General features: G+C 38.4%; 1 long non-coding RNA gene across 3 annotated transcripts; it reads left to right on the forward strand.

Moving 5' to 3' along the window:
* Positions 1-26720: 26720 nt before the first annotated feature.
* On the forward strand, positions 26721-48371 carry LOC122453758. 3 transcript variants are annotated; one of them, XR_006273162.1, is made up of 4 exons: positions 26721-26864; positions 37449-37551; positions 41254-41371; positions 48174-48371. It is a non-coding gene; the product is annotated as an uncharacterized LOC122453758 (long non-coding RNA). The 3 variants fall into 3 exon arrangements; XR_006273163.1 differs by lacking the exon at positions 48174-48371 and adding an exon at positions 45075-45324; XR_006273160.1 differs by lacking the exon at positions 41254-41371.
* Positions 48372-72089: the final 23718 nt, after the last annotated feature.

Here is a 72089-nt window from a genome sequence, read left to right on the forward strand (position 1 = left end):
ATGATGTAGCGATTGAGCCCATACAACTTCCTAAACAAACAAGACTCTGATGTCTATATTGCATTCCACTGATCTTTTTGTTCCCATGCCAAAACCATACTATTTTGTTTTATTTTATTGCAATGGCATTATGAAATGTCTTCATACATCCTTGGGTGAGTTTCCTTCTTCGCTCCTCTTATTCATAATCTTTATTGTTTATGGACTCTTTTTCATCCATATGATTTCTTAACCAGTTTGTTCTACTCTTCAAAAAGTTCTTCCAAAATATTTCCAAGAAATACACTGAATTTATAACCTGGTTTGAAAAGAATGGTATTTTTACCATGTTAAATTATGCACATCACAAACAGTGTTCATACCTATATTTTGGACTTTTTGTCTTTTGATAGAATTTTTAACATAGATTTACTTACTTATTTGCTTATTATATGTAGTAACATACAACTGAGACATGTGCACATCTTGTGTGAATAGCTCATTAAATTATTATGACGAGATCATATCCATGTAATCACCATCTGAATAAAAAATAGGAATACTATCAGAACCCCAGAGACTTCCCTCATTCCCCATCCCCAAGAAAACTTCCTTCTCCCCAAAGTTGATGCCAATTTGATTTCTAAGATTTTACCTTAACTTTGCTGACTTTTAGATCTTATGACAATGGAATTGTATAAAACATGGTTTTTTGTGTGTTTTATCACTCACCATTTATGTTGATGAGATGCTTTCATACTGTTTTATGTAACAGTAATTAACTGCTTCATGGTATAACAGTTTGGGTGTGTGTGTTTAGTCACTCAGTTGTGTCCAACTCTGTGAGCCCATGGACTGTAGCCCACCAGGCTCCTCTGTCCACAGGATTCTTCAGACAAGAATACTGGAGTGAGTTACCATTCCCTTCTCCAGAGGATCATTCCAGCCCAGATTGAACCCTGGTCTCCTGTAATGCAAGCATATTCTTTACCAAATTAGCTGCAAGGAAGTTAAAGCCTGTGTGCTTAGTCGCTCAGTCATGTCCAACTCTTCCCAAGCCCATGGACTGTAGCCCACCAGGCTCCTCATGGTATAACATAGTATAAATGCTTCATGGTAGGTGAAATGCATGAGACAAGTGCTCGGGCCTGGTGCACTGGGACAACCCAGAGGAATTGGGTGGAGAGGGAGGTGGGAGGGGGGATCGGGATGGGGAATACATGTAACTCCATGGCTGATTCATGTCAATGTATGACAAAACCCACTACAATATTGTAAAGTAATTAGCCTCCAACTAATAATAAAAATAAATAATAATTTATTATTTATATAATAATAATAAAATAATATAATAATAATAAATGAAACAATATATTATTTCATCATATTAATAAATTTATTATATTTATATAAATATATAAATATAAATATATAATAAATTTATTATTGTTTATAAATAATAATAAAAACAAATAAAAAATTTAAAAAATGCTTCATGGTATAACAGTTTAATGTTGTTTAAACATTAGGTGTATTTATCCACTTGTTTATTTGGATTATTTCCAGTTTGGAGCTATTATTAAGATATCTACTATGTACCTATCTTTTGGCAGATATTTACTGAGAAGTGAAACTGCTAGGGTATCAGTATTCCCACGTTCAACTTTGAGAGCACCTTGCAATTTTCCAAAACAGTCATTGTAACCATGTACTTTCATACCAACAGCAAAGAATTCCACCTGCTTCACATCCTCACCATCTCATGGTATGACCAGTTCTTCTTTTTACTATGTCCTCCTTTTTGCCTCGCAACAAAAGGAGCATTGTGTTGTTTTGCCCTTTAGTTGGACATGTTAACTTTGGTGACTGATGAGTGCAGTATCTGCCATGATCCCTCACTTTAAATTCTGTAGTTTCCCTTTATAACTAACAAGTAATTTGAGGAGAAAAGTCAAGACTGTAAATATCCTGTTTCTTACCCACCTTTTCTGAGTATCTGATGATGATTGTATAGTTACATTTTTATATATATTAATAATAATTATATAGATAGATAGATAGAGAGAGAGGCAGTGTAGAGAAGGCATCTGTCCATTTAGAATACACCCCTAGGAGTTCAGATATTTGAAATGTGCTGCAACTTGTTTCATGACTCAGCCTATGCTGTATCTTGATGAATACTCATGTGATTTTGAAATTGATACAATGAATATTTGGGCTTCCCAGGTGGCAAGAACCCACCTGCCAATTCAGGAGACATAAGAGACACAGGTTCAATCCCTGGGTCAGGAAGATCCTCTGGAGGAGGGCACAGCAACTCATTCCAGTATTCTTGTCTGGAGAATTCCGATAACAGAGGAACTTGGTGGGCTAGAGTTCACAGGGGTGCAAAGAGTTGGATACGAATGAAGTTACTTAGCAGGCACACTCAAGAATATTTACATTTCAACAGTGTATTTATCATAAAGATTTCATTTATAATGTCTAAATTGGAATAAAAGTAGGTCTACCTTCAAATTTGAAATGTATTTTAGGCTCCTTGAGGGATATAGTTATCAGAAAGGCACTCCATTCTTTTCAATAAATTTAAAATAAAATACTCATGAAGACCTAAATGGGTAAAATATTTTTATTTCACTTTCTGCTGCATTCAAAGTTTCTACTAATGATAAAATCATGACACAGGAGCTGCAGGACCCATTTTGTGATCCAGAAACCTCTACCATCTCAGGGCAGGACACAAAGGCCTGTCCACATTTCTGGGCTTTCTCATTGCTTGTCCCCCTACCTTTTACCTGAGGGTGGTAGTCCTTCTTTTCTTTATGAGATTCCCACAGTGTGTTTGTTAAAATTATGTATTGTTTGTACCTGTTTTCATATATTCAGATTCTTTGGATTTTGGATAGAGTCCAGGAATTAGCTTTAAAAGCAAACAAAAACCAAGAAAAAAGTCTAATGTAGATGGTTGGGGGACCACATTTGAGAAACATAAGTCCTCACTCACCCTGATTTTTACACTGATACTGCTGTGTTTATCCTTCTTGGACTCTGGGTCTGTTTGCACCAAAGGGTTAAGAAATGGGCTGGTGGACTAGAACTGCACTGATGGGAGCATTAACAACTTGACTGGACCCCAACCCTTAAAGCTTGAATATAAATTCACACGGGCATTTTCCTTGACTTGGGCTTAATAATGCTAAATGGTGGGACTTCCCTGGTGGTCCAGGGTTAAAGAGTCCACCTTCCAGTGCAGGGTATGCAAGTTTAATCCCTGGTCAGGGAACTAAGATCCCACATGCTTCAGAGCAACTAAGCCATTCACCGCAACTACTGAGCCCTTGCTCCACAACTAGAGAGACGACCACATGTCTCAACGAACAATTCACGCACCACAAGGAAAGATCCCGCGTGCAGCAGCTAAGCCCTGATGCAGCCAAAAATAAATAAATAAATAAACTTTTTAAAACTGCAAAGTGTTAAAAGAAATGCCAAATGGTTAGCTTCTCTAACAATCAGAAATTCCAAAACATTTTGTTCACAAGGCAATACATTATTTAATTGAAAGGAACATCTATCAGATCATAAAATAAAGAATATTCTAAATCTAGACGCCCTATGACATGGCCAGCTGTGTGTATGTGGTTTAATAACCAAGAACCCAGGGTGAACTCAGGCCACTCTGTGCTGAGCCGTGTTCCCTGCGGTGGAAAGTTGCCGGGGCCGGTGTGAAGGCATCTGCTCCCCTCTGCCAGGGATGTTAATATTCTCCCGCAGGCCAACTAAAAAGAGCTGAAGTGTCTGTTTTCTAGTTCTTCATAAAACTTCTAATTTCTCACCCCACTCTTCCGTGGCTGTGAAAATTTGTTTCTGTGATAAACGGCATAGGCTTCTGAAGCACAGGCTTTTCCTTTCCAGACCAGCAGAGTATTAATAGCTCTTTTTTAATTGGATAGAACTTTCATTTTCATTTTTTCTTTTGAGAAAACCAATCTGTGCTGGTTGTGGAAACAATTATTCAACATGCAGCTTAAAAAATCTATTAGAGCAATCTCTTGGGAAAGTCAAAAGCCAGGCAGGATTAGTTTCCAAGAGGGGGGACAGTTGTTTACACTCAAGGTTGTGCAATCCAGCAAAGCTGTGAGGTTTATTTTTAGCATAAACTCAGCTATTTCATTTTCCCCTGCAACTGAGCGAGAACATTAAAATGATTAAAGTGGCCCTAAATCACTGTGCAACCTCATGTTAGCGAGACAGGAATTAGACTATGTACATAACGGAAGAGAGAAAGGCTGTGAAATTCTAATTTTCACCTCATTTTTCTTAGAGTACTTTTCCAAACACTCTTTTCCTCTAATACTTGATGTGATCCAATAGTGAAAAGCAGAGCCGACAGTCTCAGAGGCGATTAAAATCAATGCTGCCTTTGGCAAAATCAATCTGCAGGCCTTATGGTCTCTTTAAATTCTTTATTATAAAATAAAATTATGTACTCCCTCCTCTCCATTTTTGGTAACTGTAAGTTTGTTCTCTAAATCTGTGGGTCTATTTCCGTTTTGTAAATAAGTTCATTTGTAACATTTCTTTAGATTTCACATACAAGTGATATCATATGATACTTGTCTTTCTCTGTCTGACTTACTTCACTTAGTATGATAGCCCCTAGGTCCATTCATGTTGCTGAAAAAGGCATTATTTTTTTTCATGGCTGAATAATATACTATACTCAATATTTTATAATCACCTGTAAGGGAAAAGAATCTGAAAAAGAATAGAAATAACTGAATCACTGTACTGTACGCCTGAATCTAATACAACATTGTACATCAACTGCACTTCAATTAAAAAATAAAATTTTAAAAATAAGATTAAATTACAAATGAAAATAATAATTTTAGTAATGAACACCTGCTTAAGTTCCAAGATCATTGAAACACAAAGGACAAGGTAATGCAAGAGACTATTCCCTGGTGGCTCAGACGGTAAAGAATTTGCCTGCAATGCTGGTGACCGGAGTTCAGTCCCTGGGCCCAGAAGGTCCCCTGGAGAAGGAAATGGCAACCCACTCCGGTATTCTTGCCTAGAGAATTTCATGGACAGAGGAGCCTGGTGGACTACAGTTCATGGGGTCACAAAGAGTCGGATACAACTGAGCGACTAACATTTGAAAAATATTCTGAATATTTCTCCATAGATAACTGAGCTGTAGAAGACCAATTAACCCCTGGGGATACAGTATCCTTTACTGCAAAGGTGATTAAATTTAATGTTATAAATGTATTCATTGATAAAAAATAAGCAGATGTAATATCCAAACATATTCTTTAAATAAGAAAACACAATCTATTAGAGTAAGGAAATGGTTGTTGTGTTAATAACATGATTCCTAGGCTTTAAACCTGAATAGGACACTTAACCTGGGTAGGAAGCTCCAATTGTGTTCAGGACACAGGCTTAAGTAACTAGAACTCTAAAGAAGTCAGTGAGCTTCTATGAGCTTCAGTTTCTTTGTCATAGACAGCTAGTTGGAAGCTGCTGCATAGCACGGGAAGCTCAGTTTGAAGCTCTGTGATGATCTAGAAGGGTGGGAGTGAGGCTCAAGAGAGAGGGGGTATATGTATATATACATCTGATTCACACTGTTGCGCAGCAGAAACTAACACAGCATTATAAAGCAATTATACTCCAATTTTTTAATTTAAAAAAATTTAAATGAAGACTTGGACTAAAGCAAATGTTCTTTACCTTTGATCTGTGACCTCAGAGGACACAAGAGCTGCTGATACAGAATGAAGAATTCTGGAGGCATGTGCTGGGAAGAGGGTCCATGTGTTCCTTTTCGAATCCTCAAAGGGGCCTAAGCCTGGGAGCATGCCAGACGCTCCCAAAGTCCCAGTAGCTCTGCAAGCCTACAGGCTGCATGACTTCCAGCTCCACTTGAGAGTTTCAGTGAAGGAAGAAACTCCCTTTTTTGTTGAACTTACAGTCCCAGTGATTATATATCAAAAAATCAAAACTGTCTATTGTCTATCAGAAATATTTCCTTAAAAACAAATAAACTTATTATTCTTTTATAACAAGGATATTCCACAAATCAATTGTCACGAAGTTCTTGAAACTTCTTTTTTTGTGTGTCTAAAATGATGACCCAATTGGATTACAAATTCCATTTGCACAGAAACATAGTGTCCATAAAAAGAAAAAAAAAAAAAACTTGTTTTTACATGCAACAGGGTTTGTCTCAAAGAACAGATGGACAGTAACCCGAAGCAGGTGGGTTGTGTATGCATGTGCTATGTAAGAAGAGGCAAAAACTTGGGCTTAATGAGAAAGGCATCTTCGGTCAAGGGCGTGGGAGGATATTTTCCATTGAAATGAAGGCTTAATGATGAAATACTAAAGCTGTCAAAATAAAAGTTGCTTTAGTAACTATGTTGAGTTTTGTCTCAGTGTCTGAAGAAGGGAAGAGTGGGGAGATGGAGCAGATACAAACTAAGGGGACCCGGAGCTGGGGACTGAGAGATGGGATAATGTGATGACATCTGAGGGAAGTCTGCTGGCTTCATCAATTTTATTTTTTAAAATTTCTCTTCTCCTTGTGAAATGTCTCATGTGACAAGATGCAGACCTTAGGTGTATCATAAATTCAATCACTGATGTGTAATTCCCAGAGTATAAAGAGTTTCATTGAGACATCCTGCGGCTAATCTTTTGTGAGTTTCTTAGGAAATCACTCCAGTTCTTTAGACTCCTGAAGAAAAACATTACTTCTATGGAATTTTTCCTTAGCCTTTCAGTGTTTTTGACCTTGGAACAGTGTGCATGGTAAAGGTGAGGTGGTGTAGGAGAAAAAGAAGGAAGGGGAGACCATTTCTTCTGGCTGGATCCAGATGAATTATAATGAAGTAGAGGTGTGTTGGTTTAAGTGGATCACATCAAACCAGAAAAAGAGAGAGTCTATTGGCTATTGATATGTGTTCTTATAGCTTGACAAAATGCAAGTGCTTTCCAGAAAAGGAGGCTGAATGACCCCAGAGTAAGGTTGGGAAAAGATGCTGAGGCAGGAAGGGGCAGATGCTGATGAACAAGCAACTTAGAGGTTTGAGAAGTACATTCTTTCACTTGCTCCCCGGGCTGCAAGTTGGAACTCATAGATGATAAAGCAAAATCACTGCCAAGCAGGTTTGCAGTGCAGAAAAGAAGGAAGAAGAGTGGAAATATAACATAAGACAGAAGATATTCAGGATGGAAGGATTGAGTTAGAAATATTTTACAAACCGGACTGATTAGAATCTCATTCTTAAAGCAGAGAGAAGACTAACAACACAGTTGCCAATGCCACACTCTAGGGAGTTCTATCCTCCATCACTATTTAGGTGACCATGGAGAGAAGCTTCACTTTGACCTCAAGGTTTCAAGCCCCTTGGGTTTCAAGCCCCTCTGAGAGAAATTAGTTCTTCCGGGGACTTAAAGGGACCAAAGAAGAAAATTGAGTCTCATGTTACAAGGTGAAAGGACAGATTAACTAGCAAGAAAATAAAGTCAAGGAACCAACCATGGAGGAGGAAGAAAAGTAAGCCTAGAAAAGATTCTTTGATGCATGTAAACCCTCTAAGCTGAGTGGGTGACCACAGGCTGTGTGCTAGCATTCATGTTTCAGGAAAATTGTGTCCCGAGACCCTTCAGTCTGAGGTAAAAATCGTCCTGCATGTGAGGAATGACACCATCAGAGAAGGAAAGAGACCACCAACATCTGGGCCACAACACCTCGAGGGATAGGTATAAACTTGACATTTTAGCCTCAATAAATGTCACAGTGGTGGAATAAGGGAAGATAGACAGATGTCTGACTTTCCAAAGGAAAAATATTAAAAAGCTACATCGGGGGCTTCCCTAATGGTCCAGTGGTTAAGACTCCAAGCTCCCAATGCAGGGGAAGCAGGTTTGATCCCTGGTTGAAGAACTAAGGTCCCACATGGTGCATAGTGAGACCTAAAAGAAAAAAGAAAGAAAAAAAAAAAAAGCTGTGTTACAAGAACTCAGCTAGGAAATTTCTTGAGAAATATTTTTGGGGACAGGGATCAGAGACAATTGAGGCTCAAAGTGATTTGGCTCCAATCTGCAGGAAATAGAAACATTAAAGTGTAACTGAAAAAAAAATGAGTGTAATTGGTTTTCTACACGAGAGAGCAGGTGTTGAGGATGTCACAAATCACCTTTAGAAAGATTTAAGGCTTTTTGTTCCTCATTTCTCCCTTCAGTGCTTCTTGGGAGCCTCTTTCCTTTCAGAGGTAGCAAGCTTGTTTATTCCTGAATTCTCAGGAGAAAATTAACAGCATCAGCAGATGATGAGAAGGGAGACATGGCCCCCTGATTGCCAAACCATGACACTGTGATCTTGATGTAATTGCTTTTCTTGCTTATCTAGGCTGATCCCTTACCTCTCGGTTCCATGTCTTCATCCCCTTATGATCTTATCCTCGTTATAAATTTATCCTGTTCATACTTAACCACATAGCCAGATGGTCAGCATGTGACAGGAATTTATACTATGTGATCTAAGATGCAGAATTAGAATCATTCTGTAGAGGTTTCCAGGAAACAGTTAGAGACAAACATAAGGACGAAGTCTCTAGGATGTCTTAGAGTTTCACGAAGCTATGGTTTGGCTGGTGAAACAGAGATTTTCAGGTTCCCAGAGTTATGCTCAGAGGAGCTGGATGGCCCTGTAGCAGGAAATGACAGAGACATTTCTTGTGTTGGGTAAGAAAGCTGCTGATGACACCTAAGGCTTTGACTCTTCCTGCTTCCTAGCTGAGGGGCTAGATGCCAGGGCCAGAGTAAGATGAAGGGAAGATGCAGGACTCGATGCCGTGGTACAGCCCGATTGCTCACACCAGCTAAGTAAACAAACCCACACAGTGTTTATAACCAAGGAAGTTCAGAATTCAAGAAAACTGTCCAAATTCTATGAACCAGACACTAGCTAAGGAGCTCAATGCACGAAGCCAAGAAACATTTTAAAAATCAGGGCAAGTCCAAATACAGGAAGAAAACTAGCTAGGTTGTCATTTTCAGAATTCTGTGGAAGAAGAGGCCTCAAGAGCTCCAAAAAGTGTTAAAGCAGCTATCTGGCTTACTTCTGATTTATGTGAGAAAGGAAGACCAGCGATGAGGGGCAGGAACCCACGGTGGGTAGAGAAGGCGAGAGTTGGGGTCTGGATGTTGAGAAGAGGCAACCATGCAGAAATCCAAAAATCAAGTATTTCCAAAAGACACATGAACCTAGAATCCTAAAATTGAGAACAAGCTTAGTCTGTTCCGTAGCAGAAGAGGTCAGAGTGGCTGGAAGATAGTGAATAAGGGGAAGGATGGAGGGAGACGGGTTGAAGAGAAGGAGAGACCCTCACATAGGGTTTGTAGAGTTTACTAGGAAATTTGGGTTTTATTTTGTTTCTAAAGGAAGCTGCAGACTTTTTGGCCTAAGCAACTAGCAGTGAGGAGAAGACAGTGCAGATGGTGTAAGACACATACTTCTCTCCTCAAATCATCATGAAACAGAGAAAGAGACGTGGAAAGTTGAAAAAAGAGCTTCAGTCATATTTCTAGGAATAAATGCCATTAAGGTTTTGCATTAATGATCAGCATTCATCTTGGTGTGGGAACAGGGCTCTGGGCTTCATGAGGCCTAGGAACACAGCAGGGCCGTGAACTTTTATTCACAGAGAAGTCAAAGAACTTCAGATCCAGAGGTGTGCGTGGGAAGTTGTAAGATTTTAGGAACTAAAATAAACTAAATAAACATGTAATCCGATGAGGAACTAAAATAATGTGTAATCCCATGAACAAGTCAACATTTGGGAGCAAAGAAAAAACCATAAATGCAGACAATATGATCATTGGTGGTTAACTCTGAAATCCAGGATCCTGGGTCAGATTGACTCTGAAAGACAAAAGGTAAAGAGAGGAAGGTTAAACTAACCAATGGAATTTTGAAGCAGTTTCTGCATACAGCTCTTACAGTTTCTGATGCTGACCATTCTTATGTAGCTGGGGCTGAATGGAGGCCACCAAGTAGGGAAGTTTTTGAGGCTTGGGGACGTGTAATCAGACTGAAAAAGAGCAGACCAAAAAGCTACACTGTAAAGTACTTTTTAAAGGAAATGAAATGGACTCAACTACCATATTTGTAAATTGTATGACCAAATGAATATTTCTTCAAAAGAATTATCTTAGGAGCCAGACACTAATTCCAGAAATGCTTTCATTTTTCGTGGCAACTTCAGAACTCTTTTAGAAGACACACGCATGCACATACCTACATGAGCTGACCTGTCTGATTTCCTGGGTAAGAAACATTTCTGTCTTTGATAATGACTGAAGGCTAGTTCTCCAGCCAAGCCTACTCAAAAGAATAAATATTTTGATACCACTTATGATTTTTTCAAAGAATTTTCTTTTTCTTCCTCCTTGCAATTGGAAGATTTTATCTTTTTCCAGGTTTTTAAAATTAATTTTTAATTTATTGAAGTATAATGAATTTACAGTGTTGTATTAGTCTTTGCAGTAAAGTGAATCAGTTATATATCTACCCTAGATATATATCTTTTCTAGATTCTACTGCCATATAGATCATTCAGTATAGAGTATTGAATAGAGTTCCCCATATCATACAATAGGTTCTTATTAGTTATCAGTTTTACATATAATACTGTGTATGTGTCAATCCTAATCTCCCAACTTATCCTTCACTCTCCTTTCCCCCCTGTTAACCATGTTTGCTTTTTATATCTGTGACTCCATTTCTGTTTTGTAAATAGGTTCATTTATGCCATTTTTTTAGATTCCACATATCATATAATATTTGTTTATCTGCTTTACTTCATTCAGTATGAAAATTTCTAGGTCTATTCATGTTGCTTCAAATGTAATTATTTTATTCTTTTTCTGGCTGAGTGATATTTCATTGTATATATGTACCACATCGTCTTTATCCATTCATCTTTCAGTGGGCATTTAGGTTGCTTCCATGTCCTGGCTATTGCAAATAGTGCTGCAATGAACATTGGAAGTATTTGTATCTTTTCAAATTATGATTTTTCTCTGGATATATGCCCAAGAGTAGAACTACTGTGTCCTATGGTAGCTCTATTTTTAGTGTTTTAAGGAGCCTCCATACCAATCTCATAGTGGCTGCACCAATTTACTTCCGCATCAACAGTGTAGAAGAGTTCCCTTTTCTTTACACCCTCTCCAGCATTTATTCCTTGCAGATTTTTTGATGTTGGCCATGCTGACCAGTATAAGGTGATACTTCATTGTAGTTTAGATTTGCATTTCTCTAACAATTAGTGATGCTGAGCATCTTTTCATGTACCTCATGGCCATCTGTATATCTTCTTTGGAGAAATGTCTATTTAGATCTTCTGTCCATTTTTCTTGAAATAGGAAAATGAAGCTGGGGGGAATCAGGCTCCCTGACTTCAGACTATACTAAAAGCTATGGTCATCAAAACAGTATGTTACTGAAACAAAAACAGAAATATACATCAATGAAAGAGGATAGAAAGTTCAAAGATTAGCCCATATGTCTATGGTTACCTAATCTATGACAAAGGAAACAAGAATACACAAGGGAGGAAAGATGATCTCTTCAAGAAGTGGTGCTGGGAAAACTAGACAGATACCTGTAAAAGGATGAAATTTGAACATTCTCTAACACCATACACAAAAATAAACTCAAAATGGATTAAAGACCCAAACTTATAAAGACCTAAACTATAACACTCTTAGAGGAAAACATAGGCAGAACACTCTCTGATATAAGATCTTTTTCAATCCACTTCCTAGAATAATGATAAAAAACAAAAATAAACAAATGGAACCTAATTAAACTTAAAAGCTTTTGCACAACAAAGGAAACCATAAATACGTTGAAAAGACAGCCCTCAGAATGGGAGAAAATATTTGCAAACGAAGCAACTGACAAGGGGTTAGTGTCCAAAATATTCAAACAGTCCATGCAGCTCAATATCAAAAAAGCAAACAACCCAATCAAGAAATGGCCAGGCGATCTCAATAGACAGTTCTCCATAGAAGACACACGGGTGGCCAACAAACACATGAAAAATGCTCAGTGCTCAACATCATTAACACTAGAGAAATGCAAATCAAAACTATAATGAAGTATCACCTCACACCACTCAGAATGGCCATCATCAAAAAATATACAAATAATAAAGGCTGTAGAGTGTGTGGGGAAAGGGGAAACTGTCTACACTGTTGGTGGGAAAGTAAATTTGTGCAGCCACTATGGAGAAGAGTATGGAGGTTCCTTAAAAAAAACTAAAAACAGAGACTTCCCAGGTGGCACTAGTGGTAAAGAACCCTCCTGCCAATGAAGGAGATGCAAAAGAAAAAACTAAAAATAGAGCTACCATATGATCCTATAATTCCACTCCTGGGCATATATCCTGAGAAAACCATAATCTGAAAAGATACATGCACCCCATGTTCATTGCAGCTCTATGTGCAATAGCCAGGACATGGAAACAACCTAAATGTCCACTGGAAGATTAACAGATAAAGATGTGGGACATATATTCAATGGAATATTACTCAGCCACAAAAAAAGAATGAAATAATGCCACTTGCAGCAACAGGATGAGCCTAGATAGTGATTGTCATACTGAGTGATGTCAGACAGAAAAAGACAAATATGTCACTTTTATATGGAATCTATAAAAAAAAAATAGGTGTATAAATGAACTTATCCAGAAAACAGAAGTCATGTTACAGACTTCTATAGAAAATAAACTTATGGTTACCAAGGATAAGGTGGTCAAGGAGAGAGATAAATTGGAAGATTTAGATTAACATTTACACACTACTATATATAAAATAGATAACTAAAACAGGGAACTCTACTCAATACTCTGCAATGGCCTATATGGGAAAAGAATCTAAAAAAGAATGAATATATGTGTGTGTGTGTAACTGATTCACTTTGCCGTACACCTGAAACTAACAAGACATTGTAAATCAACTATCCTCCAATATTTTGTAAAAGAGAGCATATCTCATGTTATTTATTCTTAATCTAATCAAAAATTTCAAAATGCATACTTTAATATTTGAATTTAGAACTTAGATTAATTTCCAATCATTGTTTTATTTCCAAAGAACCAATTACCTATAGATATGAGGACTTACTATGCTCTGAAGGTACCTTCAGAAGTCATGCTTTCAATAGTCTTTTTCTAAATAGGCAGCCATAGTAACAATATGATAACAGAAAACATCAAGCAAGAGAGATATTAAGGCAATCATAAAAGAATAAAATGATCTTGTTTTTAAAGCTAACAAAAACTCAACAAACAAAATACACACTTATCTGAAAGTTTAGGTACACTTTCTAAACATGAAAAATGCTTTTGCTAAGAACTATACAAACAATAACCTTGTAAAGGAATTTTTATCGAAAACTTCAGCTGTCTGAAACCTGGCTCTAGATTTCTACTCCTTAGTTTTCCTTGTAGTTCAGGTTTTCAGGCTCCTTATACCTAATGAATCTAGCTTAAGTTGTGTTTTGAGTTGAGTATTGAATTGTGTTTTCAGTGGACTTTTAATGCCAACATGAACTGAAAATGTTGAAGTATAATATCTGGCAAGTAAATGCAATTAGTGAAACTCACATAGGAAAATCATCCAATCAAAATTATTTGCATAAAATGCAACAATAATGCATGTTAAGGTGTCATTAGAAAAGAACTTGTATGCTTACTGTCTCAAGAATTTTGCTCTAATCACACAAAAGTCACTGAAATAGAGCAAAAATAAAATTATAACCACAAATTACACCTATCTGCAATAAATTGCATTTCTAATAATCAAAAATCATGATGAAATAAAATAGAAGAGAAATATGATTTGAATGATCACCTAAATAATATTCTCTCTAAATTTTTTAACTGTGTTCTTGGGCAAGTTCTTGAACTTTTTTGTTTCCTCATCCATAAAGTGGGAAAATATGATCCTAACTGATGGGACCATCAAAAGGACTAAGTTAAGCCACTAAAAGAACCCAAAGCAAGAAACAACTCATGGTAAGTGCTTAATGAATGTTAGCTATTATTATTTTTATTTAAAACAGCTGGTGCTTTTCATAAATGTGATCATACTGAATTTATATATAACGTATATTTTAATCTTATTTTTCAAAGCACTTTTGCTGACTCTATGCAAAAACTGCCTCACAGCAATTCTTTATTCAACTACCTCTTGCTAAAAGTAGATTTCTCATAAAAATTCTTCATGACCCAGATAAGCACAATGGTGTGATCACTCACCTAGAGCCAGACATCCTAGAATGGGAAATCAAGTGGGCCTTAGGAAGCATCACTATGAACAAAGTTAGTGGAGTTATGAAATTCCAGTTGAGCTATTTCAAATCCTAAAAGATGATGCCATGAAAGTGCTGCCCTCAATATGCCAGAAAATTTGGAAAACTCAGCAGTGGCCACAGGACTGGAAAAAGGTCAGTTTTCATTCCAATCCCAAAGAAAGAAAGAAAGTGAAGTCGCTCAGTAATGTTCAACTCTTTGCGATCCCATGTGTTGTAGCCTACCGGGCTTCCCCATTCATGGGATTTTCCAGGCAAGAGTACTGGAGTGGGTTGCCATTTCCTTCTCCAGGGAATCTTCCCGACCCAGAGATAGAACCCAGGTCCCCCGCATTGTAGGTAGACACTTTTACCGTCTGAATCCCAAAGAAAGGCAATGCCAAAGAAGGTTCAAATTACCTCACAATTGTTCTTATCTCACATGCTAGCAAAGTAATGCTCAAAATCCTCCAAGCCAGGTTTCAACAGTACATCAACTGTGAACTTCCAGATGTTCAAGCTGGATTTAGAAAAGGCAGAGGAACCAGAGATCAAATTGCCAACGTCCGCTGGATCATCGAAAAAGCAAGAAAGTTCCAGAAAAACATCTATTTCTGCTTTATTGACTGCACCAAAGCATTTGACTGTGTGGATCACAACTATGGAAAATTCTGAAAGAGATGGGAATACCAGACCACCTTACCTGCCTCCTGAAAAATGTGTGTGCAGTTCAAGAAGCAACAGTTAGAACTGGACACAGAACAACAGACTGGTTCCAAATAGGAAAAGGAGTATGTCAAGGTTGTATATTGTCACCCTGCTTATTTAACTTATATGCAGAGTACATCATGTGAAATGCCAGACTGGATGAAGCACAAACTGGAATCAAGATTGCCAGGAGAAACTTCACTAACCTCAGATATGCAGATGACATCACCCTTATGGCAGAAAGCAAAGAAGAGCTAAAGAGCCTCTTGATGACAGTGAAAGAGGAGAGTGAAAAAGTTGACTTAAAACTCAACATTCAGAAAACTAAGATCATGGCATCCAGTCCCACCACTTCGTGGCAAATAGATAGGGAAACAATGGAAACAGTGGCAGACTTTATTTTGGGGGGCTTCAAAATCACTGCAGATGGTGACTGCAGCCATGAAATTAAAAGACATTTGCTCCTTGGAAGAAAAGCTATGACCAACCTAGACAGCATATTAAAAAGCAGAGACATTACTTTGCCAACAAAGGTCCATCTAGTCAAAGCTATGGTTTTTCCAGTAGTCACGTGTGGCTGTGAGAGTTGAACTATAAAGAAAGCTGAGCACCGAAGAATTTGAACTGTGGTGGTGGAGAGGACTCTTGAGAGTCCCTTGGATGTGAGGAGATCAAACCAGTCAATCCTAAAGGAAATCAGTCCTGAATATTCATTGGAAGGACTGATGGTGAAGCTGAAGCTCCAATACTTTGGCCACCTGATGCAAAGAACTGACTCATTGGAAAAGACCCTGATTCTGGAAAAGACTGAAGGCAGGAGGTGAAGGGGACAACAGAGGATGAGATGGTTGGATGGCATCACCGACTTGATGGACATGAGTTTGAGTAAGCTCCAGGAATTGGAGATGGACAGGGAAGCCTGGCATGCTGCAGTCCATGGGGTCACAAAGAGTCGGACATGACTGAGTGACTGAACTGAACTGAACCTCTTGCTAAAAATAGATTTCTCATAAGAATCCAGCTTTCTTAATGACAACCATCCTTAATATACAAATAAGACCTTTCTGCACTAGGTCATTTTCAACAGGTGTGTGTGTGTGTGTGTGTGAATGGTGGGCCACACTGCACAAGAGTTCTGGTGAGGAAATAGCTGAAACAGAATAAAACAAAAGATGCTGATGGGAATCCTCTGCACTGCAAGTTTTGTTCAGAGAGAGTGTGGAGTAAAAACCTAGGTTAAATGAGAAAAACACACAAATTATTTCTTTATTCTATTAGCCTTTTCTGTGGTATTTTATCGCTCTATTTATTATGTGTGTTATGCTAATACATAGATTTCATCTGCTATGCTGAAGTCAAAGTTCTTTGTTTTTTATTAATACAGCAAATATTAAATACTTAATAAGAGCATAATCTATAGACTCAGACAGACTAAATTCAAATCTTTCTTTATCACCTACTAGCTGTTTAACTCTGGATAAAATATTTAGATTTTGGGGTTTGTTTCCTCTTCTGTAAAATAATTTTATCTATACCCCAAAATTGTAGTGAGAATTAAGTGAGTTAATATATGTTAAACACAGAATAGCACTCAGACCTGGAATGTTCAATAAATGTCATTCATTACTGCTGTCTGTGCCATAGCTTTGTCTGCTTAACAAAATCTATATAAAATAGCACTCTAATTTTGGAGGGTTTTACTTCTATTTCAAACCAAAACATTGTTGCTATTGTTTTCAGAGCACTTAAATCCAGTCTTTACAAAAGCAACCAGAAACTCAGAAATTTCTTGACAGTAAAGAAGCTACTGTTCGATTATAGAATGTTATAAATCTGCCCCTGCCAGCCTGAGGGGAGATGAAAAGACCTGACCTCCCTCCCCGAGCTCCCTTTCCATTCAGGATCCAGAATAAAAGATAGAATGCAGAAGACAGGCTCTAATGGTAGGCTGTACTAGACAGGAAGCAATTGCACTCGATTTTGATTCTAATTTTATCCCCACAGATAAGTCCTGTTCAGTGTATCTGTTGAATTGTGATCATTATCTTCCCAGAGGCAGCAGGCAAGTTCCTTCTATGAGGGCTGCCAGGACCCTTACTCTGAGTTTCACATTTGCGCATTTAATTCTCAATCGGTCATCTATAAGTGTCCAACAAGCAGTTCACATTCAATGTGTCCCTTTGACTCATCATCTTCTCTCTGAAAAGATCTCATCTCTGAGAGAACAAGATGGCAGAGGAGTAGGTGGACGTGGAGTACATTTCTCTCCACAGATACATCAGGAATACACCTTCAGACACAGAAGTGCATGCAGAACACCAGCTGAGAGGGGACAGGAGTATCTGACCAGTGGAAAATAATATATAGAACCACACAAAACTTGGTAGGATGAAGGAACTAGGGGGGAAAACGGAGTGTTAGTAGGACCAGACCTGCCTTTAGCGGGTGAACTGAAGCAGGGGTTGAAACCCACAGCAGGGCAATTGTCTGAGTCAGAGAAGAAACATTTAAGGCTGAGAGTGAAACAGCTGATCTGTGGCAGCCTAAATGGAATGAGAGTCAGACAGTCCTTGACACAATCATACATGCCCTGGACAGAAACGCTGGTCTCCTGGAAGGGGCAGCAGCTGGGAACTGGAGTTTAGGGATTGTGGCGCAATCACAGGGCAAGGGCTGCTGTTAACTGCAGAGAGATTGATCGAGGGGATGTGAGGGAGGAGATTGTAGTGGGAAATGCTAGTGGAGGAAAGCCAGGCAGCCATGGAAGCAAGGCGATACTGCTGAGTCACACATAGGGGGTGGAGCCATCACCATAGCCTCTCTCCCCAGATGCCAGCAAGGCAGCTGAACAATAGAGAGGCCGGCCCATCAAATGCCTGATGCACTGAACTACAGAGTGGGACCCCAGCCAGGGGGGACCCCTCTATGTGCCTGACATGTGGAACAACAAAGAAGGACCCCAGGCAAGGGAGCCCTGCAAGTACCTGAACAGGATGAGCTACAGAGAAAGACTGGCCAAAGAGGCCTTCTGATCACCAGCTACAAGAGGCTGGAAAAAAGACTCTGATAGGGCCATAACTCCTACAGTGGAGGCAGTCCGTGTCCCTGCACACTTGGCGCCACCAAGGTACCTACAAGCCAAGCAGCTGCATCACTTTAGTGCTCAACTCTCCCTGGGGCAGAACTTCAACAGGCAAAAAAAGTCTTGCGTCTATATGCACAGGGTCACTTGGGTCATTTCCGACTCTTTGCATCCCTGTAGACTGTGGCTTACCAGCCTTCTCTGTCAGAGAGGGGGTTCCCCAGGCAAGAATACTGGCGCATATTGGTCAATAGTGGTTGCCATACCCTTCTAGAACACTATATTTTCTGCTGCCCTGGCCGCCAAGCCCGCTGAGTAGCTGGTGCTGCCAGAACCCCTGCAACCCAAGGAATTGTACCCCCTCCACACCTGGCCCTCTCAGGGTCAAACCCAAGCCCTCCAGGGCAGCTTCAGGAGCTGAACTCCAGTGGACGACCCACATGTAGAGGTGGAAATAAAACCACAGTTGAAACCCAGGGGCAATGTGGCTAAGGAAGAAGACCCAAAACCTTCTCACCAGCTGACAAGCTGCAGATTAAATCCACATGGTCAACTAGGCAGACTCTGTGTCTGTGGAATATATAAAGGGCCATTGAGAGCTCCCACAAGAGAAAAGACACTAGCTTTTATAGCTGTGGACGTTGGAGGCAAGAGCACACAGGAGTAGGACCAGATTAGAATCTGAGCTGCCCCCACAGCAGGTCCAGAGATCAGTACAGTGTTGGAGGGCATCCTAGGGAGGTGAGGTGGTCTGTGACTCCCAGAAAGGGAAAGGACTCTGACAGCAGTGACTCAAGAAAAACATTTATTATTCTTGTTTTTTGACTTATTCTGTAGATTCTTTTGAATTTTTTTCTTTTTTTTTTCTTCCCCCTTCCTCTATTGCAGTTGTTGATTTTATTGGCACTAAGAAGTCCAATTAAGTTTTTGAACTTTTTTTTTCTCAGTCACATTTTTTACTGTTGTCATAAACCTCTACCTCTATATTGGGCTTTTGCAGTTCTATGGCGTTTTCCTCTTTTGTTTCTTTTGTCTTTTTTCAATTTTAATTGTTTAAACCTATTGTTTTCTTCTACATTTATTCCTTTGTTTGCTTTTCCTACTGTTCTTTTCCCCTTGCAGTTAATCTTTAATATATGTAAATCTTCTTTATCTACCTTTATTTAACTTTGCATATCTATTCTTTCTTTCTTTTCTTTCTCCACTTTCCTCTCAACATATTTGTTAGTTTTATTTTTATTGCTTTATTCCCCAATTAACACCTTATTTTAGTTTTATTTTCCAGTTTGTGCTTTAATTAGCTTTATTATAGTAGATATAATTTTTGTTTTCCTTTGTTTACCAGGTCAATCTATTGTACTTTATTTTTGTTGGACTGTTTTGATTTTGCTTATGGATGTATATGTATAAGTGTATATTCAGTCACACTTTCTTGTTGTTACAAACCTCTGCCTCTACGTTGGGCTTTTGCAGTTCTGTGGAGTTTTCCTTTTTTTTTTCTTTCTTCTTCCATTTTTTTTCCTTTTCTCTTTTTTATAATTTTACATTTTAATTCTTTTAAGCCTATTATATTTTGTCTACACTTATTCCTTTGTTTGCCTTTCCTACTGTTCTTTCCCCCTTGCAGCTAATCTTTAATGTGTATAAATCTTCTTTATCTACTTCTATTTAACTTTGCATATCTATTCTTTCTTTCTTTTCTTTCTTTCCTTTCCTGTCAACATATTTGTTAGTTTTGTTTTCATTGCTTTATTCCCCACTTGGCACCTTGCTTTAGTTTTGTTTTCCAGTTTGTGCTTAAGTTAGTTTTGTTCTTAACTGGTAAATATAATTTTTTAGTTCCTCTCTTCACCCAGGCTATCTACTGTACTTTATTTTAGTTGGACTGTTTTCACTTGCTCATGGGTGTATATGTATAAGTGTATATTCCATTATTTTAATTATTACTTGCCTGATTTTGTAACTGCCATTTGTCTGGGGTTCATCTTTGGTTTCTCATTCTTGGATATTTGTTTTCATCTCACTTAATGCCACAACAAACCACTTGTGGACTCTTGGTTCCTGACCAGAGATCAAGTCCTGAGCCTTTGGAGTGGGAGCACTGACTCCAAGACCCTAGACTACCAGAGAACTAACCCTAGGGAGTATCAAATAGTGAGAACTCACACTAAGGAAACCACTTGAATACAAGACCAGGCATCACCCAACCACCAGTAGCACCCTGTGCAGGACACTTCATCTAAACAAAAAACAAAAATACAAACCCAATTATCAGCAGACAGTAGTACCAGCTCACTCGCCTTGCCCATCAGAGGAAAAACAAACAGAGCTCAGCACAAATCTCACCCTATACAAAGCTCACACAAACCACTGGACCAACCTTAGAAGGGCAGAAACAAAAAGCAAGAAAGAATTCAACCTTCTTCAAGGAAAGAATTCAACTTTCCTTGAAGCCTGGGAAAAGGAGACCTCAAACACAATAACTTAAAAAAAATAATGAAAAGGCAGAGAAGTATTGCACAAATAAAGGAACAAACTAGAAACACAGAAGTCCAAATAAATGAAGAGGAAATAGGCAAATCACCTAAAAAAGAATTCAGAATAAAGATAGTAAAGATGATCAAAAACCTTGAAAACAAAATGGAGAAAATGCAAGAATCAATTAACAAAGACCTAGAAGAATTAAAGAATAAACATATAAACAACACAATTACTGAAATTAAAAATACTCTAGAAGGAATCAATAGCAGAATATCTGAAGCAGAACAAATCAGTGAGCTGGAAGATAAAATGGGGGAAATAATTTCTGAAGAGCAGAATAAAGTAAAAACAATAAAAGAGCTGAGGATAGTCTGAGACCTCTGGGACCACATCAAACACACCAACATTTGAATTATAGGGGTTCCAGAAGAAGAAGAGAAAAAGAAAGGGTATGAGAAATTTTTTGAAGAGATTATAGTTGAAAATTTCCCCAGCATGAAAAGGAAATAGTCAATCAAGTCCAAGAGCCACCCAAGGAGAAACATGCCAAGACACATACTAATCAAACTAACAAAGACTAAACACAAAGAATATTAAAGGCAGCAAGGGAGAAGCAACAAGTAACAAAAAAGGGAAACCCCATACGCTTAACAGCTACCTTTCAGCAGAAAGTCTGCAGGCCAGGAGGGAAAGACAGGATATATTTAAAGTACTGAAAGGGAAAAGTCTACAACCAAGATTACTCTACCCAGCAAGGATCTCATTCAAAATTGATGGAGAAATAAAAAGCTTTTCAGACAAGCAAAAGTTAAAAGAAGTCAGTACCACCAAACCAGCTTTACAACAAATATTAAAGGGACTTACATAGTCAAGAAATACAAGAGAAGGAAAAAGATCTACAAAATCAACCCCAAACAACTAGAAAATGGCAATAAGAGCATGTATGTATCAATAATTACTTTAAAGGTAAATGGATTAAATGTTCCAACCAAAAGACACAGACTGGCTGAATGGATACAAAAACAAGACCCTTTTGTATGCTGTCTACAAGAAACCCACTTCAGACCTCAAGACACATATAGACTGAAAGTGAGAGGATGTAATAATATATTCCATGCAAATGAGAAGCAAAAGAAAGCTGGAGGAGCAATCTTCATATCAGACAAAATAGACCTTCAAATAAAGAAGATTACAAGAGATAAGGAAGGACACTACAATAATGATCAAGAGATCAATCCAAGAGGAAGCCATAACAATTGTAAATATCTATGCACCCAACATAGGGGCACCTCAATACATAAGACAAACATTAACAGACATAAAAGGAGAAATTGACAGTAGCGCCATAATAGTAGGAGACTTTAACACCCCACTCACACCAATGGACAGATCATCAAAACAGAAAATTAATAAGGAAACACAAGTCTTAAATGATACATTAGATGAGATGCGTCTCATTGCTATCTTCAGGACATTCCATCCAAATGCAGAAGAATACACCTACTTCTCAAGTGCACATGGAACATTCTCATCTTGGGTCAAAACTCGAACCTCAGTAAATTTAAGAAAATTGAAATCATATCAAGCATCTCCTCCAACCACAATGCTATGAGACTATATGTCAATTACAAGAAAAAAACTGTAAGAAATACAAACACATGGAGACTAAACAACATATTTCTAAATAACGAACAGGCTACTGAAGAAATAAAAAGGGAAATAAAAAAAAAATTTCTAGAAACAAATGACAATGAAGACATGACAACTCAAAACCTATGAGATCCAGCAAAAGCAATTGGAACAGGGAAGTTTATAGTGATACAATCCTACCTCAGGAAACAAGAAAAACATCAAATAGACAACCTAACTTTATACCTAAAACAACTGGAAAAAGAAGGGGAAAAAACTCCAAAATTAATAGAAGAAATCATAAAGATCCCAGCAGAAATGAAAAAGAAATGAAAAAAACAATAGTAAAGATTAATAAAACTAAAAGCTGGTGTTTTGAGAATATAAACAAAATTGACAAGCCTTTAGCCAGACTCATCAAGAAAAAAAGAGAGAAGAATCAAATCAACAAAATTAGAAGTGAAAAAGGGAAGGTTACAACAGACAATGCAGAAATACAAAGGATTATAAGAGACTATTATGAACAACTATATGGCAATAAAACCGATAACCTGGAAGAAATGGACAGATTCTTAGAAAAGTTCAATCTTCCAAGACTGAACCAGGAAGAAATTATGAATTATGAACAACCCAATTACAAGCACTGAAATTAAAGCTGTGATAAAATATCTCCCCAAAAACAAAAGCCCAGGACTAGTTGTCTTCACAGGAGAATTCTATCAAACCTTTAGAGAAGAGTTAATGCCTATCCTTCTAAAACTCTTTGAAAAAATTACAGAGGAAGGAACACTTCCAAATTCATTCTACGAGGCCACCATCACCCTGATACTAAAACCTGACAAAGACAACACAAAAAAAGAAAACTGCAGGCCAATATCACTGCTGAACATAGACGCAAAAATCCTCAACAAAATTTTAGCAAACAATTCAGAAACACATCAAAAAGCTCATACACCATGATCAAGTTGGGCTTATTCCAGGGATGCAAGGATTCTTCAATATATGGAAATCAATCAATGTGATACACCATATTAACAAACTGAAAGATAAAAACCATATAATAATCTCAATAGATGCAGAAAAAGCCTTTGACAAAATTCAGCACCCATTTATGATTAAAACACTTTAAAAAATGGGCATAGAAGGAAGCTACTTCAACATAGTAAAGACTATATGTGATAAGCCTACAGCAAACATTATTCTCAATGGAGAAAAACTGATAGCATTCACCCTGAGATCAGGAACAAGACAAGGGTATCCACTTTTGCCACTATTATTCAGCATAGTTTTGGAAGTCCTAGCTACAGCAATCAGAGAAGAAAAAGAAATAAAAGGAATCCAGATTGGAAAAGAAGAAGTAAAGCTCTCACTGTTTGCAGATGACATGATACTACACATAGAAAACCATAAAGATAGTATCAAAAAATTACTAGAGCTAATCAGAGAATTTAGCAAATTTGCAGGATACAAAATCAATACACAGAAATCACTTACATTTCTATATACTAACAATGAAAAATCAGAAAGAGAAATTAAGGAATCAATCCCATTCACCATTGCAACAAAAAGAATTAAATATCTAGGAATAAACCTACCTACGGAAACAAAAGAACTGTACAGAGAAAATGATAAGACATTAATGAAAGGAATCAAAGATGACAGGAACAGATGTTCCTGGGTAGGAAGAATCAATATTATAAAATGACTATACTACTAAAAGCAATCTACAGATTCAATGCAATCTCTATCAAAGTACCAATGGCCTATTTCACAGAACCAGAACAAAAATTTTCACAATTCATATGGAAACACAAAAGACCCTGAATAGCCAAAGCAGTCTTGAGAAATAAGAATGGAGCTGGAGGAATCAACCTTCTTGACTTCAGATTATACTAAAAAGCTACAGTCATAAAGATGGTATGGTACTGCCACAAAAACAGAAATATAGACCAATGGAACAATATAGAAATCCCAGAAATAAACCCATGGTACCCATGCACCTATGGGTACCTTATTTTTGAAAAAGTAGGCAAGAATATACAATGGGGCAAAGACAGCCTCCTCAATAAATGGTGCTGAGAAAACTGGACAGCGACATGTAAAAGAATGAAATTAGAACACTTCCTAACTCCATACACAAAGATAAACTCAAAATGGATTAAAGACTTAAATGTAAGACCAGAAATTATTAAACTCTTAGAGGAAAACATAGGCAGAACACTCAATGATTTAAATCAAAGCAGCATCCTCTATGACCCACCTCCTAGAGTAATGGAAATAAAATCAAAGGTAAACAAGTGGGACCTGATTAAACTTAAAAGCTTTTGCACAGCAAAGGAAACTATAAGCAAGGTGAAAAGGCAACCCCCAGAATAGGAGAATATAATACCAAATGAACAACTGACAAAGGATCTACTTCCAAAATATACAAGCAGCTCATACAACTCAACACCAGAAAAAACAACCTAATCAAAAAATGGGGAAAAGACCTAAACAGACATTTCTCCAAAGAAGATATACAGATGGCTAACAAACACATGAAAAGATTATCAGCATCGCTCATTGTTAAAGAAATGCAAATCAAAACTACAATGAGATATCACCTCACACTGGTCAGAATGGCCCTCATCAAAAAGTCTACAAACAATAAATGCTGGAGATGGTGTGGAGAAAAGGGAATGCTCTTGCACTGTTGGTGGGAGTATAATTTGATACAGCCACTATGGGAGACGATATGGAGATTTCTTTAAAAACTAAGAATAAAACCACCATATGACCCAGCAATCCCACTCCTAGGCATATACCCTCAGGAAACCAAAATTGAAAAAAACACGTGTATCCCATTGTTCACTGCAGCATTATTTACAATAGCTAGAACACGGAAGCAACCTAGATGTCCATTGACAGCTGAATGGATAAAGAAGTTGTGGTACATATACACAATGGAATATTACTCAGACATAAAAAAAGAATGCATTTCAATCAGTTCTAATAAGATGGATGAACATAGAATCTATTATACAGAGTGAAGTGAATCAGAAAGAGAAAGATAAATACCATATTCTAACATATATATACGAAATCTAGAAAAGTGGTACTGAAGAATTTATTTGCAGGGCAACAAAGGAGAAACAGACATAGAGAATAGACTTATGGACAGGGGGAGAGGGGAGAAGAGGGTGAGATGTATGGAAAGAGTTAAAAGGAAACTTACATTACCATATGTCAAATAAATAGCCAACGGGAATTTGCTGTCTGGCTTAGGAAACTCAAACAGGGGCTCTGTATCAACCTAGAGGGGTGGGATGGGGAGGGAAATGGGAGGAAGTTTCAAAAGGGAGGGGATATATGTATACCTATGGCTGATTTATGTTGAGGTTTAACAAAAAACAGCAAAATTCTGTAAAGCAATTATCCTGCAATAAAAAATAATTTTTTTTTTTAAAATCTCATCTCTGGCAACCTCACTCAACATAGAATTCTTGACAGCTGTCACATCTTCACACCGTAGATTGAACTTTGACCTTCTTCCTAGATATTCTAGGAGAGTCCGTATTTCAAATGTTCTGCCCAGTCACCATATCTGATAAGTAGTTCAAATGCTCAGCTGAGTTTGGAAACTATGAATTTGCAACAATCCATTTTGTAGAGCTGTGGAATTTAGTCTAATGTTGCTCTGCTCAGAGGACACAAATTCTGATATTTGACCATGGAGTCTATGTATTTGGGGATATAATGTGAAATCAATTGATTCATGATCAGAAAAACACAGTGTGAAACCTAAGTGCTAAAGAATCCAGCACCCAGGAACCAATGATTCATAGTTAAAATGAAATCAAATGTCAGTGACATCTAGTAAATTTTTTATTAGCTTTCTGTTCAATAAGAAAGGTCATATGAAAATGACATTTGCCGTGATACTGAGTTTATCCAGATTAAAACAGCTTCTCATAGTCTTTTGCTTTCCCTTTATTTTCTTCTTCATTCTTAATGCTGCAAAATATCAAGATGGGGGAAAATTTATATTACATTCTGTAAGTTCAATTAATGTCAAAAATTAAAAATTACCACATGAATACCAAAAAACCTGACATTTTCTAGCAATGTATGGCTATTTAGTTCAAAAAAGAGCCGTAGCAGGAAAAAAAAAAAAAAATAGTAATTCCCTGCCCCTAATTCCTATTGTAGATAAGAAATTTGAGCCAAAAAATGGTTTTTCATTGCCCAGGATCAAGACAGAACATAGCGTGATGGTTAATTTTAAGGACCACCTTGACTGGGCTGAGGGGTGCCCAGAGAGCTGGTGAAACATTGTTCCTGGGTGTGGCTATGAGGGAGTTTCCAGACAAGATTAGCGTTTCAAAAGTAGACTAAAGAGATGGCTGTTATCCTTGCATGCAAGCACTATCCAATACACTGAGGGCTTAAATAGAGGGAAGATGTGGGGGAAGGACAGATTCTCTCTCTGCTTGAGCTCAGACATCCACCTTTTCCTGCCCTTGGATGTGGATTCCCTGTTTTCATGCCTTTGCACTTGGACTGAACAGCTTTCCTGGTCCTCCAGCTTGCAGACTGCAGATCTTGGGACTTTGTTGCCTCCATAATCACGTGAGCAAATTTCTCTCTCTGTATAGCCTTTTGATTCTGCTTCTCTGGGCCTGACTAGCACACTTCATAAACCCGATTTTCTATTTTTGTTGTTTGCATGTTACCTATTTATAACTACAGACAAGCAATATTTTAGCATATTCATTTTTCATCTGTGCCATATCAAAGCCTATAAATGAACTTCATCATATATTTAACTTCAGAATGGTGATAAACCAAGAATTCCTGCTTTTTAAAGTGTTATCAGAAGGTGTGGCATGCAGCTCTGATGATCACATGTGCTCCCGGTGGACTTACCTTATCCTGAAGGATGCCAGGAAACTCAAGCCCTCCACATTCCTTCTCACATTCCATTCACAAATACCATTCCATTAATATAAATAAAAGAAAATAAATGTAATTTTTAAATGAATGTAGATGCACTTAGTGGCAAGCAGAAGTGTGTGTACATGTGTGTGTGTGCACGCGCGTGTGTGTGCGTGTGTGTGTACATGTGTGTGTGCATGTGTGTGTGTGTGTGTGTGTTGCGTGTTGTGTGTTTGCCATTCCTACCTAGTGAGAGCTGGATGGTGAAACCAGCTATCTGTGCCATTAATTTCTATTTTTTCTGAATTAATTTTATAAGATTTTTAATGTGGACCACTTTTAAAGTCTTTTTTGTTTGTTTGTTTTGGCTGTGATGTGTCTTCATCACAGCACTCAAACTTTCTCTAGTTGCCAAGAGTAGGGGCTACTCTTCATTGTCGTGTGCAGGCTTCTCATTGCGGTGCCTTCTCTTGACGCAGAGCCCAGGCTTTAGGGCACAGGGGCTTCAGTAGTTGCAGGGCATGGGCTCAGTAGTGGCTCTGAGGCATGTGGGATCTTCCTGGACCAGGATAAAATGGGTGTCCCTTGCATTGTAAGGCGGATTCTTAACCACTGCACCACCAGGCAAGTTCCACTTTTAAAGTCTTTTTTGAATTTATTACAATATTTCTCCTGTTTTATGTTTGGGTTTTTTGGCCCTGAGCCATGTAGGATCTTAGCTCCCTGACCCAAGATCTAACCCGAGATCCCTGCGTTGGAAGGAGAAGTCTGAACCACTGGACCACCAGGGAAGTCTCTATGCCATTTATTTCTGCAGACTGAAAAAAAAAAAAACTCAATTTAATATTAAAGAAAGTAGCGTTATTTTTCAGAGTGAAACAGAACTCTCAAAATCCTCAACAGCATTGTTTTCTCCATGACTCCGTGTATGAGGCAATCAAATCATCATTAAAGAAATGTCTCCGAGGAGGAAACCAGATCAAAGAGGTCAAATAATTCCCCTTGAATGACACAACTCAGAGGCAGAGCACTGGACCAAAGATCAGAAGACCCGGCATTCAGTCTTCCCACATCTTCCACCCCAGAGTTTTGTGTTTTGGAAGAAACAGTGTTTGACCTTGTGTGAATCATCATCCAAGTGCTTAAAACCTAAAAGAAGATAAGGGCTAACAAAATGTAAATAAATCATAGCACAGAAATATAGCCACAAGTTTGTCAAACCATCAAATAGTTGGCAGCTCTTTCTTTCCTTTTAGGGATTTTCTTGCTGGAGTTCACTTTCAGGTTAAGAGTAAAGCTTCCAAAGAGGTTACACTCATACAGCTTTGTTCCCACCCAGAACTACTGCCAGTAGAAACTTCCAGAAATGCCTGCGAAGTACAATTCTGGTTGGGAATAGAACAGGCACAATGTCTAAGGAATGACAACTGGCTTCCCTAAAGCAGGACTAAAGGCCTGAAGTAAACCTGAGCCCAGCTCCACCAAAAAATAACCCAGAACTAGTCATGCCCCCCACCGCCATCTTGTCCTCAAAGCCAAATGCAATTCCTGGCATGATCATGTTAAGTGGATGCTCTACTTGACTGTGCCAAGCCTGGACTGCTCTTCTCAGAAAAATTATCCCAATTTTCCAAATGACATGATCACATCAAGCCTTATGAGGAAGATGAGTCCATTTGAAGATCCTATTGTGTGTTTAGATCTAAATCCAACGAGCCTGGATGCATGTGTTATTTAATTCTGTAGTAATGGCTGTGTGACATGGGACCAGAAAGCCTCAGCAGCATGAGTTGCAACAAATATTTATTTCAGGTCATGTATATATAAGTTGCCTGGGTGCTGCTAGAGATCCCAACTCGATTCAACAAATCTTGTTCAGGTGTCCATGGTCAGCAGCAGGTTTTCACATCTCAGATGGACATTCTTTCACATACAGGCTCTGGGATATCTGACCAGTGTGCCTCCTCCAGCAGGCTCGTCTGAGGATATTTTCTTGGCAGGGATAGAGAAAAGAGAACAAGAGTGAACGAGAGAGGGGGAGACGGAGACAGAGCTTGAGGCTTAGCCTCAAAACTGGCACATGAGCATTTCTACCACATGCCCTTGGACAAAGCAAGTCATAAACTCAGGCCAGATTCAAAGAGTACAAAAATAGATCCTACTTCATGATTGAAAAAGCAGAAGAGTATAGATGTGGCAGAGAGTGGGGGTGGAGCGGGAGGAAGGATATTTTCACAGTCAGTATAGCCCACCTGGGACCTGCAGCCCAGCATGTAATGCTCGCTCCTCCTGAACGGTGAGTCACTGTGCCCAAGCTGGCTCTTGGGGCAATTCCCAGTGGACTGAGAGCTGTGATACCCTCTACTTCCTCTCCATCCTCCATAGGACCCACCACACTCTCTCATCTTTGGCCTTTTCCCTGACCTCCTTCATCCAACGATGTTTCTCACATCGTGAGAATCAGGCTCTGTCAGAACAGATGCCCAGCAGTCAAAACACACTGATGATGAACAGCCCCCCCCCGCCCCCAACGTCTGCTCATCAGCCGTCCATCTTCCCCGAGGGAAGCTTGTCCTAGACCCAGGCTCTCCAGGACTCTGAAATATTTGAGGCATCATTTCTTTCAAGTCTCTTGGCCATACTCTAAATAGTCCATTGATAATGTGAAATTCAGTACAATATCATTTACGAGCGTGTGTGTATTTTTCTGAAGAAAAGGTCTATAATTTCCACTGTATCCTTTAAAAAGGAGTCCATGGCTCAGAAAAGTTAAGAACGACTGCTTATTTGGGTGAAGCTGATAAAAAAAAAATCATCCTACTAAATACTAGTGAGCAGAGTAAACTTCACGCAGAGTAAACAGAGCCCTTGCGAGTTCTTTAACAGTTTACAGAACTGATATAGCTGAAGGGCATTTCAGGACCAAGGGGAGCAGGTGAATTTGTGGGACTGACCCTGATATTCCTGAAGCACTGTTTTTCCACTACTTTCCCTGGTGAGAGGCAGATCCATTATTAACCTAAAAAATATGCCCTGCCTTCACAATGAGTTAAATCTAATAGACATTTGGTGATATATAAATGCAAATCTCTTCCCTACACCAGTGCTTTATTATCCATTGAAAATGAATTTTCAAGTTGGTCCTGAGAGATTTGTACTGGAGCAGGGTGACCAGAGCAATGGGCACTGAAGACCATCACAGAGAAGTAAAAGGACAAAAAAGGGCCGGATTCCTCTAATAGTATAACTATTGTCATTTCTGTATCATAAAGAATCTGAACAGTAATTAAGATCATACTGATTTCAATCATGTGCAACCATCAGTCCTTCTGTGTCTTTTATTAATCATGTCTTGACAAAGAAAAACCTTGAAATTCTTTAAAGAATTTCATTCACTTCTTTTTAAAATAGTTTTATTTCTACTTTTTGTTGAATTATAGTTGATTTGCAGTATTATGCCAATCACTGCTATAGAGCAGAATGACTCAATTATATATGTGCGGTGGTTTAGTCACTAAGTTACATCCAACTCTTGCGACTCCATGGACTGTAACCTGCCAGGCTCCTCAGTCCATGGGATTTTCCATGCAAGAATACTGGAATGGGTTGCCATTTCCTTCTCAAGGCGATCTTCTCAATGCAGGAATTTTACCTGGGTCTCCTGCATTGCAGGCAGATTCTTTACCTACTGAGCCCCAGGAAAACCCCAGTTATATACATACATACATACATACTTTGTTAAATATTCTTTTCCACTATGGTTTATCTCAGGAAATTGGATATAGTTTCTTGCGCCAAACAGTAGGATTTGCTGTTTATCCATTCTCTGTACAATAGTTTGCAACTGCCAATCCCAATCTCCTAAAACAGCCCTCTCCCTCCCTCCCCTCCTCCCTTTTAGGTTGCTTCCATGTCCTGGAAGCAACCTGGAAGCATTCCTGTTTCAATGAACATGGGGGTGTATGTATCTTTTCAAATTATGGTTTTCTTGGGATTATATACCCAAGAGTGGGATTGAAGGATCACATGGTAGTTCTATTTTTAGTTTCTTAAGGAACCTCCATACTGTTCTCCATAGTGGCTGCTCCAACTTATATTCCCGCCAACAGCATAGGAGGCTTCCCTTTTTTCCACAACCTCTCCAGCAATTACTTTTTATAGACTTTTTATGTTAGTCAGTCTGACCAGTGTGAGGTGGTACCTCATTGTAGTTTTGATTTGCATTTCTCTAGTAATTAGTGATGCTGAGCATCTTTTCATGTGCTTGTTGGCTGTCTGTAGGTCTTCTTTGGAGAAATGTTTATTAAGGTCTTCTGTACATTTTTCTATGAGGTTGGTTTTTTGGTTGTTGAGTTGTATGAGCTGTTTGTACATTTTGGAGATTAACCCTTTGTTATTTGCATCATTTGCAAATATTTTCTCCCATTCTATAAGTTGTCTCTTCATTTTTATGGTTTCCTTTCCTGTACAAAAGTTTGTAAGTTTGATTAGGTCTCATTTGTTTATCTTTGTTTTTATTTCTCTTGCCTTGGGAGACTGATCTAAGAAAACATTTCTGTGATTTATGTCAGAGAATGTTTTTCCTATGCTTTCTTCTAGTTTTATGATGTCCTGTCTTATATTTAAGTCTTTAAGCCATTCTGTGTTTATTTTTATGCAGGTTGTGAGGGCATGTAAAGAACTTCCTTTACTTCTTAGTCAAGGACAGAACATTTCTTCTGGGAAACTGGACAGGGCAAGTGTGTACAGGTTGAGATCAGAGCATATACAATGCTGCCTGGTCTTGGTTTTGGAATATGGACAGAAAATATAGCAAGGGAAGAAGGAATTTTGGTGATGAAAAATATTAGAAGAGTGTTACCTTAAAAATTAGTTTTAGAACTTACAGAGTTATAATTAAGTAGCTTTTACAGAATGTCACTTGTCACCAATGTGTCTAATTTTATCTTTAATTTATATCTCAAAACTCAAAAAGAAGTGAATTTTAGCATATTTTTAAACTTTTTTGTAGATACCTCACTGGGAAGGCAAATACTGGATCTGCCTTTTCTGGACTTCAACCTAACAATAATAAAAACCCTGGTAGGCAGCTCTTCTCCCTTCCTTATTCCACTAAAAGATATCAGAAATCCATAGTCATTTCTATTTCCCAAGTAGAGTCACATCAATAAATGGTCCATATCCTCTATCATCAATGAACAGCCATTGTCCTTATTATTAACCCTATTGTTCTCCTCCTTCCAAAGAGAAGGTATTTTCCTTTTATCAAATATTCTAAAACAGCATCTAAATCATTTTGATATAAGTAGACTTCTAGTTCTAGTCAGACAAAATGTTCTTTTAGTTTTCAAAAGGGGCAGATTAATTTTCTTCCTGTTATTGAGAAACAAAATTATGCAATAAAAACAATGATAACAAAACAAATAAAAGCATCTCTGAAATATGGACTGGAATGCCATTGCTACTTTATTTTTTTTTTTGGCAAAGTAATATCTCTGCTTTTTATTTTTTTTAATTTTTTTTTTAATTTTTTTATTAGTTGGAGGCTAATTACTTCACAACATTTCAGTGGGTTTTGTCATACATTGATATGAATCAGCCATAGATTTACACTTATTCCCCATCCCGATCCCCCCTCCCACCTCCCTCTCCACCCGATTCCTCTGGGTCTTCCCAGTGCACCAGGCCCGAGCACATGTCTCATGCATCCCACCTGGGCTGGTGATCTGTTTCACCATAGATAGTATACATGCTGTTCTTTTGAAACATCCCACCCTCACCTTCTCCCACAGAGTTCAAAAGTCTGTTCTGTATTTCTGTGTCTCTTTTTCTGTTTTGCATATAGGGTTATCATTACCATCTTTCTAAATTCCATATATATGTGTTAGTATGCTGTAATGTTCTTTATCTTTCTGGCTTACTTCACTCTGTATAAGGGGCTCCAGTTTCATCCATCTCATTAGGACTGGTTCAAATGAATTCTTTTTGACGGCTGAGTAATATTCCATGGTGTATATGTACCACAGCTTCCTTATCCATTCGTCTGCTGATGGGCATCTAGGTTGCTTCCATGTCCTGGCTATTATAAACAGTGCTGCGATGAACATTGGGGTGCACGTGTCTCTTTCAGATCTGGTTTCCTCAGTGTGTATGCCCAGAAGTGGGATTGCTGGGTCATATGGCAGTTCTATTTCCAGTTTTTTAAGGAATCTCCACACTGTTTTCCATAGTGGCTGTACTAGTTTGCATTCCCACCAACATATTATAGTAAGCTTGTTAATATTTTACAACAAGCTCTCTTAAACAAAACTCTTATATTCATCTGTATGGGGGTAAAATAGAAGAGTGTTGTAAGAATGCTTGAACCTGGAAGAAAAGGACAAAAATTTGCAAATGATTGCAATATACAAGACACTCCATCAGGTGACTTAGATGTGTTATGTTATTTTCTACTCACAGAAAAACCCATGTTACATGGAGAAAACTAAATTTCCAGAAGTAAATTTCACAACCTGCCCAATGTCTCCATTGCTGGGTCTTGAAGGAAGGATTTAAACACAAGAGATGCTTAAATATAAAAAAAGTGCCAAACCTCCACTCTCACACGATCCCTTTTGAATTCTCAGATCAAAGCAAAGGAAACTAAATCAAGGCTACAGATGAGATGCTTTAATTAATATGACTGAAGTCAGAACCATAAGGCATTTTAAAAACGCTGAAAGTGAGATAGAAAAAGAAAAAAATTCTGCAACTTTCCCTAGAGTCTGCTTGAATCACAGAGGATTTTTTCCTGAACTTTTTCGCTATGAAGGACAAATTGTCTGCAGGCCAGTATTTGCATCTCATTTTTAATCTATCAACAACAGCTTGTCTTTTTACACTTCTGTCCTTGAAAACGTTCTTCAAGCCCTAGCATCTTTTTCAAAGCCTCTCTTAATTTGTAGCTCAAATGCAGAAGCAGAAGTCACCCTTGAGAAAATATTCAGAGCCATCCCTTAATTTAGGGCATGAGTCAGGAGTCAGCAGAGCCATCCCATAATTCTACAATATACAATTCAGCTTTGAGTATCAGACCAGTAAAATAAATTCATAAAAGTAATGAGAAAAAGTAATTCTTATAAAATCTCATGAAAAGACAAAACTTGAAAACTCACAAATTGTTATTGTATTTGTAGGCATTGATGGATTCAATTACAACACTAGACAAGAAACTTTTAGTGCGTATCCAAACATTTTCAATAATTAAATCATGTCATTTCATGCTGCCTAATAGCTGCTGGCACCAACTGTGCACTAATCTCCAAAGAGGACCAAAGAAATCAAGGATAACCATCTCCTGCCACTAATCCACAGGGAGGTTTGCAAGTTTTACTGTAATACATTGTAGGAAGTCAATTGTAGGCTCACCACCATTGAACAAACAGCTTGAGATGGTAGCTGAAACAAAGAAAATGAAATCAGGAAGAAATGCATGGATGAATACAGAACCCTACATTTAGGTCACAAAATCTGGATAAATACAGAGTGAGGAAAAGTTGTCTAACAGTACAGCTTGTGACAAAGAATTAGAGACATTTTATTTTAGGCTTAAAATAAATTACTGTAATGAAGAAGCTCTCCAGAAAGCAAATGCTGTTTCAGGCTTTATTGATAAACATAGGCTGAGAGTAACTGACATTCCAACCATGTTGAGAGCACCACCTGCTCAAGAGGCTGTTTTCTAGATGGACACTAACAATTTCGAAATTTTTCCATATGGAGAATGGTCAAAGGAAACGGGTTACTCTAATCTATATGACTGTATATAACATAAAAATAGAAGCCCATCGCCCTCAAATATTTGAAGGATAGTAGTCTAGATGAAAGATTAAAATCATTTTCCATGATTTTGGCAAGACCTAAGGGTGGAAATTATAACAAAGCTTGCTTCGACTTAAAACATAGAAGTATCTCTAATATTAGTCATACAAAGGGACAAATTTGCCAGATTGCCCCTAGAGTATTGTCTTAGATTTTGGTGCTGAAGGAGGAGATATGGTAAGAAAAGATACTTATATCTGAAAGGGATGTGCTTCTACATGGCCTCTGTGTTCTAGACTATGGAAGGGCTGAGCCAGGTATCTTAGAGGCATAAACTAAAGGGAGAAGATGATACTAATTTACAAATGAAACTTAAAAACAAGAATCTAAGAAGAGTTCTTAACCATAATGCAAATATGATACAAGTCTTCAAGGTATATTGAAAATTCTCTTTGGTTCCATATTTGTTCATTTATATTTTTAATGTACTTCTTGAATATAAAAGTCCTGAAACAACAAAGTGAAGCTTCTGCTCATTAGTTTTTTTACTTGCTAAATGTCTTCAATTTGAGGTTAGGGTTCATTGAACAACCATGATTTCTCTTTCAACCCACAAAATGACACCAAACACTTTATAACTTAGCAATTCCAAATCACTCAGAATTTTCATCTCCGATAAAAAAAAAAAAAAAAATTGGATGATATCTACAAGCCAACCTTCCCAAACCTCCATCAGCCTAGGTCACTGAGCTGACTTTCTAGGATTAGAGATTAAGGATGTCCTTTTCTCACCTCCAAAAGGCTAGATGACATCAATATGATGCCATCAAAATGGCCTCTGTGGGGAGGAGGAGAGTTAAATTTACTTCTAAATTAAATCATGGAACTCTATATTACCTAAAAGCTTACTGTGGGTATCCATTTTGTGAGCTTCAAATAATAACAAATTTTTATTTTGAGCAGTGTCAAAATTGGAGTTAGAAGTGTATTAATGAAAAGCATGGTTATAAACATCATCAGTTAAAAAACATATGTATGAATGCTACATTTATACATAAGAATGTAGGAGATTTTTAGACAGCAGTCGTTTTTGGCAATTATCATTTCCCTAGGATTAAAGAACATAGCTATGTGCCTACCCATTATTGAGACTTCCAGACTTCAGTTATTTCCCCAGGGTTAGGCACCCCACTCCAGTACTCTTGCCTGGAAAATTCAATGGACGGAGGAGCCTGGTAGGCTGCAGTCCATGGGGTTGCAAAGAGTCGGACACGACTGAGCGACTTCACTTTCACTTTCACTTTTCACTTTCATGCATTAGAGAAGGAAATGGCAACCGACTCCCGTGTTCTTGCCTGGAGAATCCCAGGGACGGCAGAGCCTGGTGGACTGCCGTCTATGGGGTTGCAGAGAGTCAGACACGACTGAAGTGACTTAGCAGCAGCAGCAGCAGGTCTTCCTTACATCACCTTTACCATATATTTGTAAATAATTATAAATCTTTTCCTTCCTTCCTCACTTTTTTGCCTCTCTTTCGCTCCCTTCCTCTACTTCCTTCATCACCATTTCCCTCAAGGGCACTCAAGGGCAATTTCTTTGGTTTCTCTTTAGGCATTCTATGTAAAAAGATAAAATAAGAGAGTTAGACCCACTCTTCTGTAGAAAATGAGAGACATTTTATGGGGGTCAGAGCAGGCCACCCCAAATACGCCACTTTGGCATATTGATCATTTTGAATTAAAGTTACTGAAGAAACAGCCAGTGACAGGAGGATGCTCTGACCTGCCTCCATCCTCCTGAGAGAAGGAAAACTCTCGCATATAAAAGGTACTGTCCTCACACCAGAAATAGACATCCTTACTGCCAGAGATCAGAAGTTCAGGGCCAAGAAGGCTACATGAACAAACTCTGCTCAGCTTTTATACTAACTAGTACTCAAGCCTGAATTTCTTCATCTTGTCAGTTCTTCAAAATTTAATTTCTACTTTCTCTAAAAGGTTACAGAAGTCTCTTGCTATTCCCATCGGAATTGGTTCCAGGAGTCACTGTGTGTACCAAAATCCATGAGTGCTCAAGTCTCTTATATAAAATGGGACAGCCTTCCATATCTGTAGATTTCTCATCCATGAATTCTTCCAACCATGGCTTGAAAATTTTGATCTGTGGTTGGTTGAATCTATATATGCAAAACCCATGGATTTGAAAAAAGAGGACCAACAAAAAATTTTTTTCAAATTTTTATTGAAAAAAATTGGTGTGTAAGTGGACCCATATAGTTAAAATGTGTGTGTTGTTCAAGGGTCAACTGTATACAAGTTGCTTGCTTTGATCATTTCTCTGAGTCCCATATTTCTATAAACAACTGAGAGTACAAAATTAAAATTTGATTTTCCTCTGTAATCTGTCTCATGTGAATTTAATTGTTAGACCAGCCAGAAGAACTTGGAAGTGTAGAGAAAACATTTTCTTCCCCAACAGCTGGAAAAACAGTCAGCAGGATAAACTTCACTAGCTGAATGCTGTTTGCCTTGAGTCTACCGCAGCTGATAAACCTGGGACTTCTGAGGAGCCCTGGCTGAAGGTAAGGATTTGTACCTGTCAGTCTCCTGAATCTCTGCCTGCAGGGCCCCATGGAAATGAAAATAGTGAGAACTCTTTTCTTTCCTTTAGCTAAATTTAGATTAGCAGGAGAAAATATTTGTCGAACTAGCTTATTTGGCTTCTGGTAAAAAATTGAGAATTTTTATTTTCTGTTGACCATTTTCCATGTGTTTTGTTGTCTGTTGTGTCATTTGTCATAAGGAGGAAAACTATAAGATGAAGTTTTCCTTTCGCTTTGTTCTTTGTCTTAATTGGCTTTGTGACCTGTGAGAACATCAGGTCCATAAAAGACCTTTATAGTCTCAACCTTCATTTCCTGAGGCTAGAAAATTCCCCATTCCAGTAGCATCTGCCCCAGTTAGAGATTAGCAGGCCTGTAACTGGAGGCTTTACAACTTTCCATGTGGATCTGAAGACATTCTTTTCTCTACAGCATCCTTACCACCTATATGACAAAGTCTTTGATTTCTTAGGCTCTTTTTGGGAGTGAAATGAATGGATCTTGTGAGCTCTTGCAATTTACTGTGGACCCCTCTTGGGTGGTGGTGGTTTAGTTGCTAAGTTGTGTCCGACCCTTGTGAGCCCCATGGACTATAACCCAACAGGCTTCTCTGTCCATGGGGTTTCCCAGGCAAAAATATTGGAGTGGGTACCATTTCTTTCTCCAGAGGATCTTCCTGACCCAGAGATCAAACCTGTGACTCCTGCATTGCAGGCAGATTCTTTACCACTGAGCCACCTGGGAAGCCCAGACTCCTCTTGAGCCCTTAGTTAAGCCATAAAAAGCCTTATCAGTTTGAGTCGCTATTGAGATTAAAAGATCTGACTTGTCAATGGCCAGGTGATAGATTCTTTGAATTGATTATATTAAAAAGAAAGAAAGAAAACATTTTTAGAAAGCTCTCATCCAGAGGAGCCTGGCGAGCTGTCATCAATGGGGTCGCAAAACGTTGGACACAACTTAGTGACTCATGGACACACACACACACACACACATCCTTGGGACTTCGCTGGTGGGCCAGTGGCTAAGAATCCATGTTGCCAATGCAGGGGGGCCCAGGTTCCATTCCTAGTCAGGGAGCAAGATCCCACATGCCGCAACTAAGAGTTCTCATGCCACAACTAAAGACCCTGCATGCTGCCACTAAGACTGGTGTAGCCAAATAAATAAATATTTTTTGGAAAAAGAAAGCTCTTGTCCTCAAAAATTGTCTTATTGGTATAAATGAGATGGCCAAATTAAAAAGAGGACACAAAGAAATGTAACAGCTAGCCTTAGGAACTCTCTTAACAAGGTGGGAAAAAAAAAACAACAGAAAATAACACTTAGAATAAAATTAAAGTCCCCATTCAATATAAATTCCTTTTCTTGAAATCTGAACACATCTCATCAGCAATTCCCTTAACTCCCCAAACTCCTCCATTTTCCCTAGAAAAAAATAATAAACACCCAGCTACTATTTTAACTTCGCTTTGCTACAAGATTTACAGAGAACACGACAGCCTAAGACCTAAGATATAGAGGTCACTCATGTAAATATTACAAGTCAGGAAATAAATTTAACAGAAGCATTCAGAACAAGCAGTAAGTCTCAAACATAAGATCTGTTTTCCTGGGTTCTATAATCAGGTCCTGCCAGCTTCACACTTTCCTATGCAATATCCTTTGTGAATAAGTCTTAGACCCCCAAAGAATTTACATCCTTGGACAGCAACAGACCCTTTAAATTATAAAACCTTTTTACCTTCACTTCAGGGGATTTTTACCAAATTTAGGGAGCTCAAAAAATTCATTCTTTCACTGTCCCTTAAAATTGTAACTTGTACCATGTTTTTAAATATAAACACTCCTTCTCACAGTTGCCTGCAACTGAGTCTGGCTAGCTCAGTCAGTAAAGTCTGAAGGGAAAAAAGAAAAGGAAAGAAAATCTAGCCTTTTAAAATACAAACTGCTGGAAAGGTCTTTTTTCAAAATCCAGTTCACAGCCTCCTTAATATTACCAATATGACTGGTAATTACCAATATGATTGATATCAAAGATAAATATGATTCTTAAAAACATCCTCCAAAAATAGAGGAAAGTTTCAATCAGATGAATAGATAAACAACTTATTGCAACTGTTATTAACAGACTCGTGAGTTTTATATTGTTATACTTGGTTCATGGCTAAAATTTTACAAGAAAAGCTATAAGAGCTTTGTGTTTGTAAGTACATCTATGTATGCACACTAGAGTTATGGTACTCTTCTACCTCTGGATGGTATTACCAATATTGAGACAGGGCTCTATTTGGCTTAAAAATAAATGCTTATGAATTAAGTATTTCTAAATTTCAGAGATATAATAGAAATCAACTCAAATGCTTTTGAAGTTCATGTTATGTATAATAATTTTCAGTAACTAGAAAGTAGTTTGTTGGTTTAAGTAATACTGACGTGGCTTTAGAGTAATCAATATGAAGAATAGTACTTTTATCCTACCTAGGTTCACTGAAAGTCAAATAAGCTCATGCTATTTCTGTTACAAAATTTGTCAGCAAGAAAAATAGTATAAAAGGATGGCTAACTTCTTTAATATCTTATAAAATGTTCATGAGCATAATTGTTAAAAACAGATGAATTAAATAGATATAAGCAAAATGAAAGTTTTAAGGTAGATTTTTAGCAATGATTGTTTTATGATATATCTCCTTACATAGTTTCCCAAATCTCTTTGGTCACTTCCAACCCTAAAAGTTCACTAAGTTAATTAAATGATGGGGATTCATTGAAAGTACAGATTATTTTAAGTAAGATAAGATACTGAAATCTTAAATGCTAAGCACATCTAAGTTTAACAACTTCTGGTCTCTTATTACAGAGACTAAAGATGCTTGAGTATCTTAGGAAACATAACTTATGCCATACTGAAAAATTGTACTTAAAGGAAGCACATAAACACATAAATCTGCCAATATAAAGATTGCTGGTATAGAAAAATTGACAGTTCACGTTTGCTTACTTCTTAGATATCACTGGAAGTTCATGTATTTAAGATTAAAGAATTCCAATGAGTTATCTGATTATAATTACTAGAACTAACGAGGGAAACAAATGTGTGTTTGGGAAAAAAAATAGACTATATGTTTTTTGGTAAGAAAGGGTATGAAGAATGGAGATACATTTTTCTGAGAAAAGAGAAAGTAATTTTTCCTAAAATAAAGCTTATTGTTTCTGAAGAGGCAGAAAAAACAAGGACAAACCAAAGTGGACATGAAAATTTATAGGTTTGTGAAAAAGAAATCTTGGGAAAATAATTTTATGCATGTTCAAGGTGAATAAAGTTGAATAAATTTATTATAAGTCCTTTGAAAATAAGCTTTAATGTCAATAGTATTTTTACATAAAACTGTACCTTAATTTTTTTTGATCTGCTTAAAAAAACACAAATTTTATTTGGATTATTGGTCTGCACTTTTCACTCAGTTACCTCAACTTCCATCTAAGCAGTTGATAAATTTATATCAAGTACAAATTGAAAATTGAATCTCTGATCCCTTAAGATTAATTTTGCTGCAATTTTGGCTCATGAAGTCCTCAAACATGGCAGTGAGATTGGGTTATTGGTATTATATAATACTGTCTTAAAATGCACCCTGTGTTATGAATCACAACTGTTTAACAGAACTAACCTATTCTCAGGACTGAATTTTTGGTTAAAGCATGGAACCATGGAACAATCCATGGAACAAAGAAGCATGGACCAGTCAGTAATTCAGCTACTAGCCTAATTCTTGCTTCACAGCTACCAGCTCAACTTGTAAGTATGAAACTTTCAGGGAAGTTTCAGAAGAGGAAACTAATGAGGTTCAGAAAAGGCTAGCTCAAACTTATTTGCAGCAATAGAAAACAGACTTGTGGACAAAGCCAGGGAAGGACAGGGTGGGATGAATTGAAAAAGCAGCACTGAAACATATACATTGCTTATTGTTGTTTTTTGCTCCCTAAGCCATGTTCAAACTCTTTGCAACCCCATGAACTGCAACACACCAGGTTTCCCTGTCCTTCACCATTTCCCAGAGTTTGCTCAAATTCTTATCCCAATATTGAGTCAGTGATGCTCTCTAATCATCTCATCCTCTACTGTCCCCTTCTCTTTTTGCCTTGAATCTTTCCCAGCATCAGGATCTTTTCTAATGAGTCAGCTCTTTGCATCAGGTGGCCAAAGTATTGGAGCTTCAGTTTCAGCATCAGTCCTTCCAATGAATATTCAGGATTGATTTCCTTTAGGATTGACTTGGTTTGATCTCCTTGCAGTCCAAAGGACTCCCAAGAGTCTTCTCTGGCAAAATTCAAAAGTGTCAATTCTTTGGCACTCAGCCTTCTCTGTGGTCCAACTCTCACATTCATATATGACTACTGGAAAAATCATAGCTTTCACTATACAGATCTTTGAAGGCAAAGTGATGTCTCTGCTTTTTAATATACCATCTAAGCTTGTCATAGCTTTCCTTCCAAGGAGCAAGCATCTTACTTTCATGGCTACATTCACCATCCACAGTGATTTTGGAGATTAAGAAATCTGTCACTGCTTCCACTTTTTCCCTTTCTGTTTTCCATGAGGTGAAGGGACCAGATGCCATGATCTTAGTTTTTTGAATGTTGAGTTTAAAGCCAGCTTTTTCACTCTCCTCTTCACCCTTGTCAAAAGGCTGTTTAGTTCCTCTTCACTTTCTACCAGTAGAGTGGTATCATCTGCGTATCTGAGGTTGTTGATATGTCGCCCAACAACATTGATACCAGCTTGTGATTCATCCAGCCTGAGATTTCACATGATGTACTCTGCACATAAGTTAAATAAGCAGGGTGACAATATACAGCCTTGTCATACTCCTTTCCTAATTTGGAACCAGTCAGTTGTTCCATGTCTGATTCTAGCTGTTGCTTCTTAGACCTGCATATAGGTTTCTCAGGTGGCAGGCAAGGTGGTCTGGTATTCCCATCTCTTTCAGAATTTTCCACAGTTTGTTGTGATCCACACAGTCAAAGGCTTTACATAGTCAACAAAGTGGAAGTAGATGTTTTTCTGGAATTCCTTTGCTTTCTCTATGATCCAACTAATGTTGGCAGTTTGGTGTCTGGTTCCTCTGCCTTTTCTAAACACATTTCATACATCTGGAAGTTCTCGGTTCACTTGCTGCTGAAGCCTACCTTGAAGGATTTTGAGCATTACCTTGCTAGTATGTGAAATGAGTGCAGTAGTATAGTAGCTGAACATTTTTTGGCATTGCCCTTCTTTGGGATTGGAATGAATACTGGACTCTTTCCAGTCCAGTGGCCATTGCTCATTTTTTCAAATTTGCTGACATATTGAGTGCAACACTTTAACAGCATCAGTGTTTAGGGTTTTAAATAGCTTAGCTGGAACTCTGTCACCTCTACTGTTCACAGTAATACTTCCTAAGGCCTACTTGACTTCACACTCCAGGATGTCTGGCTCTAGGTGAGTGATCACACCATCATGGTTACCTGGGTCATTAAGATCTTTTTTGTATAGTTCTTCTGTGTATTCTTGCCACCTTTTCTTAATATCTTCTGCTTCTGTTAGGTCCTTACCATCTCTGTCCTTTATCATGCCCATTCTCCATGAACTGTTCCCTTAGTATCTCTAATTTCCTTAAAAAAATCTCTAGTCTTTCCCATTCTATTGTTTTCCTCTATTTCTTCTCATTGTTCACTTAGGAAGACCTTCTTGTCTCTCCTTGCTATTCTCTGAAACTCTACACTCAATCTAATATATCTTTCTCTTTCTACCTTGACTTTTGCTTCTCTTCTTTCCTTGGCTATTTGTAAAGCCTCCTCAGACAACTACTTTGCCTTCTTGCATTTCTTTTTCTTCGGGATGGTTTGGTCACTTCCTTCTGTATAATGTTATATATTTAATGTATACCCCAGTGGGAATTTTCTATATGACACTGGGAGCTCAACCCAGCCCTCTGTGACAACCTAGAGGGATCGGATGGGGTGGGATGGAGGTTCAGGAGGGAGGGGGCATATATACACCTATGGCTGATTCATGTTGATGTATGGCAGAAACCCACACAACACTGTAAAGCAATCATCCTCCAATTAAAAATAAATTTTGAAAAAGAAAATGAAAAACCCAGCTCAAAATGTGCTTCTTGGCAGATTCATTATTTTGAATAAAATTACTCAAGCAAAAGCAAGAAGGATATTCTGACCATTTTTGTTCCCCCTGGAAGCGTGAAATAAATCTTCTAGTGAAAGATACCCTCCTCCCACCAGGAGGTAAACAGAGAGCCTTATTGCTGGAGATCAGGAATTCAGGGCCAAGAAGGCTACATAAACAAACTCTGCTTAGTTCTTCACTAATTAATACCCAAGCTTAAGTTTGTCTGTCTTCTCAGTTCTTCTCAAATTTATTGTTCCTTTATCTAAAAGGTCTAAAAGCTGTGTGCTTTGGTCACTCCTTTGAGTCTCATATTTCTGTAAACTCTTGTACTCATGAAATTGAAATTATATTTTCTCCCAGTAATCTGTTTCACGTCAATTTAATAATCATCCAGAAGGACCTAGAAGAGTAGAGGAAATTTTTTCTCCCCAATACATTCAAAAGTCCTGGAGAAGATGAATAAATACGTGTGTGTGTGTGTGTGTGTTGTATGTATACACATATATATATGTATGTATGAGTGTGTCTGTGTGTGTGTGTATATATATATATAGTCCTTTGCATAATTCTAAGTGATTATAGTTTTAAGCTGTAAGCTAATGGTCTGACACACATTTTATAACTGAAAGTGGAATGAAAATTAGTTAGGGAATACTGTGTGTGCAAAAAATTTTTGCTTTCACCAGGCTAGAGAACATTGTTTATTTTTTCATCAGTGGAAAGAAAAACCCAGTGGCAGTTTCCAGCTCTTAGCATCCTCTGGTTATAGAGGTCCACTACATGTATCATCACAATGCCAGATAGAAACTCTAGATCAGGGAGCATCACGCTTCTCCCTATCAATTTGAGTATTAGAACAGGCTCTGAAAATGTTGATTTTCCAAAGTGAAGTCTGCGATAAAGAAGAGGAGCTGCTCTCAGTAACTTGCCATCTGAAATACTAAATTCTTCTGGGAACAAGTGAGAGAAACCTTCCCTTAGCTGAAAAAAACAAAGAGGTAACTAACAAACTAGATTTTCAAGGCAACTGACATTTACTCATACTTACAGGTTGCACAAATGCTAGGCTGAGAGTGAAAGCTTATAATTTTGGTACCAGCTCCCCACACGAGAGACTAAACACAGACAATTACAAATGATAAAAAATATATACACAGAATCCATCTCTTTGTTTAAAGATATGTGTACTCAAAGCAATAGTAAAGCTAGCAAGAGAAATTGTCTGTCCAGAAAGGCTTCCAAAAGAATGTAAATAGTGTAGAAAAGAGGGCTTCAAATTTAGAACCTGAAGGTATCTTTAAATTCTTCAGTGCATTCTTCTATTTTTCAGATATGGAACGAAATAAATGATGTGAAGAAACACAGACACAAATTCAAAATTTCACACTGAAGCTTGGATCTTTTGAGGACTTATTCAGAGTTCTTCCCACACAACATTCTATTCTGTAATCCCTTATTGACTGCCTAAAACATGGGTGGCACGTTGATAGCTAGGGCTCTAAAGATGAATTTTCACCCATAGACGTATATTATAGGGAGAGGAAGCCATATGAAGAGATTTTCCAATGCATATGAAGTAGTGTGTGTCATAAAGGAAGAATAATATAAATTCTACCACATTAGACACAGCATTTGAGAACTGGCAAATACTGAGCAAGTCTATAAACATGGTCCATGACCTGATAGCTTTGTTGTTGTTGATGATGATGTTTTAAAATTTTTAAAAAGTAAAATGAAGTACTGTAATAATGCCATTTATAATAAGAAATATATTGTCTTTTTTATCCTTAAACAGAATGCCTAAAACCACTGGAATTTTCACTAAGTGGTGAAATTGACAAAAGTGTCTTGCTGTGTTCATGAGGTGGTTTGGACCTCACCTATGGATGGGGGCTAGTTACCAAGAACACCAACCATATGATCAGAGAATTGAAACTTTCAGTCCCATCCCCTGACTTCAGGGGTGGGAGAGGAGCTACAGATTTAATTAATTGCCAATGGACAATAACTTAATCAATCTCCCTTTGTAATAAAGTCTTCATTAAAACCCAAAAAGTTTGAGGCAGGTGAGCACATGCTGATTTGGGAAGGATAGTATGCTAGGAGATGGGGCAAGACACTCCACACCTTTTCCCCATACCTGCCCTGTGCATCTCCTCCACCCGGCTGTTCCTGAGTCATATTTTTTTAAATAGGAAATCAGTCATCTTGAAAGTAAAATGTTTCTCTGATTTCTGTGAGCTGCTTTAGTAAATCAAACCTCCAATCTATAGCCAGCAGGTCAGAAGCACAGGCGACAACCAGGGCTTGTGATTGTCATCTGAAGAGGGATGGGGGAAGTCGTGTGGGACTGGTGTTAGAGGATTGCTTGGTGATGTGGGAAAAACTCTCCCCACTGGGTGCAGAATTTCAGATACTACTACCTAAATATAAGTGCAATATAAAAACAAGTATTGTTTCCAACTAAAAATTAGTTGTCAATAATATTGTATACTCTAGATTTATTCACTAGATTACCAAAATTAAATAAGACTTGAAAGAGGAATATATTCAAGTACATGATTCCCTTTGAAATGAATGTTCCTTACATTTTGCACATAAGCTCCACTATAATTTGACTTTTACACTGTTCATAAACCTCTCTTCTAAAAAGTAAGCTGGGAAGGAGACTAGAAATTAACTCATTAGCCACAGTGAAGGAAATTAGAATGTGTCCCAAGACATTTAGGGATTATTAGGAAAATGTCATTTATGTTCAATTTTTGTTATCTTTGTTATCTTAAAGAAATAATGGAGACAGGAAAGCTCCATAGTTTCATTAAAATGTAAACTTCTAACACAATAAACCCCAGAATTTATTTAAAGGAAAACTTCACAGAATATAAGAGCAAATAATTTCTTTGTTTCTTTTTCTTACCAATATATTCCTTAGTTTTTTCTTCTTCCCAGTCATCATGAATTATTCTCATTGATTTCATAAAAGCTCATATCTTTAGAAAATTCTGGGAACTGTTTATTTTAAAGCATTTTTCTAAAATATGCTCTTTTCACATGTGAGTAAAATGATCTTGTTTAAATTAGCAGAAAACAACCTATTATGTACTCTGTTACATGCTAAATGGAGAAGGAAATGGCAACCCACTCCAGAGTTATTGCCTGGAGAATACCACGAACAGAGGAGCCTGGCAGGCTACAGTCCACGGGATTGCAAAGGGTCGGACATGACTGAGTGACTATCACCACATGCTAAAATTCAGCAAAACTAATGAACAGAATACAGTATCTGTGTAATAAATGTGCTGTGCTGTGCTTAGTCACTTAGTCGTGTCCAGCTGTTTGTGATCCCATGGACTGTAGCCCTCGAGGCTCCTCTGTCCATGGGAATTCTCCAGGCAAGAATATTAGAATGGGTTACCATGCCCTCCTCCAGGGGATCTTCACCACCCAGGGATCCAACCCACGTCTCCTGCATTGCAGGTGGATTCTTTACTGTCTGAGCCATCAGGGAAGCCTGTATAATGAATACTATGTATCAATAAAAAAAAAAAATGAAGTCACAATACATGTTAGAGCATGAATGAATCTTGAAAATATGCTAAATGAAAGATGCCAGTGATAAAGGGCCATGTAGTCTATGATTTCAATTATATGAAATAATCAGCATAGGTGAATCCACAGAGATAGAAAGAATTTGGTGATTGCTTGGGCTCTGGCCTGGGGGAGGGGTGCTGGGGGCCTGGGGAAAGACAGTTAATGTGTACAAGATGTTTTAGGTGAGTGCTGGAAATGTTCTAAAATTAGACCATGGTGATGGATGAACAACTGTGTAAATATACCAAAACGCACAGAACTGTAAACTTTAAATAAGTGGATTTATGGACTGAGCACACATGCATGGTACATGAACTGTTTATCAATAAAGCTATAAAATGAAAAAATAAAACCCACCAACATACACATGGATACACCATTTTCTACAGTTCTATGAATTTTTAAAATAATGTAAAATAATTATTAAGGTAATAGATGCACCAGATTTTGAAATTAAATTATTCACAATGCACCAAAAAACAATATCCTTATACATAAATTCTATACATTGGTTGGCGTATAATACTAGAATGAACTTCTAAAACTGAACTTGTTACCTTGAAGAGTATGTAGATTTTAATATAGTTTTGGCAGATTGCTCCCAAAGTTACTGTTACCAGCAGAAGAGTCCTAACTTCACCGCATTCCAACCAATGGGGCTTTATAGATGTCTCATTCTAATCTGTCTTACCAAATCTGGATTTGGTCACATTTTTCAGTCCTTATTATACAAACACAAAAAAATACTGACAGCCTCTGCCTTCTTATACCATTTGAAAAACTGATTAGTGCTTCTCAACTGGTGGTCCTGTGATTAAGAATCCACCTTGCAATGCAGGGGACACCTATTACATCCCTGGTCCGGAAAGATCCCACACACTGCAGGGCAACTAGGCCCCCGCCACCACCATGGAGCCCACACGCCACAACTGTGGAAGACTATGCTCTGCAATAAGAGAAGCCACTGCAGTGAGAAGCCCATGCACCACAATCTGACGGCTGACCGTGCTGAGAAAGCCCACATGCAGCAACGAAGATCCAGCACAGAAAAAATGTATATATATATATATGTTTAATTAATTTTTAAAATAAATAAAAAATAAAAAACTTATTAATCCCCTTGATTCCATTGATTCTGATTCTACAAAATATAAATTCACTAAACTATCCATGTAAGCCTTTTATCTTATCAATTTTTTCATATTTCATTCACAAATATGTTAATTATAATACTTAAAAGTTACATTTCCATTCTGTGCTTTAACCTAATTTACATAATTATCTAAATAAGGAATCTGACATTTGGGATTTCCAATTTTAATATATTATTTTGTATTCTGGCAAAACACTTAAATTATACTTCCTTATTTGCACATAAATATAACAAATCATATAGATTTTTTTCATGGAATACATATTTTACCTAATTTAGCCTATTGATGGTATAGAGCAAACTTATCTTTTGAATACCTTCCATTTATCCCTCTTCTTTTTCTCTTACATACTGTCTTTTTTGTGCACATAGGCACACATATACATACACATACACATGTGTGCATGATCACATGTATACTTTACAGTAGGTCAAGGAGGCAAAATGAGCATTTTGTGGATCTAACTTTCCTTATTTGTAATTATTTTCCTAGGATAGATTTCCAGAAATGATATTGCTATGACAAGTATGTTCTTTTTATTGCTCTTAATTTTATAATGTTGATTTCTAAGCAGTGCTATACCAACTACTTACCATTAAAGAAAATATAGCTATCACTAATGATTAGCATTGGTTATTTTTTTATTCTATATACCTGGTTAATTTAATTGATGAAAATGCTCCCACATTTATGCTTTAATTTGTATGTCTTTTTTGACTAGTATGGTACTAGCAAATAATGTTTCTTTAATAGTTTTATGTACCCTTAGTGAATGCTCAAACATGATTATTCATACTTAAATTTTTTCTTCTCCATTTTAATATTTTGAGTAAATTAACTATTCATTGTATGATTTTTGTCATTCTTTTGTTTTCTTTTTCCTTTAGGATATGTTTGATTATAGGATTTATGACACACAAAATTTTTCAATTTTTAAAGAGTCCAATCTGTCCTTTTCTTTTGTGATCACTGTCATTTCTAAGCTTAGACAGATATCACCTCCCCAAAGACTTGGCAATTAATTAGCTTTAGTATCTTCTAGGGTTTCCTGGTATGATGTTTGCATGCAAAATCTAGTTTAGAAAATAGATTATAAAGACAACTGATTAATAGTAAAACTCACTTTCTAAGTGACAAATTTTCACTTTCTAAGTGAAAATATTTTAAAAAGCTATTTAAAATAGATAGCTTAGCAATTTGTATGGGAGCAATAAGTTGGACACTTGGATCCTTCTATTCAGTGAATCTTAAATTATAGGTCAAATTGGCAACATATACATACATGTATAGAGATTTCTCACAAATATGTCATTTAATATAAACTACTTTATTTTTATAGATTTGTAATTGAAGGATGGTTAATTTACAACCTGTGTTAGTTTCAGTATACAGTGAAGTGATTCACTTAAGCACACACACATATATGTACATATGTTATTTTTCAGATTCATTTCTTTTATTGGTTATTACAAGATACTGAGTATAACTCCCTGCCCTATGCAGTACGTCCTTAATGGTTAGCTCTTTTAGATATAATAGTTGTGTATATGTCAATCCCAAACTTCTAATTTAAAAGAGTAGGAAATATTTCACCTTTTTATTTCTTATTTTAATAGGTTTTTCTTTTCTAAGTAATACATACTAAGATAATGGCACCTGGTCCCATCACTTCATGGTGAATAGATGGAGAAATAATGGAAACAATGAGAGACTTTATTTTCTTGGGCTCCAAAATCACTGCAGATGACGACTGCAACCATGAAATTAAAAGATGCTTGCTCCTTGGAAGAAAAGCTATGACCAACCTAGACAGCATATTAAAAAGCAGACATTACTTTGACAACAAAGGTCCATCTAGTCAAAGCTATGGTTTTTCCAGTAGTCATGTATGGATGTGAGAGTTGGACCATAAAGAAAGCTGAGCACCAAAGAACTGAGGCTTTTGAACTGTGGTGTTGGAGAAGACTGTTGCGAATCCCTTGGACTGCAAAGAATCCTAAAGGAAATCAACCCTGAATATTCATTGAAAGGACTGATGCTGAAGCTGAGTCTCCAAAACTTTGGCCCACCTGTTGTGAAGAACTGACTCAGTGGAAAAGACCCTGATGCTGGGAAAGATTGAAGGCAGAAAGAGAAGGGGCACCAGAGGATGAGATGGTTGGATGGCATCACCAATTCAGTGGACATCAGTTTGAGCAAACTCCAGGAAATGATGATGGACAGGGAAGCCTGGCATGCTGCAGTCCATGAAGTCACAAAAAGTCAGACACAACTGAGTGACTTAACAACAGCAGCATACTGTATTAGTTACCATCACAAATTGCCATGAGTTTAGTTGCCTGTAACAGCACATTATAGTTCTGGGGGTTAAAATTCAGAAGTAAATACTTCTGGACCTAAAGTCAAAGTGATGCTGAGCTGGTACCTCCTGGGATCCTAGGAAGACTCTATTCTTGGCCTCTTCCAGGTTCCAGAGGTGGTCACATCCTTCGGCCCCTGGTTACCTCCTTCCAGTCTACTATCATCCTCACATCACCTTCTTCTTTGACTGACTCACCTGCTTCTCTCTTACAAGAACCACTGTGATTATATCAGACCCACCCAGATAATTCATAATAATCCTAATTTAGATTATCCAAGGTCACACCTGCAAAGAACTTTGGCCATTTAAGGTAACACTCACAGCTCTGGGGATTAAGACATGGACATCTCTGGACCATTATTCAGCCAACCACACATACAAATAAAAAAGCAAACCTTTAGAGAGCATGAAGTTGTTACAATTAAACCCACAAAGACAAAGAGTTCTATTGCATTTCTGGAATGACTGATCATTTTATTAAAAAAAAAAAGAAAAGAAAAATCAAAGAAAACAAAGCAGAAAATAAGCTAAAAATACCATAGCCTTCATTTTCTCTTTCTTTCCTATGTCTATACACAAGTGACTTTTTATTGTTCCTCAGTGTTTGCATTCACTCCATCATTCAGCAAGGGCTGCCACTGAAGATATCATCTACAGAACTGGAGTGGATAAAAACTCAACCAAGTTTCCCCAGAAGATGAGAAAAAAAATGCAATTACATGGATTTAGATATTTCTCATTGATATTTCACAATAACATAGATTTACTCAATTCACTTAGTATGAATATTTAAGGAGGAGGACAGTAAGACAAAATGAAAAAGATTGTTCTTGGCTGCAGTCGTCCTTGCAAATTCATCAGCATCACTGTTTGCCTGATCCCTTGTAATAATATCCTTGGGATTTGTAAAATTGTAATTCAGTTTTTAATTATTTTATATTTCATAGAAGAATTTATTTTCTATCAATCTTTATTTCCTATTCTTTATACCCTACTCACCCACCACACACAAAACTTTTAAGATGTCCTTCTTTGCAAAGGATTTCATCTCCCTTTATCACTTTAATTGTTACAACAATATTGCTGACTATAAATTCTTTAGATGCATGTCTTCTATTTCCTTTTGCATCTGTGGTGAAATGAAATGTCTGTTCATCTTATTGTTTCACATTTTGTTCTTATTCCAGTAAAACCAACTATTGTCTGACCAGCAGAATCCGGTGACAGCATAGTAAAATGAAACCCATTCAACAAAGAGCTTCCAGTTCAAGATGGCAGAGTAGAAGGCTGTGTGTGCTCATCTCCTCCTGCAAGAGCACCAAAATTGCAACTAGCTGTTGAACAACCATCAACAGGAGGATGCTAGAACCCACCAAAAAAAAAAAAAAACCCTACGTTCAAAGACAAAGAAGAAGCTGCAGTGAGATGGTAGGACGGGCACAATCGTGATAAAATCAAATCCCATACCCTCTGGGTGGGTAACCCACAAGCTGGAGAACAATAATACCAAAGAAGTTCTCCCACTGTTGTGAAGGTTCTGAACCCCACAGCAGGCTTCCCAGCCTTGGGACCCAACAAAGAGGCTGGGAATTCCTACAGAATCTGACCTTGAAAGCCAGCAGGATTTGATTATTGGACTTCCACAGACCTGGGAGAAACAGATACTCCACTCTTGGAAGGCACCAACAAATTCATGTGCATACCAAGACCCAGAAGAAATGAGCAGACACCCCACAGGAGATCAAACCAAAACTATCTGCTAGGGTTGGAGGGCCTCCTGTGGAGGCTTGGGTTGGCAAGGGCTGAGGGCACTGGCAGCAGCAGTCTGGGAAGGTCACCTTTGGTGTAAGCCCTCTTGGAGGTCACCATTAATCATTTCATAGAGCCCATAGACCCCAGGGCTGGGTCCCTTCAGGCCAAATAACTACTAGGAAGAGAGTGCAATTCCACCCATCAGCAGATAATTGAGTTAAAGCTTTATTGAGCAAGGCTCTGCCCACTAGACAAGACTCAGTCTTTCCCACTGCCAGTCCCTCCCATCAGGAAGCTAACACATGCCTCTTAGCCTTCTCCATCAGAAGGCAGACAGAAGAAGCAAGATAAACCACAGTTCCATGGTGAATAAAACAAAAACCACATTATAGAATTAATCAGGATGAAAGAACAGGAAGTTACATCCCAGATGAAAGGACAAGATAAAACCCCAGTTGAGTTCAGTTTGGTCGCTCAGTCGTGTTTGACTCTTTGCGACCCCATGGACCAGAGCACGCCTGGCCTCCCTGTCCAACACCAACTCCCAGAGTCTACCCGAACTCATGTCCATTGAGTCGGTGATGCCATCCAACCATCTAATCCTCTGTCGTCCCCTTCTCCTCCTGCCCACAATCTTTCCCAGCATCAGGGTCTTTTCCAATGAGTCAGCTCTTCACATCAGGTGGCCAAAGTATTGGAGCTTCAGCTTTAATATCAGTGCTTCCAATGAATACTCAGGACTGATCTCTTTTAGGATGGACTAGTTGGATCTCCTTGCAGTCCAAGGGACTTTCAAGAGTCTTCTCCAACACCACAGCTCAAAAGCATCAATCCTTCAGCACTCAGCTTTCTTTATAGTCCAACTCTCACATCCATATATGACTACTGGAAAAACCATAGCTTTGACTAGATGGACCTTTGTTGACAAAGTAACGTCTCTGCTTTTAAATACGCTGTCTAGGTTGGTCATAACTTTCCTTCCAAGGAGCAAGCGTCTTTTAATTTCATGGCTGCAATCACCATCTGCAGTGATTTTGGAGCCCAAAAAAATAAAGTCTGTCACTGTTTGCACTGTTTCTGCATCAATTTGCCATGAAGTGATAGGAACGAATGCCAGGATCTTAGTTTTCTAAATGTTGAGCTTTAAGCCAACTTTTTCACTCTCCTCTTTCACTTTCATCAAGAGGCTTTTTAGTTTCTCTTCACTTTCTGCCATAAGGGTGGTGTCATCTGCATATCTGAGGTTATTGATATTTCTCCTGGCAATCTTGATTCCAGCTTGTGCTTCTTCCAGCCCAGCATTTCTCATGATGTACTCTGCATATAAGTTAAATAAGCAGGATGACAATATACTCCTTTTCCTATTTGGAAACAGTCTATTCTTCCATGTCCAGTTCTAACTGTTGCTTGCTGACCTGCATGTAGGTTTCTCAACAGGCAGGTCAGGTGGTCTGGTATTCCCATCTCCTTCAGAATTTTCCACAGTTTATAATGATCCACACAGTCAAAGGCTTTGGCATAGTCAATAAAGCAGAAATAGATGTTTTTCTGCCAGTGGATATTGGCAATTTGATCTCTGGTTCCACTGCCTTTTCTAAATCCAGCTTGAACATCTGGAAGTTCATGGGTCACATATTGCTGAAGCCTGGCTTGGAGAATTATGAGCATTACTTTACTAGCATGTGAGATGAGTGCAATTGTGCAGTAGTTTGAGCATTTTTGGGGATTGGAATGAAAATTGACCTTTTTCCAGTCCTGTGGCCACTGCTGAGTTTTCTGAATTTGCTGGCATATTGAGTGCAGCACTTTCACGGCATCATCTTTTAGAACTTGAAATAGCTCAACTGGAATTCCATCACCTCCACTAGCTTTGTTCCTAGTGATGCTTCCTAGGGCCCACTTGACTTCACATTCCAGGATGTCTGGCTCTAGGTGAGTGATCACACCATTGTGATTATCTGGGTCATGAAGATCTTTTTTGTACAGTTCTTCTGTGTATTCTTGCCACCTCTTCTTAATATCTTCTGCTTTGTTAGGCCCATATCATTTCTGTCCTGTTTGAGTCCATTTTTGCATGAAATATTCCCTTGGTATCTCTAATTTTCTTGAAGAGATCTCTAGTCATTCCCATTCTATTGTTTTCCTCTATTTCTTTGCACTGATTACTGAGAAAGGCTTTCTAATCTCTCCTTGCTATTCTTTGGAACTGTGCATTCAAACGGGTACATCTTTCCTTTTCTTCTTTCCTTTTTGCTTCTCTTCTTTGCACAGCTATTTGTAAGGCCTCCTCAGACAGCCATTTTGTTTTTTTGCATTTCTTTTTCTTGGGGATGGTCTTGATCCCTGTCTCCTCTACAGTGTCACAAACCTCCATCCATAGTTCATCAGGAACTCTATCTATCAGATCTAGTCCCTTAAATCTATTTCTCACTTCCACTGTGTAATCATAAGGGATTTCATTTAGGTCATACCTGAATGGTCTAGTGGTTTCCCCACTTTCTTCAATTTAAGTCTGAATTTGGCAATAAGGAGTTCATGATCTGAGCCACAGTCAGTTCCCAGTCTTGTTTTTGCTGACTGTATAGAGCTTCTCCACCTTTGGCTGCAAAGAATATACTCAATCTGATTTCGATGTTGGCCATCTGGTGATGTCCATGTGTCAAATCTTCTCTTGTGTTGTTGGAAGAGGGTGTTTGCTATGGCCAATGCATTCTCTTCACAAAACTCTATTAGACTTTGCCTTGCTTCATTCTGTATTCCAAGGCCAAATTTGCCTGTTACTCCAGATATTTCTTTTCTTCCTACTTTTAAATTCCAGTCCCCTACAATGAAAAGGATATCTTTTTTGGGTGTTAGTTCTGAAAGGTCTTGTAGGTCTTCATAGAACCGTTCAACTTCAGTTTCTTCAGCATTACTGGTTCGGGGCATAGACTTGGATTATCATGATATTGAATGGTTTGCCTTGAAATCAAACAGAGATCATTCTATGGTTTTTTAGACTGTATCCAAGTATTGCATTTCTTGGATGGCTACTCCATTTTTTCTAATGGATTCTTGCCCACAGTAGTAGATATAATAATCATCTGAGTTAAATTCACCCATTTCAGTCCATTTTAGTTCGCTGATTCCTAAAATGTTGATGTTCACTCTTGCCATCTCCTGTTTAACCAATTCAAATTTGCCTTGATTCATGGACCTAACATTGCAGGTTCCTGAAACCACAGAGAAACAACTAAATGAAGTAGGCAATCTTCTAGAAAAAGAACTCAGAATAAAAGCAGTGAAGATGATTAAGGATCTCAGGAAAACAATGGAGAAATGCAAAAAATGGTTACCAAAGACCTACAAGAACTAAAGAACAAACAAACAGAGATGAGTAATACACTAGAAGGGATCAACAGCAGAATAACTGAGGTGGAAGAACAGATAAATAACCTGGAGGACAGAATTGTGGCAATCACTGCCTCAAAACAGAATATAGAATAAAGAATGAAAGGAAATGAAGACAGCCTAAGAGACCTCTGGGACAACATTAAATGCACCAATATTCACACTATAGTAGTCCCAGAAGGAGAAGGGCAAGAAAAAGGACCTGAGAAAATATTTAAAGAGATAATAGCTGAAAACTTCCCTAACATGGGGGGAGGGGGGGAGGAATAGTCAACTAAGTCCAGAAAGCACAGAGGGTCCCAGGGAGGATAAACCCAAGGAGGAACACACCAAGGCACAAGATGCATAGTGATCAAACTGACAAAAATTAAAGACAAAGGTAAAACATTCAACAAAGACTTCCTACTAAGCACAATGCACTGTGCTACATCCTATGAACTTTGTCAAAATTAATGAGTTAAGAGTTTCATTAAATATCATAACTTTATTTTTGCTCTTCAGTGTTATCCTTTGAGAAACCATGTCCTTATAGCCCTCTCCAAGCATGATGGCTTGTGTTTTATTTTCCCGCTGCAGCCCCCTAACCATCACTCTCTTGGAGCTGGAACAGGTGTTCTACTTGCTCATGATGTGGCTTTCAGATCAAACCCTCTCCCTTCTGTGGACAACCCTGCACTTTTTAATCTCATTCCTCACTGAGGCTGTTATCTGTAGAAATGGTTTCTCAAGCTCACGTATCTCAAATATTTGCTCCTGATTCTGTATCTTGTCTGAGTTCTTAGCTATCAACTTACACATAGATTCTTCCAAGTCCCTGGGCTCTTAATTCCTAAACTTCTCTCCTCTGAAGCTCTCCTCTTCCACATGTCTCAGCCACCCTGGCCTTGTTACCACTAATAAACACAGCCCTCCTATGATCTCAGTTCCCTTCACTCAACTCTTTTTACCACCATCTCCTTTCCTCTTCTTCCTGCACATTCCCAGTAGTTCTCTGATTTAAAACCCTGCTGAAATGTCTAATCCCATGATTCTACCTTGTTTCACTAACTTTCATCGTCTTCATTTCCTTTTTGCTCCTTATTCAGCTTAAATTCCACTGTCATTACATCACTCCCATGAAATCATCCTCAACTCTCTTTCTTTCACTTGGCAAATCACAACAGCAGTTAATCCAACTCTCCATCCATTACACACCTACAGCAAAGCATTTGAATGTGGTTGATGGAAAACAAGAAGTCATGTGCCCGTGGACCCCACCAGAAAGTAAGCTGGAGGTATTCCCTCTGCTGCTCCCTTGAGGACCCTCCCTGCTTCCTTTCTTCTAACTTCCCACACTTCCTTCTTCATCACTCCCAGTCAGGAATCTTCATTCTCTGTGACTGAGAAAACCGACGCCATCAGAAAAGAATCTCCATCAGATTCCCTTTTCATATCTTCCACTCACCAGCATTGTCCCATAAGCTTTGCCTTCACTGAACTACCAGTGTTTTTATCTAAATTTCATTCCTCCACATGTGTACTAGGTTTATTCACCAGCAATCTTCCTGCTATTTTCTGTTTCCCCAAATTCTCTCCCTCTATTGAAGTACCAATAGCATACATGCATGTGTTACTTCTCTCATCTTCAAAAAAAAGTAAAAGCTTATTTTGATCCCACTTTCTCCATCAACCACCACTCATTTTACTATTTCCTTCATTTGAGCTAAATCTTCCCAAAAGGTCATTTGTATTGTATGTCTACCGTTTGCCTCCTGAATTTTTCCTTTAAACAAACAAACAAAAAAAGATTTTCATTTTTAGAACAATTTGATGTCATCTGTGCAAAGTTCAAAAGCATGATTAAATGTTGAAAAAACTACTGTAACATTGATAGCAATTTCTGAATTACCAAGCTGATTACATTGTGATCGCTATATAGGTAGACAAAAAAACTATGAGTATTCTATTTGTGATATCGCAAATGAAAATGACAAGTTTGAAAGGGACTGATGCATTAAATGATAATTGTATTTATTTTTTATTTTGGACCTATACAGGTCTGTACCTGATCAGATTTCTTGATATCCATTGGATAGAAGTCTTTATACTTTCCTATACTTTATGGAAATGATTTCATTAATGTAACAATAAAGATTAACAATTAATTACATAGAAAACACTGATTCTTGTAATGAAGTTTAAATTTTTTCCACTTTAAACTGTTTCTAGATTTTAACTGAAAATAAGCAAATGATTTTTCTGGGATAAGTATTTCAAAACCAGTTTCTAGCCTCAGTTTGTATGCTTTTAATTCAAAATGTTAAAAGGTCTATTTGTGAGAGCATGTTCTGCAATGTTTGATTTCACTTTGAGATAAAGGAGAAATGAAATCTGAAGCCACATTCTGAGAACTTTTAGCCTTTCCAGCCATCCTCAGTGATGCCAAACTTAAATGTTTAGAATAAAGTCAATGCTCCCAGAGCCATCATCAGGGAAATGTGTACACAGCTCTGCTTTGGGGCATATCTACCTGAGTACCACTTTTATTTTAATCTTCATTAAGGATCATATTAAAAATTAGTTTAGAACAGAGAGCATTTCTAAATAGTAAAATTGCAAGTCACCTAGTTTCCAGTCATTATACCTATCTCAGTTTACTTCCGTTAACTCTAAATCTGGAGCTAAACTTCAAGGAAAGATAAATTTCTAAAGAAGTTCATTCACATAAACAAAATGTTAAATGCTAGATACAAGCTCTCAAAATTGTGCTCTCCTCTGTCCTTGTGTTTATTAAACCAAGGATTTGCCAGTAAGAGGAATACATCATTTTTATTATTCCTATATTAAAAATATTTAATTATATTGTGTTGAATTATTTAGTGTTTAATAAACTATGGTTCTGCTCTCAGGTGGCCAGTTCACGGTGGAAGAAAGTAATTATAGTAACGTATTTGAATAGACCGCTTGCCTTTGAAAGTTCACCTTTGCCTGTAGGAGGTGCATACAGAAGCTGATTAGAGCTCTGACTGAAGACTGTCAGTGAGCATGGCCAGAGACAGAAGAGGAGAGTAACGACAGTGGTGTTTCTAAAGCTAATAAATCGTTGTTTGAAGGCAAAGCGATGTGGACTTAAAAATATCCACAACCTTAAAGCTGAAGGTTACATTTTATTCAGCGGGAATGTTTGAGACTCCAAGTCCAGGCGACAGCGCCTCAAGCAACCCTGGGAGAACTGCTCTGAGGAGGTGAGGGGAGGAGCCAGATTATATAGAAGTTTGGCTACAAAAGGCAGGTAGTCTGAATATCAAAAATTATTGTAAATTAAAAAAAAAAAAAACAGATATCCAAAGTTAAGGGATTTAGCACTTTTCTTTTTTTTTTTTTTCCACTTTATTCTTAGTTTTAGGCTTCCCTTGTGGCTCAGCTTGTAAAGAATCCACCTGCAATGCAGGAGACCTGGGTTCAACCCTTGGGTTGGGAAGATCCCCTGGAGAAGGGAAAGGCTACCCACTCCAGTGTTCTGGCCTGAAGAAGTCCACTGACTGTATAGTCCATAGGGTCGCAAAGAGGTGGACATGACTGAGCGACTTTCACTTATTTTTTAAATGTGTTTTTAATTGGGGAAAATTGCTTTACAATGTTGTGTTGGTTTCTGATGTACCACAATGCAAATCAGCCGTAATTAAACATATATCACCTCCCTTTTGAGTCTCCCTTCCTTTCCCCACTCTCTCCCCCCTGTATCATCACAGACGGCTAGGCTGGGCTCCCCGTGTTACACAGCAGCTTCTCACAAGCTGTCTGTTTTACTTATGGTGGTGTATATCTGCCGATGCTACTTTCTCCATTCACCCCACTCTCTCCTTCCCCACTGCGTCCACAAGTCAATTCTTTACGTCTGAGTCTCCATTCCTTCCCTGCAAATAGGTTCATCAATAACATTTTTCTAGATTCCATATATATGCATTAGTATACGTTATTTTTTTTTCTGACTTACTTCACTCTGTATAGGTTACTTCAGCCTGTATAGGCTCTAGATTCATCCACCTCAGTAGAACTGACCCAGATCTGTTCTTTTTCATGGCAGAGTAATATTCCATTGTGGGCTTCCCGGGTGGCACAAGTAGTAAAGAACCTGCCTGCCAATGCAGGAGACATAAGAAGGAGCGAGTTCAAACCCCGGATTGGGAAGTTCCCCTAGAGGAGGGTATAGCAACCCACTCCATTATTCTTGCCTGGAGAATCCCTTGGACAGAGGAGCATAAGCAGGCTACAATCCAAAAGGATGACAAAGAGCCAAACACAACTGAAGCAACTTGGCACACGCACAATATTCCATTGTATATATGTACCACATCTTCTTTATCCATTCATCTATTGGTGGACATCTAAGTTGCTTCCATGTCCTAGCTATTGTAAATAGTGCTGCTATGAACCTTGGGGTACCTGTGTCTTTTTCAGTTATGGTTTTCTCAGGGTATATGCCCAGTAGTGGGATTGCTGGTAGTTCTAGTCCTATTTTTTTTAAGGAATGTCCTCTCTAGTCTCCACAGCAGCTGTACCAATTTATATTCCCACCAACTGTGCAAGAAGGTTCCCATTTATCCACATCCTCTCCAGCATTTATTGTTTGTAGATTTTTTTGGTGATGGCCATTCTGATTGGTGTGAGGTAATACCTCATTGTAGTTTTGATTTGTATTTCTCTAATAATGAGCGATGTTAAGCCTCTTTTCTTATGTTTACTGTCCATCTGCATGTATTCTTTGGAGAAATGTCTGTTTAGATCTTCTACCCTTCCTTTTTTTTTTTTTTTTGGTTGGGCTGTTTGTTTTTCTGATATTGAAAAACAAATATGAGCTGCTTATACATTTTGGAGATTAATCTTTTGTCAGTTGTTTCATTTGCAATTATTTTCTCCCATTCTGACGGTTGTCTTTTAATCTTGTTTATTGCTTCTTTTGCTATGCAGAAGATTTAAAGTTTAATTAGGTCTCATTTGTTAATTTTTGTTCTTATTTCCATTACTCTAAGAGGTGGGCTAAAAAGAATCTTGTTGTGATTTATGTCAGAGTGTGATTTATGTCAAACAAACACTGTGTATGTTTTCCTCTAAGAGCTTTACAGTTTCTGGCTTTACATTTAAGTCTTTAATCCATTCTGAGTTTATTTTTAATGTATGTTGTTAGGAAATGTTCTACTTTCATTCTTTTACATATAACTGTCCAATTTTCCCAGCACCACTTATTGACGAGGTTATCTCTTCTCCATTGTATATACTTGCCTCCTTTGTCAAAGATAATGTGCCCATGTGCGTGCTAAGTCACTTCAGTCATGTCTGACTGTTTGTGACCCTATGGACTGTAGCCCACCAGTCTCCTATACTCATGTGATTCTCCAGGCAAGAATACTGAAATGGATTGCCATGCCCTTTTCAAAGGGATCTTTACCACCCAGGGGTCGAACCCACATCTCCTGCATTGGCAGGTGGGCTCGTTACCACTAGCACCAGCTGGGAAGCCCTAGGTGCCCAAAGGTGTGTGTTTATCTCTGGTCTTTCTATCTTGTTCTATTGGTCTGTATGAATGGTTTTGTGCCAGTACAATACTGTCTTAATGACTGTAGCTTTATAGATTTGTAGCATAGTCTGAGGTCAGGAAGGTTGATTCCTCCAGCTCCATTTTTCTCTCTCAGAATTGTTTTGTCTATTTGGGGTCTTCTGTGTTTCCATACAAATTGTGAAGTTTTTTGTTCTTAGTCTTTGAAAAATACCATTGGTAGTTTGATAGGGATTGTATTGAATCTGCAGATTGCTTTGGGTAATATAGTCATTTTTGCAATATTGATCTTCCAATCCAGGAACATGGTATATCTCTCCATCTGTTTGTGTCATCTTTGACTTCTTTTATCAGTGTCTTATAGTTTTCTGCATACAGGTCTTTGTTTCTTTAGGCAGGTTTATTCCTAAGTATTTTATTCTTTGTGTTGAAATGGTGAATGGGACATTTTTCCTTCTCTTTCTGATTTTTCATTGTTAGTGTGTAGGAATGCAAGGGATTTCCTATGTATTAATTTTATATCCTGAGACCTTACTATATTCATTGATTAGCTCTAGTAATTTTATGGTGGCCTCTTCAGGGTTTTCTACATGCAATATGTCATCTGCAGAGTGAGAGTTTTACTTCTTTTCCAATCTGGATTCCCTTTATTTCTTTTTCTTCTCTGATTGTCATTGCTAGGACTTCCAAAACTACATTGAATAATAGTAGTGAGAGTGGGAAGTCATGTCTTGTTCCTGATCTTAGAGGAAATGCTTTCAAACTTTCACCATTGAGAATAATGTTTGCTGTAGTTTTATTGTATATGGCCTTTATTATGTTGAAGTATGTTCCTTCTATGCCTACTTTCTGGAGTAGGTGTTGAACATCATAACATCATAAATCAGTGCTGAATTTTGTTAAAAGCTTTCTCTGCATCTATTGAGATGATCATAGGGTTTTTATCTTTCAATTTGTTATATCACATTGATTGATTTGCATATATTGAAGAATCCTTGCATCCCTGGGATAAATTTCACTTTATCATGATGCATGATCCTTTTAATATGCTGTTGGTTTCTGTTTGCTAGAATTTTGTTGAAGATTTTTGCAACTGTGTTCATCAGTGATATTGATCTATAATTTTCTTTTTGTGGTATCTTTGTGGTTTTGGTATCAGCATGATGGTGGTCTTGTAGAATGAGTTTGAGAGTTTTCCTTCTGCAATTTTCTGGAAGAGTTTCAGCAGAATAGGTGCTAGCTCTTCTCTAAACTTTTGGTAGAATTCACCTGTGAAGTCATCTGGCTCTGGGCTTTTGTTTGTTGTAAGATTTTTTATTACAGTTTTGATTCCCATGCTTATGATTGGTCTGTTCAGATTTTCCATTTCTTTCTTACTCAGTTTTGAAAGGTTATAATTTTCTAAGAATTTGTCTACTTCTTCCTGGTTGTCCATTTTATTGGCATATAGTTGCCCATAGTATAATGGGCAACTCATAAGAGTTGCATAATCTCATAAGAGATTATGATCCTTTGTGTTTCTATGTTCTGTTGTAACTTCTCATTTTTCATTTCTAATTTTATTGATTTGAGTCTTCTCCCTTTTTTCTTGATGTGTCTGGCTAATGGTTTGTCAATTTTGTTTATCTTGTCAAAGAACCAGCTTTTAGTTTTATTGATCATAGCTATTGTTTCCTTTTCATTTATTTCTGCTCTGATCTTTATGGTTTTTTTCCTTCTACTAATTTTTGGGTTGTTCTTTTTCTAGTTGCTTTAGGTGTTTGATGTTTTTCTTGTTTCTTGAGGTAGACTTGTATTGCTATAAAATTCCCTCTTAGCACTGCTTTTATTGCATCTCCCAAATTTTGAGTTGTCATGTTTTCATTGTCATTTGTTTCTGGTATTTTTTTATTTCCTTTTTTACTTTTTTCAGTGACCTCTTTGTTATTCAGAAGTGTATTGTTTAGCCTAACCTCCACATGCTTGTGCTTTTAACAGTCGTTTTTTCCCTGTAGTTGACATCTAATCTTATAGCATTGTGGTCAGAAAGATGCTTGAAATGGTTTCAATTTTTTTTAATTACCAATGCTTGATTTGTGACCCAAGATCTGGTCTATCCTAGAGACTGCTTCATGTGCACTTGAGAAAAAATTGAAATCTACTGTTTTTTAATGAACTTCCCTGTAGATATTAATTAGATCCAACTGTCCAATGCATCATTTAAAGCTTGTGTTTCCTTATTAATTTTCTGTCTAGATGATCTGCCCATTGGTGTGAGTGGGGTGCTAAATCCCCCAGTATTATTGTGCAACTGTCAATTTCCCCTTTAATAGTTGTTAGCATTTATGTCTTATGCATTGAGGTGCTCCTATGTTGGGTGCATACATATTTGTAATTGCTTTATCTTCTTCTTGGATTGATCCCTTGATCATTATGTAGTGTCCTTCTTTGTCTCTTGGAACAGTCTTTAAAATCTATTTTATCTGATATGAGTACAGTGATTCTCACTTTCTTTAGATTTCCATTTGCATTGTTACTTGCACCATTCTATCTTGCAGCTCACTTATCTGTTATTCTGTTATTGGTTCCCTCTAGTGTATTTTTAATCTCAATTATTGTGTTCCAACTCGATGGACATGAGTTTGAGTAAACTCCAGGAGTTGGTGATGGACAGGGAGGCCTGGTGTGCTGCAATTCATGGGGTCACAGAGTCAGACTCGACTGAGTGACTGAACTGAACTGAACTGATTGTGTTTTTCATTGTTGATTGTCTATTCTTTATTTCTTCTGGGTCCTCATTAAACTTTTCTTGTATTTTCTCAATTCATGGCTCCATTCTTTCTATCTGTGCCTCCATTTTATTTCTAAGACTTTGGATCATGTTTGCCATCATTACTCTTAATTCTTTTTCAGGCAGACTGCTTATTTCCTCTTCATTTGTTTGGTCCTGTGGGTTTTTACCATGTTCCCTCATCTGCTACATGTATCTCTGTCTTTTCCTTTTTTTAAGTCACTGTGTTTCGAGTCTCATTTCTGCAGGCTGGAAGGCTGTAGTTCCTCTTATTTATGTAATCTTCCACGCCATGGGTGAGGTTGGATCAGTGCCTTGTGAAGCTTTCCTGGTTGGGGGACTTATGCCTGTTCTGATGGGTGGGGCTGGATCTTGTCTTTCTGAAGGTCACTGCTGTGTCCAGTAGTGTTTTGGGTTATCTCACACACTTGCAAAAAGAAAAGGGAAAAAAGGATAAAAATGGGAATCAAAAAAGAAGTGAGTAATCAAGCCAATAAGCAAATCCACAAGTGACAATGAATACCAAACACTAGACTAGCAACAATACAAAACCAGAAACATGGGGAGAATGCAATATAACTAATGAGTACTGCAAAACATGAAAAAATAAGGCGGGCCGGGGAGAGGGAGGGGCATGGCAGCCACAACTGGGGTGTTTGGGGAGTGCCTGCTGCAGTTGAGGCCTGCAAGAAACTGCTACAGTCTGAAGTGGGTAGTGCGCTTTCCCAGAGGGATTGGCCCTCGGCCTTGTGTCCCTCACAGAGCCAAAGTGCATAAGCTCCCAGGAATGTATGGGTCGTAACTTGTGCTTGCTCATGGCTTGTTGGGAGCTATTACCTCTGGTATCAGGACCACAGCAGCAATCATTTGTCCCTTGCCTCAGGCACTCACCCTGGCTTTGGCAGTGGCTAGTCGGTTTGCGTTCCCCCTCTCTGGGATAGTAAACTTTGGTCATGTCTAGTTCTGCCTCTGAACTAGACTCCGAACTGGATGGCTTTGGCTGGGGCTTTGGCTAGGCATATCTATCTCTAGGGTAGGGAAGTTCACAACTCTTGCTTGTCCCACCTACAGCGTTCACAAAGGAGGGTTCCTATGTTCTGCAAGCGTGGAAAGTTAAAGGAGCCCCATGGCAATGATCTCTCACCTCTCTGGGAGGCCTAGGCTTGTCCCTAGACCCTCTCAGCTGGGTCATACTAGCCCCTTCAGAGTATCTTCAAGGCAGTCAACCCCAGTACTCTTGCAGGTGTCTGACCCCCAAAGTCTGAACCTCAACACCCAGCCCCCACTTGCCATGGAGGGCATGCAAGCTGCTTCTTGGCTGGGAAGTGCTGTTCAGCAACTATCTCTGTGGTGAATTCTTTCTGTTTTGCCTTCCAAGCACCTGTTTCTGCATTCCCCTCTGAGGTTCAGCAGCGCCCCTCTATTCCCACTCATGAGGGGGTTTTTGAGTGTACGGAAACTTCTCCTCCTTCATGACTCCCTCCCTTGGGCACAGATCCCCACACCAAAATTCTTTGTCTCTATTTTTTATCTTTATTATTTGTCCTGCCTCATTCTGAAGAGTTTGGCTTGCCTTTTTAGAAGTCTGGGGTCTTCTGCCAGTGTTCAGAAAGTATTCTGTGGGAGTTGTTCTACATGCAGATATATTTTTGATGTTGTGAGGTCAAAGGTGATCTCCCTATCTTACTCCTTCACCATCTTCAATGGTTCCCCTCATCTTCAACAGTTCCCCTCATCTTCAACAGTTCCCCTAGTGCTTTTCTATGTATGGGAAGATGCAAGAGTCTGGACTCACTAAAACCATACCTTTGAAATGCACCTCAGTTGTCTGGGGCCAGTGTTTTCACATCCTGAGTTTCCTCTGGGCTCATTGTGGGGAGTGGCTGCAGCCTGATGGTTGCCAGATGGCAGATATTCTCTTCCTTCCTGAGTTCCCTCAGGGCTTACCAACTCACCATCTGTGGTGGCTGCAATTGCTAATGACTGTGACATCCTTTGTTTACTTACATGGCAGGAAATATTCCATATCCCAAGGGTGTCAGTGAAAAAAGAAAGGAATCCAAGACAACAGGATAGTTTTTGCTTGGGTGTCTTGGATAGATGGTAAAGTCAGGAAATAGATAAGAAAGAAGCAGAAGCTAGTTTGTGGAAAAAATGATGAATTAATCTTTAATTTGAAATGCCAAAAAAATACAGTTCAAGATTAATATCTTTTAAGAAAGAGATGAAAATGTAAATTATGAAGTCATAAGAATACAGTGAGGCCCTGGGGTAATACCTATAGGAAGTGCAGGGAATCTGTCTGAGGATAGGATCCTAGAACCAAGCAGAAGAAAACTGCCAGAGAAGGGGAACATGAAGATCAGAGAGGAGGTAGATCTGCATCAGAAAACAGTGGGTTTAGGGAGAAATTCTTCAGGTGGGATTTGGAAGTGAGGCTTGTGTGGATTCTCCTCCACAGCATTCCTCCAAATGGCCTTCCCTCCTCTTGCTGCTCAGGAGCCTCAGCTTTCCTGCACTGCAAGCTCCTTCCATGAAGTTCACAGCAGCCTCACCCAGCAGCCCATCACACACCTAAAAGCTCTCCACCCTTCTCTTGGCAGTTTAACATTCTTGATTATTGTTTAAAATTTCAACCTTAAAAGTATATTTATATTTATACTATACTATAATATATATTTATTTATGGGGCTTCCCTAGTGGGTTAGATGGTGAAGAATCTGCCTGCAATGTGGGAGATCCAAGTTCAATCCCTGGGTTGGGAAGATCCCCTGGAGGAGGGCATGGCAACCCACTATAGTGTGCTTACCTGGAAAATTCCATGGACTGAGGAGCCTGGTGTCCATATATTATATATTTTATACATATTTGTGTGTGTGTGTATATACACACACACACACACACACACACACACATATATATATATATATATATATATATATAAAATGTCACCCTCTACTCAAGTTCCTAACTCACCTTACTCTGTGCTATTTTTTCCAATGATATTTAATATGTTCTAGGGGCCATATAATTTTTTGTTGTTTCTGTTTACTATTTATCAAGTAAATTTATTACTATATCTCTCCCTTACAAGAGCAGGAGTTTTAATATTTTTTTCATTGATAAACACTGCTAGAGTTAGAAGAGTGCTGAGTGTGGACCAGGTGCTCAATAAATCCGTGTTAAATTAGTGAAGAAACAGATGTATTTTCCGAAGCCATTTCTAGTGGTGGCTGTCCCCTCCTCCCCAGGGCCTGCCACTCCTCATTGTCTCTTCCAGACCATTCTATCTCCTCCATGATAAAATCACCACATTCTCCTGCTGCCACCATCTATCTCCCATACCTCAGGGCATCCAGATCCTACCTACACTCCCATAAATCTGTCTTCCTTGATTTTAGCTCCTGGCTCACTGGCACCCTCTTCAACCCTACCTGTTGTAAATCTTGATTTCAACAACCACATATATGATGGTTGTTGTTTTTTTTTAGTTGCTAAGTTGTCTCCAACCGTTTTGCGACCCCATGGACTATAGCCCACCAGGCTCCTCTGTCCATGGGATTTCCCAGGCAAGAACACTGGAGTGAGTTGCCACTTCCTTCTCCAGGAGATCTTCCCCACCCAGGGATCAAACCCACATCTCCTGCATTGGAGGTATATCCTTTGCTACTGAGCCACCAGGGAAGCCCTTACGATGGTTGGAACCCTTCAAAGAAGCTTTTCAGTTCTTGGCTTTTGCTTGTCCTCTACCCCACCTCAGTCAATAAGTTCCATGGTCACATCCTTAAATATTTTCATTTCCTAGGCTGATATAGCAAAGTACCACAGACTGAGTAGAATGAACAGAATAACTTCCCTTTCTCACAGCCTGGAGTCTGAGATTGAGGCATCGCAGGTGGCTCCTACCTTGGGCCATGAGGGAAAGACCTGCTCCAGGCCTCTCCACAGTGTGCAGATGGCTGTCTTCACCCTGAATCTTCATGTCATCTTCCCTCTATCCCTTTCTGTGTTCAAAGTTCTTCTGAGGATACCAGTCAAATTAGATTGGGTCCAACCTAATGGCCACATTTTTAAAAATTGTTTGCCTCTTTAAATATCTGTCTCCCAATATAGCCACATCCTGAGCTACTGGATATGAGGATTTTAACATAAAAACATTGAACCCAGAACACAGATTACCCTAACTTTGTCGGCCCTCAAATGGATAACTCCTGTTTGCTCCCCTAGATCAGCTCCCTCTTCGCCACTCTGGGCCATGTCCCATGTGGACTGCATAGAAAAGCTCCCTTGTCCCCTACCTTCCTGATGGATTAGGCCAATGGAAGTTGTCATAGGAAGCTGAGGGCAGGAGGAGGGTGGAGCCAGACCACTGTAGCCCCAGGTCCCTTCCATCACAACAGATGCCCTGCTCCTTGTGGCTACCTTCTCCAACTCCCAGCTTCTCCATTACAATTACGCACTGGTGATCCCAGGTCATCCTAAACTAGTTCATTTCAGCACTTCCTAGCTGTTGGGTCTTGGAAATTTTATCCTAGCTTTTCTGAGCCTCAGTGTTCTTTTTTGTTGTTGTTATTTGACTTAAATGTTACTTTACATATATTTACTAGAAAGTAATGATGTCACATGCTGTGCTCAGTCGTTTCAATCGGGTCCAACTCTTCATGACCCCGCGGACTATAGCCCACTCCTGTGTATAGTCTCCTATGTATAGTCCTATGTATAGTCTCCTGTGTATAGTCTCCTGTGTCCATGGGATTCTTCAGGCAAAAATACTGGAGTGGGTTGCCATGCCCTCCTCCAGGGAATCTTCCCCACCCAGAGATCAAACCCATGTCTCCTGCATCTCCAGCACTGCAGGTGGATTCTTTACCCTTGAGCCACTGGGGAAGCCCTAATGATGTCATATATCTATAAATTACAAATATGAGCCTCAGTGTTCTTATCTTTAACTCAAGAATGGCAATAACTACTGCCTGCAGTGCATGAAACACATAGTATCTGCAGGCATAAGTTACCTTCAGGGATGGGATGGTGAAAGATTTTGTTATATATTTTTAATGTCCTCATGAATGTTCAGAAAAGAGAATCTCTTCTGGATCAAATTCTCATCTTACTCCTCTGAGATGTCTTCTCACCCAAAGTCTCCCTGGGAGTCCTGTCTCCATCCTTGTAGGGTCCAATTTTAGCAATAATTCCACTAGGTCAGTTCAGCCAGAATCATTCATTGTTGATATCTGACCACCCTAAATGTCCTCATCCCCACCCTGGACAGCTGGTCACTCTGACCCACCTTCAGCAGGAATCTTTTCAGGTTGGTTCATTCCCCCAGAATTTCCTGCATCCTCTTAGTGATTTTCTACTCACTAACCCTCACCCTGTTCCCTGGCTATGAATTCCTACTTTTCTTTATTCAGAAGCTGAGCCTGGTGTCTAGTTCAGGAGTCCTTCTTAAATAAAGTCTTCTTTACTCTCTTTACTAAATGGCATAGAAAATTTTTCTTTATGTTCAAACAAGCCAGTTTATTGTAGTTATGGTTATCTAGACTAAAGTGAGAATTTTTTATCAGGGAGACACACAGAACAAAAGATGCTTTTGAGTGAAGGGAGCAGAAGTATTATAAAATCTAATAAAAATCAGGGTGTAATAATTCTATTTTTAGAATTATTTAAATTTCTTATATTTCTATTAAGACTAAAACACACAAATAAAAAGATTATCCTTGTTTTTTACACAGGTGGGAATAAATTACTAGAAGAGAAAATTGTCATAAATGAACATGTAGTTGTAACCAGACTGTAACTTTCATAACACTGCAACACTTCTGACCTAAAGTCAATGCCCTTGAGGCCCTCGGAGGAAAAAAATCCTAAAAGGTGGATCATGAGAGGAGCAACTACTCTTATTCCTCCACATCAGAGGGCCAATCACCAGAGGATCAGAATGAAGAGATCAAAGCTCTTTCATGCCACTTAGATATTAACTTGAGGGTTAGTTCAGAAGGTTGAGCAGAGATTGTAAGACAATCCTACTTTCCTTTGAGGATGCAATTATTTCAAAAGGGAGGGAGATAAATAAGTCAATAGACCAAGATATAAGATGCTTCCCTATCATCTCAGCAAAGAACAAGAAATTGTAGTCAAATGGAACTATGTTTTTAAAAATGTTTTTAAAGAAAAGGAGACAGTGTAGAGGCCTTTATTCTGCATAATACCTCAAAGAATTAGGGTCATAGTCACTAAAAGGTTAGGTTTTAATTACATATCATGCACATTTCAGGTTAGTAATATTGAAAGTCCTCAATCAAGATGCTAGTAATTAGTGTTCAGAAATATATGAATTGGATATAACTTCTATATTAGAAGCAATTTTAGGCCCATGTGCTCTGAATTGGTACATGACCCCAGGGGACTGCCTCTCTCTGATTTCTCTGTATATTTAGCATCCTCACATTTGTTTGCAATTATTTCTTCATTTGTCCATCTCTCCAACTAGGCTACAAGTTCTTTGCATGTAAGAATCTGGTCTTCTTGGTTTGGTAAACCTAAGGCCTAGCAATTGAATATAATAAAAGCAGATTTAGACTACATCAAAAACAATGCAACAGGTAACTACACATGTGAGACATATAATTATTTTTTAATAAGATTAGTGCTATTAGAAAAAATATCAGCACATTTGCATATTCAAAGAAGAGATCACTTATGCAGTAGTCTGAAAAATGGCCACCCAAAATAAAAATACTAGATACTGATCAATGGAATGTGTGAATCTTGCCTTACCAGGAAGAAGGGCCTTGCAGAAGTGATTAAGCTAACAATCTCAATTTGGGGAGATTATCCTGAACTAAGTGAGTGGGTCCTCAACCATCACAACTGAAAAGCAGAGGGAGATTACACAGAGGAAGAGAGAGCTAATGTGAAAACCAACAGAGAGAGACTTGAAGATACTGGTCTTGAAGACTGGAGAGATGCTGCTATGACCCTCAGAACACCAGGACTACCAGAAGCTCCTGAACTAGGGAATCACTCTCCCTGGAGCTTCTGGAAGGAGCAGTCTTCCTAACACCTTGATTCTGAACTTCTGGCCTGCAGAACTGTGAGAAGGCAAATTTCTGTTGTCTTAAGCCACCAACTTCCTAGCAATTTGTTACAGCAACACAGAAACTAATACAACCTTGCAATGAGTAATAGTGAGCATGACACAGAGGAGGTGTGTTTGAAGTGGTCTTTGGAAAAGTGAAGTAACAGCCTCACAGGGAAGTAGAGGGGAGGCGGGGCGCCGTTGAGAGTGGAGGGGGTGTGGCCAGCAGAAGAGATTTGAGCAAAATGGAGCCACAACAAAAACTCATCTAATCTCAGTTGACTCCAGGAAAATGGTATGACTAGACAAGTGGAAATGAAAGGCAAGTTCTGTATTTTTCCCAGTGAAGTAAAGCTGCTATTGAAAAAAGTTATTAATGGACTTCCCTAGTGGCTCAGTGGTGAAGAATCCGTCTGCCAGTGCAGGAGACTCTGGTTCGAGCCCTAGGTTGGGAAGATCCCCTGAAGAAGGGAATGGCCACCCATTCCAGTATTCTTGCCTGGAGAATTTCCTGGACAGAGGAACTTGGTAGGCTACAGTCCGCGGCATCGCAGGAGTCAGACACGACTTAGCTACTAAAAAACAACAAAGCTGCTAATATCTCACACTCAGAGTACGGTCCTTCTGCGCCAAACGCTGTCCTGAGCACATTCTAAAACATTTGTCTTAGCAAGTCTTGGCCCGCTGTAACAGAGTGCATAGCTGTGTG

This window comes from Cervus canadensis, chromosome 1 (assembly GCF_019320065.1).
Source record: "Cervus canadensis isolate Bull #8, Minnesota chromosome 1, ASM1932006v1, whole genome shotgun sequence".
Taxonomy (NCBI): domain Eukaryota; kingdom Metazoa; phylum Chordata; class Mammalia; order Artiodactyla; family Cervidae; genus Cervus; species Cervus canadensis.